Source organism: Lasioglossum baleicum, unplaced genomic scaffold, assembly GCF_051020765.1.
Source record: "Lasioglossum baleicum unplaced genomic scaffold, iyLasBale1 scaffold0025, whole genome shotgun sequence".
NCBI lineage: Eukaryota > Metazoa > Arthropoda > Insecta > Hymenoptera > Halictidae > Lasioglossum > Lasioglossum baleicum.
This window is the reverse complement of record NW_027469085.1, coordinates 232,378-304,466: the sequence shown is the minus strand read 5'-3', so window position 1 is coordinate 304,466 and position 72,089 is coordinate 232,378. Positions and strand designations below refer to the sequence as shown.

At 38.0% G+C, this 72,089-nt stretch overlaps 1 protein-coding gene and 4 long non-coding RNA genes across 6 annotated transcripts in view; 1 reads left to right on the top strand and 4 right to left on the bottom strand.

The window, feature by feature from the left end:
- Positions 1–1,570, bottom strand: part of LOC143219367 (uncharacterized) — a 3,989-nt gene extending 2,419 nt beyond the window's left edge. Inside the window, exons 1-2 of the mRNA XM_076445383.1 lie at positions 489–1,570; positions 1–425 (exon numbers count right to left, since the gene is read on the bottom strand). The exon at positions 1–425 is cut by the window's left edge and continues 62 nt beyond it. Of these exons, the coding sequence (XP_076301498.1) occupies positions 1–425; positions 489–1,570 (1,507 nt within the window). The remainder of the gene's footprint in view (positions 426–488) is intronic.
- An 8,655-nt stretch (positions 1,571–10,225) lies between these two features.
- Positions 10,226–11,542, bottom strand: LOC143219358 (uncharacterized). Its single transcript, XR_013011298.1, has 2 exons — positions 11,126–11,542; positions 10,226–10,430 (listed from the first exon to the last, which is right to left on the bottom strand). It is a non-coding gene; the product is annotated as an uncharacterized LOC143219358 (long non-coding RNA).
- Positions 11,543–46,624: 35,082 nt separating this feature from the next.
- Positions 46,625–56,413, bottom strand: LOC143219361 (uncharacterized). Its single transcript, XR_013011302.1, has 3 exons — positions 55,825–56,413; positions 52,749–52,841; positions 46,625–52,665 (listed from the first exon to the last, which is right to left on the bottom strand). It is a non-coding gene; the product is annotated as an uncharacterized LOC143219361 (long non-coding RNA).
- Positions 53,700–55,592, top strand: LOC143219360 (uncharacterized). Its single transcript, XR_013011301.1, has 2 exons — positions 53,700–55,122; positions 55,197–55,592. It is a non-coding gene; the product is annotated as an uncharacterized LOC143219360 (long non-coding RNA).
- A 6,368-nt stretch (positions 56,414–62,781) lies between the features above and the next one.
- LOC143219359 (uncharacterized) lies at positions 62,782–64,350 on the bottom strand. 2 transcript variants are annotated; one of them, XR_013011299.1, is made up of 3 exons: positions 63,412–64,350; positions 63,050–63,140; positions 62,782–62,975 (listed from the first exon to the last, which is right to left on the bottom strand). It is a non-coding gene; the product is annotated as an uncharacterized LOC143219359 (long non-coding RNA). The 2 variants fall into 2 exon arrangements; XR_013011300.1 differs by having other exon boundaries at positions 63,755–64,340.
- Positions 64,351–72,089: the final 7,739 nt, after the last annotated feature.

Sequence of the window (72,089 nt, the reverse complement as noted above, 5' to 3'; positions counted from 1 at the left end):
TTAATTTTTCTGCTTCAGTTAGTGGATTCATTGACACCGTTTTATCAAATATCGGCTGTAATTTCTGACTCAGCTCGTACAACCTGTTTGCAAACCATGCAGCGCATCCCGCTTTCTCACGATAAACCTGATACTCGCACAGCGATTCATCGTAGCGACAATGTATATAGTATCCTATACTAAACGCGTGGTGTTGTTGATACTGTACGCGTGCCGCACGGTCTTCTCCTTCCTGTTCCTCAGGCAGCAGCAGACACTCCAAGTCAGCATAGATAATGAACGGTGCCTGTTCTTTGTTTACAAAGTTTTTAAAGTGCAACCACTTATCTTCGCTCGTTGGAAGCGTCAGAGCACAATCATTCATTCGTTCACAGTCGATTGTATGAATGTTTAATCTCTCCGGCGTAGGAAAATATTGCAGGGACCTGTGGGAAGAAAACTTTTCTTGCTTCAAAGAATTTTTAAAAAACAAAAAACGTGCAACTTACCGATCACAAATATGTTTATGATTTTTCTTCTTGCTAAGCTGTGATGAAACCAATCTTGACAAATTTCGTATACATGCGAAATGGCCGTGCGTCTTTGCAGCATTCTGGATAAACAGCAAATTGACATGTCTCCTCCGTTTCTTCTCAGTCAAATGAAGTGTTACACATTTCTTGCGCACCCATTCGAACACGTTTATGGAAACATCGTTTTTTCGTTCAAATTTTCGAATGTCTTTGAATAGCATGGGTGATTGAAAACCTTCGGTTTGAAGCACTGTTTTGTAGTGTGGATATGATGATGAACGCGATGGATGTGCCTTGGCCGGATAGACACCCACCACGACCGCCCAAAAAAAGCATGCCTCATCCTTGTTATTCACGTCCACGACCGCTCTTTTCAGTTGTATCGTTCGAGGCAAGTAGGTTTCAGTGGCGCAGCCGGCTTGCAATGGCTGGTATTTGCTAAAGTTCACAATCAAATGCAGTATCTTCGACAGTGCCCACCCGCTGTCTCGCTCTTGAAACTCTTCCAACGATGTCAAAATCGTTGGCACAACGTCTCTCTGATACCACTGTCGTAGATTGCTTGTCCGAAACAATGCAACGTTTCGCGAACTGAAACTTTTCACGGAAACCTCGTTGGTATGCAGCATGAATTCCGCCTCCAACGTCACGCTAGCTTTCAGCGATGAATGCACGTTTAAAAATTCTGTAACGCGTCCTGTAACCATTCGTTTCGCATGTTGTAAAAATTGTTTAGGATCAATATGTTCGACGTTGATGACGATGCCGGTCGATATGCGATTTTTAAAGGCCGACTCGTCATTTTCCCAACGGAGCGTCGAGGCTCTCGCACCGCCGCGATCATATAAACCTCTACCTGTGTGTGGCGAGGAAATACGTTTATGCAATGAAACGTTCAAAGTTTTCATACGACACATAGTTGATGTTAAATTAGATTTCATGCTCCCCGACAATTCATCCGTTGCACTGGATAGATAATTGATGCAGCACTGCAGAGACTCGATGTATGAGCGATGCCATTCGTGATACTCGTCCATAGTTTTCACCAGCATTGACATGCTTGTCAAACACCTCAACATTTTTTTCCACGTTTCAATCATCTTGCTACCGCACAGTTGTTGACAAAAATATTCTTTTCAACTTTAATTTGCTAAATTTCCAGTTCTCAAAATATAATTGCACTTTGCAATGTAACGTTCGCACCGTTTTTAACTATGAATATTAAATAACTTTTTTTGTCACGGCAAACGTTTGCAACGATGGAACGTTTGCAAAGACTACAATTCACATTCCATCGTGTCCTATTTATTCATTGCTACCCTTAAAGATAAGGGTGATGTCTAGATGACGTAAGAAAGAAGGGGGCGGTACCTAATGACTCAGCAGCTCTGTCCTTGGCCTAGATGAAGTAAGAAAGAAGGGGGTATGACTCAGCAGCTTTGCCCTTGGCCTAGATGACGTAAGAAAGAAGGGGGGTATGACTCAGCAGCTTTGCCCTTGGCCTAGATGAGGTAATGCTTGTGCAATGAGAGATTGTCCCCCTCCCCGCGAAAACATATGATGCAATAAAATATGATGTAATATATGCTTGCGCAATAGCGCTCTGCGGTACCACCCCTTAAGTGATGAATCAGCAGGTCTGCCCTTGACCTAGATGACGTAAGAAAGAAGGGGGTATGACTCAGCAGCTCTGTCCTTGGCCTAGATGACGTAATGCTTGTGCAATACCAAAGGAGTATAATCTTTCAGGGGGATTGCCCCCCCCCCCCCCGCGAAAAAATATGATGTAATATATGCTTGCGCAATAGCGCTCTGCGGTACCACCCCTTAAGTGATGACTCAGCAGCTCTGTCCTTGGCCTAGATGACGTAAGAAAGAAGGGGGCGGTACCTAATGCATTAACAGCTTTGCCTTTGGCCTAGATGACGTAATGCTTGTGCAATACCAAAGGGGTATCATGTTTCATATATGCTTGTGCAATAGCGCTCTGCGGTACCACCTCTTAAGTGATGACTCAGCAGCTCTGTCCTTGGCCTAGATGACGTAAGAAAGAAGGGGGCGGTACCTAATGAATCAGCAGCTTTGCCCTTGGCCTAGATGACGTAATGCTTGTGCAATACCAAAGGAGTATCATGTTTCATATATGCTTGTGCAATAACGCTCTGCGGTACCGCTCTCCCGTGAATTGGAAAGTTCCTCAGAACCGCCTGAATTGAGAAGTGGCTTAGAACCCGCCTATATACCCTACTTCTCAGCAGTGAGACGGAGAGCCTCGCAGAATAAATTCCAATTCTTCTTTATCAGGTCGTTCTCCGACGAATCGAAATAACCTCCTTTGTGGATGGTTGCGTATTCCTCGAACGCGTCCATCTCTGTTTCGATTGGAGAACGATATCCTGCGCGGGTTCCACTCTGTGTTGGTGCAATATTGGATTGTACAGCTTAATTCTCAGGTTTCGCTAGACCTGTGGTGATAATACGAGCTTGCAATTCGTCGAATCCAAAAGCTTTCACTTGTGCTTTACAGCAGTGCTCCCCAAAATTTTTATAGTCGCGAACCGGTCAACGTTTGATAATTTTACCGCGCCCCGTTGAGGGGGGACGATAATTGTTTATATTTTTGCGGAGGCTTCGGCCCCATCTCAGCAGTGAGACGGAGAGCCTCACAGAATAAATTCCAATTTTTCTTTATCAGGTCGTTCTCCGACGAATCGAAATACCCTTTGAGGATGATCGCGTATTCTTCGAACGCGTCCATCTCTGCTACGGTTGCAGAACGAGATCCTGCGCGTGGTTCCACTCTGTGTTGGTGCAATATTGGGTTGGACAGCTTAATTCTCACGTTTCGCTGGACCAGTGGTGATAATAAGAGCTTGCAATTCTTCGAATCCAAAAGCTTTCACTTGTGCTTTACAGCAGTGCGCACCAACCTTTTTTATAGCCGCGGGCCGTTCAACGTTTGATAATTTTTCCGCGTCCCACAGTGGTCCCAAAGCCCGGAAACGTGGCCAAAACCCCAAAAATGAATTATGAGCTAGAACGTTTTTACCCATTGGGATGGGTACTCTAATAGTGACTCCGTAGTGGGGTAAACGGGAAAATGCTTGCATTTTTTTACCTGAGTTGCAGTCGTAGTCGAAACTTCGCTTTCGTTAGACAGGCATTTTTCACGCGCGTGAGCGTACGTACGAAATATAAGTGCAAAGTGTATAAGTTATATTGGAAGCCACTGATTTTTATACTACATAATGGATACAGTTTGTGGAGGTAAGTTCAATCGTTTTTAGTGCTGAATTGTTAATGTTAACCGGTTAACAGTTACATGGAAGGGGAACGTAAAATTTGACGCATACATTTTAAAGATGTAGTGATAAGTTAAAACCTCCACACACCTCCAGCAAATAACTTACATAGGGTCTTAGATTATCTAGATTGGCACCAGCCAAGTTCTTGCACTACCACCTTTTACACGAAACAATTTAGCTGTTTTTTAGAGGCTTATAACTCGGCACTGGAGGCAGATGGAGAACGAGATCCTGATAGAAATTCCAGATGGAATTTCGTACAGTTGTTAAATGCTATCATGTCTCAATATTGACAAAACCTTAATCTTCCAACATTAGTAGGTTCCGAGATATAGGACCTCAAAAATCGTTAAATTTGTCACTGACTGACTGACTGACTGACTGACAGATCATCAAAACCTTTTGGGTACTTCCCATTGACCTACAAGCTTGAAATTTGGCACACAGGTCTACCATAACAAACCATCGAAGGAATAATTGTCAAAGTTTGAAATTTTACACCTTAAAGGGGTGGTATTGAAAAAAAACATTACGAAATAGGTACGTAGGATAGAACATATAGAAAATGGCTGTATCTCGGGAACGGTGCGTCCTACCGCAAAAATAACGAAATTTTCAAAAGGCTTAACCTAAAGCATATGGGGTATGCCCAACCACATGACGTATGTAGCTTTTTGTTTTTTTTTTTTTAATTAAAAAATGGCTGTATCTCGGGAACGATGCGTCCTATCGCAAAAATAACGAAATTTTCGAAAGACCGTACGCGAGGCATATTGGGTATGCCCAACCACATGACGTATGTGGTCTTTTGATTTTTCGAAAAAAAGAAAAAAAAGAAAAATTAAAAAATGGCTGTATCTTGCAAACGGTGCGTCCTACCGAAAAAATAACGATATTTTCGAAAGATCTTACGCGAGGCACATAGGGTATGCCCAACCACAAAAATACCTTCCGCGCAGAAAATCACGCGCGACAGAAGGGAAAATTGCTTATTAGGTATAGATACACATCAATTATTAGTATGCATATTATTAGTGTGACTTCCGTTTCCGGTCGTATGAGAGGTGGTTGTGTGCGAATAGCTGAGCGAATCTTTTGTGTGAAAGAGTGGAGTCAAAAGAAGTGTGAGTGAAGAAAGTAATGGAGAGGGGGTAGTGAGGTATAGGGATAGGCGATAGAATAAGGGCTAAGGGAGAGGGAGTGAGAGAAAGAGCTGTAGGGAAGTGAAGTGTGCGGCAGGATAGAAGGTTAGGATCGTGTAGCAGTAGACAGGCAGGCGCGGGAAAAAGAGTAGAAGAGAAAGTGGCGCTAACTAGAGGGAAAGTGACAGACTAGAAGAAAGATAGAGCAGCAAGCGGGAATTTCGAAAAAGAGTAACAGGGAAGGTAGTTAGAAAGAAATACAGATAAAAATGAGTGAGAGGGGGGATAATGATAAGGGGATTGGGAGGGAAGAGGGGAAAGAAGAAAAAGGAAGATTAGGGAAGGTTAAGAAGGATAGAAATTTAGAAAAATGGTTTAGTACAGAAAGTTTGGATGGTACAGGGAGAAAAAGGGGAATAGTGGACGTAGAGGGAGGGGGAATAGAGGAAAGAACAATTTTCAAAAGGAGTGACACAACGAAGAGGTCACCGCAAGGGGATAAAAGGGAGGAGGATGGGTCACTTAAGGGAATAGAAGATTTAATCAGAGGATTAATGGGGGAAATGAGAAGTCTGAGGGAGGAAATGAAAAGGGAGGGGGTAGAAAGGAAAAGACTAGAAGAAGAATTGAGGAGGGAAAGGGAAATAAGAAGGGAGGAGAGGAGAGACGAAGAGATAAAAAGAGAAAAGTTAAATAAATGGCTAGAAGGAATAGAGGGAAGGGTAGCAAAAGTAGAAGGGAGATTAGAAGAAATGGAGAGGGGGAGGGGGAGGAGGGAAAGAAAAATAGAGAGGGTGGGGCAGAAAGGGAATTAGTAGAAGAGAACAGAAGAAGAATAAGAAGAATGGAAATTTCTCAGGATAAAAGGGAAAGAGAAGATAAAAGAAATAATGTAGTAGTAAGGGGGATTTTGGGAGAAGGAGATGCGATAATAGAGGAGGTTAAGAAAATCTGGGATAAGATAGGGGCAAAAGAAGAGGGCATAAAAGAGATAAAAAAGATAGGAAAAGTAGGGAAAGAGGGAAGGGGAATGGGAATGGTAGTGGTAAAACTGACAGATAGGGATAGAAAGAGAGAAGTGATAGAGGGAAAGAAAAAATTAAGGGGCATGGGAATAAGAATAGATAACGATTTAACGGTAGAAGAGAGAAGGGCGAAATGGAAAATAGAAAGGGAAGCGGAAAAAGAGAGGAGGGAAGGTAGGATTGTTCAGGTAGGCTATATGAAGATGTGGGTGAATGGAAAAATGAAAAGATGGGATGAAATAGAAGAAATATGGATAGAAGAGCAGGGCAATGAATAGGGAAGGGGGAAGGGGAAGTTTTCAGGGGACAAAAAGAGGAGGCAAGAGAGGTATTTGAAATGGGTCCTAGGGGTAGGGAGATATACACCAGGATATATGGTTAGGGAGGAACTTCAAAGGGAATTATTAAGGGAAAGGGCAGGAGTAAGAGCGTGGGGATACGAAAAGAAACTAAGTGAAGGAAAAGGAGGGGAGCTAGCGCGAATATGTTGGGAGGAGATTAGAAGAAAAGATAGGAAGGGGGGATAAGGGATGGGTGGGAAAAAGAAAGGGAGGAATTCTTTGAGGAAAGGGGGTGGGAAAGAGAAGAATGGGTCGATCTGATAGAGAAGAAAAAAGAGTTAGTAAGCGAAGAAATAATAAAGAGAGAGAAGAAAATACAAAGAGAGGAAAGATGGGAGAAAATAGAAAAATCTAGGTATAATGAGTGGTATGGAAGGGTGAAAAGAGAAGGGTTACCGGGGTATTTGAAGAAGGGATGGGGGGAAAACAGATGGCAGAGAGTAGCGAGATTTAGGTTGGGAAATGAGATGAAGGGAGGGAGATATTGGTTGAATGAGGAAGAGAGAAAATGTAGGATGTGTGAATGGGAGAGGGAAACATGGGAGCATGTATGGGAGGTATGCATGAGAGTGGCTGAGGATAAAGGATGGCAGGAGAGTGTGTGGGAAGTATTGGATGATGAGGGGGGGAGGGGAGGGATGGATGAGGATGATAGAAGAATGGAGAACAGGTGATAAAGTTGGGAGGGGGTAAATGGGATCAACCGGAAAGGGGAGTCCATGGGTAGGGAAGGGGGGATGAGAGGGGATGCGAGAAGGAAAGTTCGAGGGAAAAGTTATGATGATGATGATGACGTATAGTCGAGATTGTAAATATTGTAAATAATGTTAATATTGTAAACATGGTGTGCACGGGTCTCTCTCTCTTTCTTAAGATAAGTTAAGTTTAGTTGGTAAGTTAGGTATAAGTAATAATAAGTAAGATTTGTGTGAGAGGTGGAAAAAGATGATAATTGTGAAAATTTTTTGTAACCCTAAGGGGATCAAATAAAGGTCATACATACATATTATTAGTGTATCGGTTCTTTCGTAATGAATGCGAAATTGTCATAAAAAAATTAGGTCTTAAACGAAAAATCTTATCGTTGTAGCATTTTATATATTCTTTGCAATATATACCAAAATGTTCGTTATTTTTCTAAAGTCGTAGATTGTCCAAGTGGTTAAATAGTTGGACTACCAAGCGGTAGACCGAGGTTCGAATCCCGTCGGGGTAAGAAAGTTTTTTCTCCGTTTAAATTTTCGTACCACTCGACTTTCAACTTCCATAACACGACTTCCGTAACGCCAGCAAATTGGTAGCCCTCAGCAAAGGAGTTTCACTTTAAAAACGATAATAATCGGCGCTTGTCGCCGATCATCGGAAATCTTCGTCAACCGTCGAGCCTTTGTTTCGAACTGTAAACAACGCTTCGGCACTCTCGTCGGTCGAACGCCTCGAATCTCGCACACAGCGTACGACTCTCTCAAATATCGACTATATAAGAAATGGAAAAAGCAAAACAATTTCCTTACGTCGTCGATCTTTTAATTAACGGCAAAATGTGTCGTCACAAAATTGTGGATATACCTCGCGACTGTTCGTGTTTGTTTCACTCTATTTCATACATCGTGTATGGCACAATGTATCGAGATAAGGAAGTACCAGCGGGTACTACTGCAGTCTACTATGTTCTGACTGAAGGAAAAAAGTATTTAAAAAAGAGAACTAGATCTTATCTGATAAATCATTACAACTTTGACGTTGAAGAATGGCCCGAAAAACATTACTTCTCACTACTCCTTCTGTTCAAACCATGGCGTGATATATCACAACTCAAAATGGGCTTTAACACCTACACTGAAGCTTTTAATAGCGTAAAGACAGAACTAAAGGACGGATTGATGTATAGTGAGCTCCAAACAGAAATGAAAAATACCATAGATAAAGCTTTCCAAATGGTAGAGGCTAAAGTAGCTGAACTAGAAACACACGAGGAGAACATACAAGAAGATGAAGGTCCTGACAATCCTTTAGATTTTGCCCCTGAACAAGCAATAGATGCCATGGAAGATTTCAATAACGCCAACGATGTTGCAGTAGACGCTGAAGCTCTTATACAGAATTTAAACCTAGATCAAGAGAGGGTGTTTAAATCCATCATAAATAAATTACAGAAATCAAGAGAAGATAGTTCTATTATTCTTCGCTGCTTCGTTAGCGGAACCGGTGGCACAGGGAAGAGCTATCGAATAAAAACAATCAAGGCATGGGTTCAACAAAACTTGAACAAAAAAGTAGCCATAAGCGCTCCTATTGGCATTGCAGCTTTCAATGTAGGAGGATTAACTATTCACAGATTACTACAGTTACCTGTAGAACATAAATGTACTCCCAAGTATAAACAACTAAGTGATCAGGTATTGAAAGTGTTAAGGACGGAATTGAAAGATGTTGTTTTGTTCATAATAGATGAAGTATCGATGATATCAAATATTACACTTGCATTCACACATCTGCGTCTTTCTGAAATCTATAATACAAATTATGAAAATGATGGATGGTTCGGTAAGAAACATATTTTAGTCCTTGGAGACCTACTGCAACTGCCACCTGTAAGAGAAAAATCTCCATTTGAAAAGACGACTCCTTCAGAGGTTCAAAAACTTATAGGTTCCCTTAATATTCCAAACCTCTGGGAAGATCTATTTTCTTACGAAGAGCTGACTATTAATATGAGGCAAATTAATGATAACTATTTCATTGATATGCTCCATAAGATAAGAATGGAAATTATTACTGAAAGGGACCGCAACATTCTTGTTCGAAAACTCATTCCCCTCAATAGTAATTCAAATGCAAGTAAATTGCGTGAGATTTGTTCTCATCTTGCCAATCTCCCTACTAATACTGTATGTTTGTTACCTACCCCAAATATGTGTGACCAACTCAACTCTGCTATGCTTGACACAATTCAACATCCCGCCATAGAACTCATTGCCACTGATACCTTAGACTGTCCTCGTTACCTTACAACCCGAGCTAATAAAACCCTACAGAAATTTGAAAAAGATTCATCTATGATCTATGACAGCTGGCTTGGAAAAGAAAATGATAATCAAACAAGGTGTGAGGGTAATGTTGAGAAGGAACATTGACGTGAGTCTATTTAGGATTAGTCAATGGCTCTATAGGTACAGTAATAGATGTTCAAAGGGATATCGAAGACAGAACAAAAATTAAAAACGTTAAAATTGAATTCAACCATGGACTCTTGTACGAATTAGAACCTGTAAAAACAAAGTTTGAAATAATGAACCGGGCATATGTTCACCGTGAACAGTTTCCATTATGCATTGCCTATGCCATCTAGTGATGGGCGCAATCGACTAAAAACTATCGATTTAGTCGATAGTAGCTGTTACTATTTTCAGTCGACTAGTTTTACTAAACTATCGACTGAATTTCGCAGTGGTGGGGGTTACTATTTTCAGTCGACTAGTTTTAGTAAAACGACTGAATTTCGCAGTGGTGGGGTTACTATTTTCAGTCGACTAGTTTTAGTAGAACCATGAAGTAAGAGTAAGGAGATCTATCTGTACAGTTTGGAAGTGGCGACAAAACTTGTTCCCGTATTGGGGAGGTACGCCAAATGGAATGGCATGAACAGAGAATGTCAGTGTCAAAAACGTGTCAAACGATGAAACGGAAAGGTTAGAAATATATGGTTATGTTATGACAGGACGTGCAAATACGCAAAATTTGAAGAAAAAGAATGTTATAAATTTTTTAAAAAGATTTTCAAAATCTTATTATTTTTGTAAAATAAAGAGGTGGTATCTTATAATATAATTAAAAGTAGTTGTAATAAAGTAGTTTTCTTATGATGTAATTAAAAGTACAATAAGTTTTTACACATAATAGGATTTGTTTCTTTTACAACTATTTATATTATGTATAAATATTACATACTATAGCATCCTTTAATATTGTTGCTTCTTTTTCCCTACAGCAATATACATACATGTATTCATATTGATTTCAAATTTGTTGAATACAAAATTATATCTATATGTCCGTATAGATATGTAAATTATTCTCTGGTACAGTGTGTGTGTTCTTCTCTCTGTAATATATTTAATTATATTAACTTTAATTAATGTAAAAGTAGTTTGTTTATAGAATATAATTTATTTCTTTTGAATGGAATTTTGTAATTTATATATATAACGCTTCACAACATCATGGGTTTGTCGATACAGGACAAATCACTACAACCTCGCCTCATCGCTCAATACATTAGGTATTACTTATAGAAAAAAATGTTAGTGAGGACATGAAGAGCAAGATCTTAACCATATCCTATAGGACTGCCCAAAGTACACAGAAGAAAGATAATCCTTTCACAGGAAATTAGAAATATAAGGATGGAGAGGTCCATATCACATTGATTCATTTGTGAAAGATCTAGACACAAGTGCACTTAAATCAATTAGCTACTTCCTAACCAAAATAAATGTCAATTTTATTTAAGTCAGAGCTTGCCATTAGAATCCTATACATAGAAGCACATAATTTTAACGTATCACTCATTAGTACTAGACGACGCATTAATTAACGTGCAATAACTTTGCCAAAGAAACTTTAGCTGTAAGATTTTAACCTCTATTAATACTATTGTATATAATGTTATTGTTATCACTGTGTATTTTCTATTAACCCAATACTACCATTAATATTGTATTTTATATCTTTATTTTTGTACTGTTAACCTAGTTCGTAAGGATAGAATGTATTTAATAAGTTTTGTATCATAATTACCAGCTTATGGACCTAACCTGGTCTAAAGCCTTAGTTCTTCACCGGTCATTACATAACCATGTATTTCTAACCTTTCCGTTTCATCGTTTGACACGTTTTTGACACTGACATTCTCTGTTCATACCATTCCATTTGGCGTACCTCCCCAATACGGGAACAAGTTTTGTCGCCACTTTTTTCTTCTATACGCTATCGAGATAGGTCTCCTTACTCTTACTTCATGAGTAGAACGACTGAATTTCGCAGTGGTGGGGGTTACTATTTTCAGTCGACTAGTTTTAGTGAAACGACTGAATTTCGCAGTGGTGGGGTTACTATTTTCAGTCGACTGTTTTACTGAACGACTGAATTTCGCAGTGGTAGGGGTTACTATTTTCAGTCGAATGCTATACAGTGATGCCGAAATCGTGGTACTGTGGTACTAAGCCGTGGTACGAGACCCCCCCACTATGACCTACCGTTGCCCCTACTGGCCTTCTCCAACTCGCTCGCGCGCTACACTCACCAACGTACCCAGGGGGTGTAAGCTGCAATGGAAATAGGTGGTCCAGTATATGTAGTTCGGCCCTAGCAGGCCCTGGTACTGAGGTGGCGTTGATGGCATGCCAGCGCATGCGCACTGATCATGAACGACGTGACGTCACCAAGCGGAAGCCAACCACAGCCAAGGAAATAGTTGGTCCAGTATATGTAGTTCGACCCTAGTACTGAGGTGGCGTTGGTGTCGCTGCAGTTTTTGCGATACATCAGAGAGTATATGAGAGTGCTCACGCCCGGGTTTTGGCCGTGCCCATATAGTGCTGCCCCCTAGTCTAGTACTTAGCCTGGATCAGCTCCTACATCATCTTTAGCATGGACAAGATCCTACATCATCTTTAGCATGGACAAGATCCTACATCATCTTTAGCCTAGAACAGATCCTACATCATCTTTAGCCTGGATCAGATCCTACATCATCTTTAGCCTGGATCAGATCCTACATCATCTTTAGCCTAGAACAGATCCTACATCATCTTTAGCCTGGATCAGATCCTACATCATCTTTAGACTGGATCAGATCGTACATCATCATTGGCCAGGATTAGGACATACAGTTTATATTGTTTTATATCAAATATGTAACTAATATACAAATCTCTAATAATATAAATTATATTCATAAAAGTATTTTAATTTTTCCCGAGCCTTTGTTGCAAACTCTAGTTTTAAAAAATAGAAAAGCCGGAAGATTTCGAAGAAACACAGATTTTATATCGAAGTTTAAAAGCCACCATCTTGGAAATTAATTTAATGATGAAATACTTACTGTCATCAATACTGTCTCCAATTTTTTTCATATTTTTAGGCACAGTTATTATTAATTAAACCAAATTGAAAACCAATTTTTTCTACGAAAATTTAGAAGAATAACTTTATTTAGGGTTACCCTGAAATTTTCAGAATATGTTTAATTGACACAAATCTATAAAACGTATTTTTTAAATTTTAAGTATACAGGCCCGGGTGATTCACGCAATTGTTACAAGTCATAACTCGGTTATTATTGCATTTACAAAAAAATGCAAAAGGAGAAAGATAAATGGTTCGAGGAAAACTACATCTGTAGGTCTTTAACTTTTTTTGGATGCAGCAGTGCATGTGCAATTAACAATTGCATCATTTCTTTATATAGAAATGCATATTGTTTTTTACACAGATCGATTCTTCTGTTCATTCTACGTAAAAAATGATTGGGGTACACATGACAAAAAATTATTAGATCTCGAGATATTTTCAAAAAATGTCTTTATTGAAGAAGATGCTCAAACGCTTCTCCATTACATTCTAATATTCTATATTAGTTATTTTGTTTTCTGGTTCGAAAAAAACGTCGACGTTACAAACTTGAAAGGGTGGTTTCTCAAGATAAAAGTCTGCTCTATCGCGTGGTATAGTTCGATTTTCCGCTGGACCCTAATTTTTTGAGATAAATTGAAAAATATCCTCAAAAATTGGTGCAAAAGTAGTGTCTCTCCGTCTTTAATCATTGTTTAAACATGTTTAAACAATCATAATGTATTAATATGGATATCACTGTATTCGGGAAAGTCTACAGAATCTTTTGCTGTAAAGAACAATTCAATATCTTTTATAATAACCACAATATTTGTTTAAAGTTGAAAAATATGTTTTTTTCAAAGCCATGTTTTTCAAAAACTGTGCGTATAGGAGAAAAATTAAGGACAGATTCGGAATCAGCGCAAAAAACTCTATAAGAAGGACCCAACAGTATATTGAAAACAAATTTGGTGTTGGACAGTGTAATCGGTTCTCCAGAACCGTTAGGCCTGTTGCACAGTCGAGCGCAATTTTCCGGTCTCAAATACGTTCTAAAATTCTAAAAAAAATGTTACATATTTTGGATCCTAAGACGCATTTTATAGAATTTTTTCAGATTTTTTGGTTGCAAACTGTAGTCGTAAACAATGAAAAACCCCCAAAAATCGGAAAAATGCAGATTTCTAGAAAATATGAAAACATGCTATTCTACTGTTTGGTTCCTTGATAAAGTACTACAGCAGGCAGTGTCGTCAAGTTTTTTCAGATTTTTTTTATTGTGGGACATCATTGTCAAAATTTTTTCGACGTTTCTGCTGTGAGGAGGAAAGTTATACTTATTGATTTTACCGCGAGTGTATATTAAGTAATTTTTAACGTTATTACATTTTACATTATTATTACATGTTATTATACATTACAAAACGCAATTGTTTGACCTAAGAAATGCGATTTAATAGAAAGAAGAATTGTGTTCTGTGCGATATATGTACATACTGTGACTCGCAAAAATTTTCGGACGCTCTAAAAATGATAACTTCTTTAATATTGTACTATACGATTTGAACTTTTTGGGAAGCTAGAACAATTAGTTTAGTACAGGATGTGAAAATAATTTTTTCAAAAATAGCAACTGATCGGAATTGTAGAAAAAATGAGAGACACTTGGGGAAACTAAAACACCTGGCAGAAGACTGTGAAGGGGTAGAAAAAATTAACATAAGTATAGAAAAGATAGTACAGGAGAAAAGAGTGGGAGAAATTGTAGAATGGGTTAGGAGTATAGAGAAAAAAGGAAAGAATTAATCACAAGAGATAATCAAGAGAGAGGCGGGATTAGCGGGGAGACATTGGGATTGGGATAGATCAACATAGACAATAAGGTATTTGATGTGGCATGCGATATGGATGGATGGGTGGAGGAACGGATGAATGGATAAATAGAGGGATGAATGGCTTCGAGAATTATAATCCAAGTCCAATTTCTGGGCCACGAGGCTGAAATAAATAAATAAATACGTATTTACTTACTTACTAAAAGTTGCATTTTACAACATCTTTATATGGGCCTACATTGAAAATTTAAAAAATACGTTTTATAGATATGTGTCAATTAAACATATTCTGAAAATTTCGTCAAAATCGGTCAACGTTGCAATAAGCTACAAACGTTTTGATATAAAATAATAATTCTTAAAAAATATTGTGTTATTTTACATCGATATACCCGACCCGACCCGTATCATGTTACAATGTTTCACTCCACCCCGCGGTAACCGAAGCCCTCGAGCTTCACTTCCCTTTTTTCCGTTCGTCATCATAGAATAGTGTTTCCTGAAAATAATGTCTCTGGCCAGACTCGAGTTTTCGACATTTATAGCAAGCTTGCTATAATCGTATTTTATTTGTCAAAATTTAGTTTTCCATTGTAACAGACCTGTACGGTGCAGGCCTGTTACTATTAGACACGCGCCGAACACAACCGATCGACGCCGAGGATTACCGAACGCGTCGTCCGCGTACGACGCGTCACGATGCACGATCCCCGCGCTCCAGGCCATATTCGGCGGGAAACGGACGTCGAGGTTCCGCCATCTTAACGGATACGGAAACTCGACGTCACACATCCGTTCTCCCCGCACCATTCCGCTCACCACCAACCCCCGCCTATAAAAGGCGATGCAAACGAGGCACGGGCCTCTTTTCCAGCCTGGGCAGCATCCCAGGAACACCTTCCTACCTAACCTAGTTCCCACCGGCGTGACAGCATACACGCCAAACACAGTGTGCCCAGATTCCACGTTTTTTTTCGCGCATGCGCGACTTTTCAGCCTCAGTAAAGTACGCTTCGCGAGGAAATGTGGCACCTTGAGCGCCATGCCGAATGGAACTGATTATGAAAAACGAATGAATGAGAAGTGTATTTGTATATATATTCGTATATACATATGAAATATTGAAATATAATATATATATATATATATATATATTCAGATAATAATATAATTCCGACTTATTCTATTGTATTTAGAGGATGGGGAAGAGGGAAGGAGTGCTAAAATAATTAAGCAAGATAAATAATAAACAACAAAATATTTTATTTGGCAGACACAATGACAGCTACCGAAATCTATAAAACACATTTTTTAAGTTATCGTTACAGGCCCAGATAAAAAAGTTGGCAAAACATCATATTTTAAAATTTTGTATAATTCCTACCAATTGCAATCGTAATAAATTTTAGTTTACTTATTCTCTAGCGAACTAGTCGGTCTAACATCTTAAAAAAATTCAAGTCCTTTGGACCAATTTCTAAAAAGTTATGCGATTTTTAAGCGTGTCCACTTATTACCGCCGCTGACTGTAGCTGCCTCAGGGCTCTGCTACATCATCGCATCGGCCGCAACATAGCTACGTTACTGGTTTGACGCGCATGCGCGAAAAAAAACGTGGAATCTGGGCACACTGGCCAAACAGAGAGGGCAGCATCCCTCTCTGCCGCTCAGGCAGCATCCTGAGCAAACCTCTCGGGCAGCATCCCGAGAACTCCGACAGCTACCGGAGACGATTAAATGTAGGGGCAGCATCCTCTACATTTGCCGTAGAACCGCCACGAGGATTTTCCCGACTCGTGGCAGGGTTTCCCGACCACTCCTGTCTGAACCCAGTCGCCGGCACAAGCACCAGGTCCACGAATACGCGTCGCGTCGCGATGACCGATCACGCAAGGATCGCCCCTAGAATCACGGGTCCGTAAGACCGTCCATGAGACACAAGGTTACGCGAATGTACGAGCAGTGAGGCCCGTAAAATACATATACACGTTGTCGTTATTTCACGTCCCGCGCACCTCGTCCATTTTCAGCTTCAGTCGATTCTCTCGCCGGCATGCATGGGTGATGACGATACCGCCGCTCATGATCGACGGGCACCGCGAGCAAATGTGCCGCTCGCCATTACCAGCGGTCCTGGCGGAGACGACCACCCGGAGACAACAGCAGAGGACAATCCGGCCAATCCTGGCGACAGCAACGCTCACGGGGACCACCACGAGGAACCGACCACAGGGGGTTATCCGGCCAATCCTGGCGACGGCAACGAACCCCGAGCTACCAGAGGAGGAGCAGCCGGGAAACGGGGGGCAACCAGTGGCACCGTGGCGGAGGACGCCAGGAACACCGGCCCCGATCACATACGCCGGAAGGCATGCGCCTTGCTCCACGACCTGGTACCAGCTACCCAACGGCCGCTACGTAGAGGTACCGAACCGGTTCGTAGCGAAACGGGAGTACCGAGCTTCACTCGGAGAAGAGCGTTGGATGCTCTTTTTCGACCGAAGCGGACGCCTTCGCCGATGCAAACGCCGGAACCAGCAAGCAGGTGACCGGAAGGGACACGCGCGCCGCGGTCCCCCTCCCCGCGCCGGGGAGGACGGTAGTAATTAAGTTAGGTTAGCATTTACGTTAGGGTAGTATTTTCTTACGGCACCGCGACAGCAAACGCGGACCGCCGAACCACATCGATCAACTTTTTTTTTTTCTCTTTCTCCTCGCATCGCTGCGCCATACCCGACGAGCGGGATCAAGGGTCTTTTCGGTTTTTTTTTATTTCCAGGAAGCGGCTGCAAGGGGATCGAGTTCTTAATCATGACTCGCGCACCGACGAGCGCTGACCAGAGCGTTAGTACGATACGTGATACCCGCGAACACATGTATATACACGTTTAGTATTAGATTTGCATGGTAATGATACATTAGTAGTATTCCGGTTATATCTAAGTGTAAGACTGTACCTGATGTCACGAAAGTGACCTGTTTCCTTTACAATAAATGGGTGCCTCGCTCTCTTACGTTTCGCTGTCCCGAAGGGGGAGGGGGGTGTAACAGACCTGTACGGTGCAGGCCTGTTACTATTAGACACGCGCCGAACACAACCGATCGACTTTTTTTTTTCGCTGTCCCGAAGGGGGAGAGGCATGTAACGGTTCTGCTTCCGACGGAGAAGTCGTCGCGGCGTCGTATCCTCTCGTGCTGGAATAACTCGTCGAGCCGGGTTCGTCTACCGGCGAGAGAATCGACTGAAGCTGAAAATGGACGAGGTGCGCGGGACGTGAAATAACGACAACGTGTATATGTATTTTACGGGCCTCACTGCTCGTACATTCGCGTAACCTTGTGTCTCATGGACGGTCTTACGGACCCGTGATTCTAGGGGCGATCCTTGCGTGATCGGTCATCGCGACGCGACGCGTATTCGTGGACCTGGTGCTTGTGCCGGCGACTGGGTTCAGACAGGAGTGGTCGGGAAACCCTGCCACGAGTCGGGAAAATCCTCGTGGCGGTTCTACGGCAAATGTAGAGGATGCTGCCCCTACATTTAATCGTCTCCGGTAGCTGTCGGAGTTCTCGGGATGCTGCCCGAGAGGTTTGCTCAGGATGCTGCCTGAGCGGCAGAGAGGGATGCTGCCCTCTCTGTTTGGCGTGTATGCTGTCACGCCGGTGGGAACTAGGTTAGGTAGGAAGGTGTTCCTGGGATGCTGCCCAGGCTGGAAAAGAGGCCCGTGCCTCGTTTGCATCGCCTTTTATAGGCGGGGGTTGGTGGTGAGCGGAATGGTGCGGGGAGAACGGATGTGTGACGTCGAGTTTCCGTATCCGTTAAGATGGCGGAACCTCGACGTCCGTTTCCCGCCGAATATGGCCTGGAGCGCGGGGATTGTGCATCGTGACGCGTCGTACGCGGACGACGCGTTCGGTAATCCTCGGCGTCGATCGGTTGTGTTCGGCGCGTGTCTAATAGTAACAGGCCTGCACCGTACAGGTCTGTTACACCATTTAAAATATTTTGTTGTTAAAACTCATTAATAGTTTTAAATAGTACTTGAAATATTTAAAATGATACTTAAATATTGGAATATTACAATTTGGAATGAAGGGTCTAGCCGGACGAGGTAGTCCTTCGAATTATTAAAACAGCCGTTGCGCCATTCAATTTTCGGTCAATTTTTCCCATTTACTTGCATTAATTTAATCATATAACTGCATTTAATTGAAATTGATATTTGAGATTTTTTCCCGATTTTTTGGTTCAAAATGTTAATTACACAAACTGAAAAACACGCAAAAATTAGACAAATGCAGATTTTTTAGAGAAACTGAAAAATAGCATTGATCATATTTTTAGACTAGCAACATACCAGAACTTTTTTAACGACAGCGCGTAAACGACAAAGAGGGACTTTTCAATGACTCCAAGAAAAATGAAAAACTTAATGACTCCGAGAAAAATAAAGAACTTAATGACGCTGAAGAAAATGAAAAATTGAATGACTCCAAGAAAAATGGAAACTTCAATGACTCTATGAAAAAACTTGACGACACTGAAGAAAATGAAAAATTTAAAACTTAATGTGACTTCGAAAAAAATAAAGAACTTACTGACTCTGAGGAAAATGAAAAATTTAATAACTCCCAGTTAACAAGCAGTCTTCAATGCCTCTTAAAAATGCAATTAATCATGTAGGGATTGATCAGGTGTTTCTCGCGATATTAAAAAATATTTACAAATCCTTTGACAAATTCTGCTTTGTGGCGTCAGGATACTGCTTTCGATATTCCATCACAGTTTGTATAGTATACATATATTATTTCTTCTATTTGTTTCTAGATAAAATTTTATTATGATCCTCCATTAGTTTAACGCCCCGTTCAGCGGTATCATTGACCACCTTCAGTCCATGTTTCAGTCAGACTACTTATTATTCATAATAACTTCTTTTTCCGATATTAGAACTATTTTTACCACGTTTTTATTAGCTCGCTTTCTTGTTCTTTTGTAGATTGGAGCGTATTAATGAATTTATTTATATGTAATATCTCTGCCAGTTATGTATATATGAAAAAACTCTTCAAACAAAAGTTGTAGTATATAAGGAGGTGGATATGGTATCAAAGGAAAAAAATTTTTTCAAAGTCATTATTTAAAGTTTTCAAGGTCACGGATGTTTTTTCTATCAACAACTGTTTATGCTATATATGGATTCTTAAAGAGAAAAAAGACAAATTCAACGAAATATCATAACGTCTATTTATGTCAAGATTTAAAAAATTCCCATTTTCCATTAAAAACTCATTTTCCCATTATTCAAACGGCCCCAAAATTTTTCCAGACCATTTTCTCAACATTTGTCACAATTCTGGTTTACGGGACCAAAAAAATTTCATGGTCGAAAAATAAGGTCCACCCTAATGTTGCATATACGTAAATTACGAGAAGCAGTAAAGAGTGCTTAACGTCGAAGAAGAAAATCCGGGTAACTAAAACTTAATATGTACTACATTCCACGTTATTAGAATAATTGTAGTTTAATTATGATACATTTTATATCAACATTTTTTATTTACACCTGCTAGAAACGCCACTGTCTCGGAAGGAAATGGACATTCGAGAGAAGCAATGAAATTAGAGCATCATTGCGAAAAAAGATGAGTTTGCAATAACCTCAATATACATTTTATGAAATTCTATTATAATTATAGTTATGACTATATTTTTTAATAAATAAACTTGTGTATGCTAGTATAAAATCAATTTATATATATTATACAATTTATTTTATTATTTGTTTGACAACTAATAAATCTACAAATTGTTTCATAAACTAAAAAATACTTCCTGCATTTTCGTATTCTCCAATCAGTCCAAATAAATACCATCAACCTGTTCTCGATCATATACCAATTTTTATTAATGCAATTATGACAGTAACAAAACGTTTCTATTTAAAATGAATACATATTTTGAACATAGTTTTAACATTTTTAATTTTTTGGAAGGTTAAAAAATGTAATTAAAAAAGTAATGAAAAATAAAAATAAAAAAAAAATCCTCGCTGCACGGGGACCCGATGGCTAGCTCCAGATTCCGATTCATACGCTCGACGGCTCGACAGTCGAATTTCAGTTTCGTTTCCGTAAGCCGTAAAGCATGGCAACATGGCAAGTTCTAAAAATAGATTGTGGCTCGCACAAGCAGCGCACACGAATATAGTAAAGGTACGCTGGGGAGTGTAGCGCGCGGGCGCGTTGCTAACACGATACAGTGTCTTCTGTGGTGGCCTCTGGTGGCCTCCTGTTCCTCACTCCAGTCAGAATATATCCTAGAGGGCGTAAGAGAAATATTCGAGCGACACAGATGTCGTCAGATGTGCTAACAGTAAAGTGGGTTCTGTTTCTTGCTAAAGATGATGTAGGTTCTGTTCCATGCTAAAGATGATGTAGGAGCTGTTCCAGGCTAAACATGATGTGGAGACAAAAGCGGCACGGCCAAAACCCGGGCGTGAGCACTCTCATATACTCTCTGGATACATATACCAAAATTTTCAATGCTTTTATAAGATCGTCGGTGGGCCAATCAGCTAAAGAGTTGGACTACCAAGCGGTAGACCGAGGTTCGAATCCTGTTGGGGTAAACAGTTTTTTTTACAACCGTCTACCGCTTTATATCTATATATACTGCCATTAGTTCGGCCCTACTACTGAGGTGGCGCTGAAATACTGGCCACTTCTTTAACACGGCAGCTTGCACCCCCTGAACGTACCTCTCCTAGGATATGAGAGGTACCAGAGAGTATATGAGAGTGCTCACGCCCGGGTTTTGGCCGTGCCCATATAGTGCTGCCCCCTACTCTAGCACCGACGAGATACTGTTAAAGACTGCCAGCCTTACGGGAGTTGGCGGGACTCGAATTTTTCGGTGTTCTCTTACGCCCTCTAGGATATATTCTGACTGGAGTGAGAAACAGGAGGCCACCGACGGCATTTCGTCGGTGCAGAAGACACTGTATTGATATCGTGTTAGCAACGCGCCCGCGCGCTACACTCACCAGCGTACCTTTACTATATCCGTGTGCGCTGCTTGTGCGCTTGTGCCAGCCGCAATCTATTTTTAGCACTTGCCATGTTGCCATGCTTTACGGCTTACGGAAACGAAACTGAAATTCGACTGTCGAGCCGTCGAGCGTATGAATCGCAATCTGGAGCTAGCATTCGAGTCCCCGTGCAGCGAGGATTTTTTTTTTATTTTTATTTTTCATTACTTTTTTAATTACATTTTTTAACCTTCCAAAAATTTAAAAATGTTAAAACTATGTTCAAAATATGTATTCATTTTAAATAGAAACGTGTTGTTACTGTCATAATTGCATTAATAAAAATTGGTATATGATCGAGAACAGGTTGATGGTATTTATTTGGACTGATTGGAGAATACGAAAATGCAGGAAGTATTTTTTAGTTTATGAAACAATTTGTAGATTTATTAGTTGTCAAACAAATAATAAAATAAATTGTATAATATATATAAATTGATTTTATACTAGCATACATAAGTTTATTTGATCTTCTGTCTTCCTATAATAAAAAAACACAGTCATAACTATAATTATAATAGAATTTCATAAAATATTGAGGTTATTGCAAACTCATCTTTTTTCGCGATGATGCTCTAATTTTATTGCTTCTCTCGAATGTCCATTTCCTTCCGAGACAGTGCGTTTCTAAGTGTAAATAAAAAATGTTGATATAAAATGTATCATAATTAAACTACAATTATTCTAATAACGTAGAATGTAGTACATATTAAGTTTTAATTACCAGGATTTTCTTCTTCGACGTTAAGCACCCTTTACTGCTTCTCGTAATTTACGTATATGGACATTAGGGTGGACCTTATTTTTCGACCATGAAATTTTTTTGTCCCGTAAACCAGAATTGTAACAAATGTTGAGAAAATGATCTGGAAAAATTTTGGGGCCGATTGGATCATGGGAAAATGAGGCGCAGCAAATTTGAAAATTTTGAATTTTTTAAATCTTTACATAAATAGACGTTATGATATATCGTTGAATTTGTCTTTTTTCTCTTTAAGAATCCGTATGTAGCATAAACAGTTGTTGATAGAAATAACATCCGTGACTTTGAAAACTTGAAATAATTACTTTGAAAAAAAATTTTTTCTCTGATACTATATCCACCTCCTTATATACTACAACTTTTGTTTGAAAAGTTTTTTTATATATACATAACTGACAGAGATATTAAGGGGCGTAATTTGCATTATTCGGAAGCATACAACTGCGCATATAGCTATTTTCATAGCTACATGCTGCCGAATAATGAAAATTACGCCTCGTAATCGAAAAAATAGGACTTTTGAGGTAGATAGCGCCCTAGATCGATGTTTTATCTAGCGTTTTTGACTAGTGAAAAACCCCGTGTTTGTATTATCGAGAAATGAGTAAATGAATATCTTGCAATCCTGGAAGTCTCTCTACTACCTTAACTAAATTCATTAATACGCTCCAATCTACAAAAGAAAAACAGTTAAAATATCGGAAAAAGAAGTTATTATGAATAATAAGTAGACTGACTGAAACATAGACTGAAGGTGGTCAATGATACCGCTGAACGGGGCGTTAAACTAATGGAGGATCATATTAAAATTTTATATAGAAACAAAGTGGAGAAATAATATATACTATACAAACTGTGATGGAATATCGACAGCAGTATCCTGACGCCACAAAACAGATTTGTCAAAGGATTTTTAAATATTTTTTAATATAGAGAGAGAAACACCTGATCAATCCCTACATGCGATTAATTGCATTTTTAAGAGGCATTGAAGACAGCTTATTAACTGAGAGTTATTAAAGTTTTCATTTTCCTCAGAGTCAGTAAGTTCTTTATTTTTCTCGGAGTCATTAAGTTTTCCATTTTTCTTGGAGTTATTCAATTTTTCATTTTCCTCAGTGTCGTCAAGTTTTTTCATATAGTCCAGTCGGCAGGTCGAAAAAAGGCGTCTACCTGGAAAGTATTCCGAACTTAATGAAATTTTGACACGTCATTTAGGGGTACTCTGGGGTGTCGAATCTCAGTTTTCGACCTCGAGGACCCTGTGCTAACTTGGGGAGGGGGAAAAAACCACTACTTTTATTACCTTGTTTTGGTTTTTCGCCTATCGGGTTCGAGTCGAGTACGCGATACATCAGACACATCGGGAAGCTTATGACTAGACTGCGGATTTTATGCATGTATGACAAAAATGTACACGTTCAATTTAAAGCAGTGGACATGTTAAAAATATTTAAGGACATCAACGTATTAGTTTCAGCTTAATAGGATAATTAAAAGAAGAATACAATTTATATTTGGCTCATGTGCCGTGCAATCAATGCAAACATTTTTTATTTTGCATAAAGATCCGCAGTGTACTCATGACTCACCTTTGTCGGGCGGCTTCTAAAACAATAGAACAAGATCGCGCGAACGAGTTATCGCGATACCCGAGAATCAACTGTGCGTTCTTATGAAATAGATAATAATAATAATGGTACGTATTTCTTTCATAACTTGTCTATAATGTGATTTTTATATAAGTACATTAGGTATATTCGGCAGACATGTGCATGATCGTTATTTGTATTAAAATTTGAAATAATGCACGTTTCACGTGAAAAAATTATAAGAAAATATTTACAACGTGGTATGTAATAAGTTATGATAACTTTTCAGTGGGTGATGTTTTTATTAACTGTTAAGTAACCTACTTAACTATCATTAATCTTACACAAATTCTTAAAAGATAATATATAGTATACAATATAAAATAAAATAGAAATTAACTTAAAATAAAATCATATAAAATAAAAAACTAGAGGGTTATTGTTGCTCGCTCGCTTCGCTCGCTCGCGAGTAGGGTTGTTTTTGCTCGCTCGCTTTGCTCGCTCGCGGATAGGACTGCTTTTGCGAAAGGGTTAGTGGTACGCATGGCTAGTAGTACCTATAGCTATTAATGTTTTTTTTTTATTTGGTGTGTGACTCTCCACGAGCCACACAAAGAACTTCCCGATTCGTTAGTTGCAGTATATTATTATCATTATTAAGTGTACGTCTTAAGAAGATTATACGTTTTCAGGGAAATTCAATAGTTTTCTACTTATCAAAATGTTTGCTATATGGCGTCACATTAAACCAACATCGTATGCTCGTTGCTCGCTTGGTTCCTTGTTATAGCATACTAATGTTGCAAAATAAATTGTCTTAATTAGTTTTTCGCAAACGATACAACTCCTCATTATCCGGGTTTGCAGTAGTGATCTTGGTTTTCTTCGATACTGTTAATTTAAATTGTCCCAAAATATATAAACTGCGCTCAATTTTGAAACTCTGCTCAGTGCTACATACAATATTTGTAAAGTTCGCCTTTCTGATTTTTTAAAATCCAAACATACTTTCTCGTATGTTTGTCCATGACTTTTATGAATCGTAATCGCTTCAGCAGGAACCACTGGAAATTGACTACGTGTGATTTGATATTTTTCCTCACTCGACATATTTACTTGATTCGATATTTTTATTATTGGTGTAAAATTTTGATCAATATTTGTGCATTTTTCATATAATCACGATAACGAGTTCTTACTTTCACTCCTACTCTGGCCAATTGAAAATCTAACCACAATATAGACGGAATTTTAGTATTTTCTTGAAAAGTAATAAATTTTAATATTCCGCATGTGTGCTCCATTAATCAATCCGTTTTCAACATCAATGTTATTAATAATTATCATATAGTTTATATTAATTTTCAATTTAATCTCAGTTAATAATTCGTTTTGAACTGATTGTTTTTTTAAAGACTGTAATATAAATTTTTTTTTTACTTTCATCGATATTCTTTGAAAATGTATTCTCGCGAGTAGAGATGATTAACTCACTCTTGCATTGGGATAATTTTCGATTATTGTAAGCGGAAACATCATCGTAAGGTACAAAAAAAAATTTAAAAAAAATTTTTTTTTTTTAATTTTAAAGAAATCGAAAAAAATTTTTTTGTGTAATTACGTTTGTTTCTTCGGTGGAAACTTTCCGTTCTCTCGAATAAATTGCATTGTTGAATGAACTTCTTTCGAAAAAACTAAAAAAACTAAAAAACTACTTGACCAAAATGGACCAAAATCTAATCAGCTCTAAGTTACAGCTGGGCACATCGATTGCATCACTCATCATCCTGATCGCGTTGTTACTTTTTCTGAAAACGTTAACGAAAAATTTGATTACATTGTTACGGATGACGAACAGGTGTTCAATATCATCTCTGGCAGGAACCGTCCTAGATAAACGAACAGAGTTTTTCCCTAGATAAATCTACATAATTGTTTAGGTTAGTTTAGGGCCACAAACGTACGCACGACCAACTGGTCGTTGACAAAATACGAATGTTCACTTGAAGGGTACTGACAAGTACCACCCGTCATTGCAGGGCTATATAAGCCCTTACATTTCTACTCTCGTGGGCTAGTACTGTCGTAATCACGAATAGTGTCGCGTCGTGCTGCATCTCGGAAGTCAACTACCAGTGAGATCGGACGTTCGTTCCTTTTGAATCAAAGTTTAACCGTACAGATTCCGCGAGTTCGGTCTAAAATCTGTTAGGCAGTGACAAGGTTGCTCCGAGTCCCCCGCATTGCCAGTGCGTCAACACCGTGCGTCTTAGCTTAGGTAATATCACCTTTCAATTTCTTTCCTATTCTAAATTCAGTTCATTCGCGACACAAGTACACTTGTAGAACGAAACTCTATAGTAAGAATATATTTGTCTTCTTTGATAATTAACTTAAATTCATTAAACCCATAATTATCGTCCAATATCCTAACCAAGTAATTGAACGTCCCCACATGATACAATCTTACCGCTCGGATTGTATCAATTAAATTATACTAGTTACGAGGCTTACTAATTATCCTAGCAATTCCCTGATTAACCATCAGGTTCTTTCGCGACATTCCAATTATCCGAACAGAGATTTATCCAACCTAGCGGCTCCCCAGTTTTGCATTGGGTTCGTCCGCATCCTAACAGCTCCCTGATTTCGCATCAGGTTCGTCTGTGCTATTATACAACGTCCTAGCAGCTCCCCGGTTTTGCATCGGGTTCGTCTGCGTTTGACTCCATTCCTAGAGGCTCCCTGACTTCGCGTCAGGTTCGTCCTCGCTGTCAATAATCCTAGCGGCTCCCCAATTTCGCATTGGGTTCGTCCGCGTTCCTTAACTAACAAATTTATATCATATTCCTAGGGTAATAACCCTTCGCCGGCCACTCGTGCTGCTCGCGGCCCTGGCTCGTAACAGAACTGGTGACAGCGGTGGGATTGTTCAATTATTTTAGGATCACTTTAATTTTGGGTTTACTACGTTAAATTACTCGTAGCTGAGTATTGACAATATACTAGTTTTCCTAGTTACGTCTCAATATTATTAGCAATATACTAGTTTTCGCTAGTCACGCTTTTATACCAATAATATACTAGTTTTCCTAGTTGAAAGGTTTCTATATACTAGTTTTCCTAGTTGAAAGGTTTCGGTAATATACTAGTTTTCTCTAGTTACATTTAAAAAAAAAAAAAAATGCCGAATTCAGCTGCAAATACTTCTTCCGTTGACATAATGAACTTGACGGTTTCACTTGCAAATTCTATGTCGCTGTTGACGCAAAAGACATGCTTACAGAATATTACTTCGACAATTCCGACCTTTAACGGGGAAGACCCCTCTTTGATTCGTTTCGCGCAAACTTTAGAGGACGGGTTAACTTTGATTCCGGAGGGTACGGAAACCGAGTATCTGGCAATTGTTCTTACTAAGCTCGTCGGGCCAGCACGTAGATGCACATTAGAGCACAAGTTTACTACCGTAAAAGCGTTAATTCAACATTTGAAGAAACGGTTCGCTCCCGGCAAGAGCCTATCATATTATCAAGTGGAAATCGCGAAACTACATATTCGCGAAGGAGAAAGCCTACGACAATACATCGATAGGACAAGCCACTTGGTCTACTGTACGCGCGGAGCCATGAGGGAAAAATACGAGGCACATGCTGAAGAATTTATCAAATTGATGGAAAAGGACGTCATTGAAAACTTCATCGATGGATTACCGGATCGGATTTCCCTGAAGGTGTCGGCTATCTTGAAGGATATAAAAAATCTGGAGGATGCTTACGACGCCGTGCTACAGATAGATAAAAGATTAAGGAATCGACGACAGTCGCCTCGGAGTGAATCACCATCCAGGTGGTCCCGCCGAGATTCATATGACCAGGACTCTCGCTACCGCGATCGTGAAGTGTCATATCCCTTATCTCCAAGCAAATATGACCGACACAGGGATCAACGCACGAGACCATCTGGTTTTGAGGAGGAAAGAGAAGGACGAGCGTCTGCCTGGACCTTGCGTCACAGGAGCCCCTCCGGTTCCCCCTCCAACCGTTCGGATTCGTCAATTGTGAGAGACGGAGAGAAACGGTATACAATTTTAAAAAATTCCGATAGGAATCGCATGTCAAAATCGTATTGTTGGCATTGCGGAACATCCGGACACGATGGAAAATTCTGCAAGAATCGACCGCGTAGTCCGCGATTCCAAAGAGATTCGCGAGATTCGTCCGTGGAATCGAACAAATCTTTAAACTTCGATCGCGCTCACCGTACAGGCGACACGATGAGCGAAAACAAAGAAGTTCGCCAAAGAACTGTCCGCTTCGAGGAAAAACCCTCATCAAGGAAGCTCCAGCACCACGAATCAAAATCAAAATCCCAGAACTGGAATCAGGCACGGGAGAATTTCTAATTGATGGTGGAGCATCCGTAAATTTAGTCGTTCTTGACGTTTTAGGAGAAGGAGCAGAAATTGTTTCACGCGAAGAAATTGAAATAACTGGTCTTACTATAAATCCAATTCGCACTCTAGGAACTACGATACTTCACATACACGAAGCTCCTGCGTTTTTCTACGTAGTGAAGCGTCTTGCAATAGAAGCAGATGGACTTATAGGAAGCCCATTTTTAAAACAGGAAGAAGCAGAAATTTCTTATTACCATGGGACACTGGTATTAAAAAATAAGCCCATCAGGCCTATTCGATTTTCAAATTACCAGCAGGACTCAGATGTACGGACCAAACATCGCATCGATGCCCGAACATCTCAACAGATTGCCATAAGAATAGCTAATCCAAGGATAAAAGAAGGCTATTTACCACGCATAAAAACGCACAAACAACTCTACATAGGAGAAGCCGCCGTCCTGAACGACGGAGGAAAATGTCATGTTATGGCAACCAACACTAGCGAGGAAGCCATAGACGTAGAAATAGAGCCACAAATCGTGGAACCTTACGACATTTTGAGCACATCAGATGAAGATATTCATTCAGAGGTACGTCAACATTGTAATTTCAAAACTAGAGAAGATAGGATACAGGGAATCTCCGAAACGCTAAATTTGAGTCACCTGAACAAAGAAGAACGGTGTAGCATCACCGCATTGATAAAGGAATTTCCCGATCGATTTTATCTCCCCGGAGATAAATTAGGGAAGGCATCTGATTTCAAGCACTCCTTACATACAACTGATGAGATTCCGATTAACACGAGACAGTATCGCTACCCTCCTGTACACCAAGAGGAAATAAAAAAGCAAATCAATGGCTTATTATCCGATGGTATTATTACTCCGTCGAAATCTCCGTACAATTCACCCTTGTGGATTGTACCCAAAAAACCAGATGCGCAAGGAAACAAACGTTGGCGCATGGTAATAGATTTTCGTGCGCTTAACGAGAAGACCATTTCCGATAAATATCCACTGCCTCAAATTACGGAAATATTGGATCGTCTCGGAGGAGCCAAATACTTCTCCGTTTTCGATCTCGCCAGTGGGTTTCACCAAATAGAAATGGATCCGAAAGACAGACAGAAGACAGCATTCACCACCCCTAATGGACATTATGAATTTTCACGAATGCCGTTTGGTTTGAAAAATGCACCACCTACTTTTCAACGCCTCATGGATCAGGTATTAACTGGACTCCAGGGAACGGACGTTTTCATTTACCTGGATGATATCGTGGTTTACGCTGCGTCATTACACGAACACAACATTAAAGTCAGGAAATTATTAAACCGTTTGCGAGAACATGGTTTAACTCTTCAAACCAATAAATGCGAATTCTTACGAAAAGAAGTTGCATACCTTGGACATATTATTTCAAGACAGGGAGTAAAACCTGATCCCCGAAAATTAAAGGCTGTCAAGGATTTTTCAACGCCTACCTCACAGAAAAATATACAACAGTTTTTGGGTTTAGTAGGATATTACCGAAGATTCGTACCAGATTTCACTACAAAAGCAAAATCTTTAATTGACCTTCTAGGAAAGGGCAAAAAATTCAAATGGACTGAAGAACAGGAAAACAGTTTCAAGCAGTTACGTGAAGAACTCTGTCGAGAGCCTATTTTACAATATCCAGATTTCAGCAAACCATTCGTCATTACAACAGACGCCTCTGAATATGCCGTTGGAGCCGTGCTCAGTCAAGGCGAAATAGGAAATGATCTGCCGATCGCTTATGCATCACGTAGCCTCAACAAAGCAGAGAGAAATTATTCAGCCACGGAAAAAGAATGTTTAGCAATGGTATACGCCGTCATATATTTCCGACCATATGTGTACGGAACAAAATTCACATTGGTTACAGATCATCGACCATTAGTTTGGCTACATTCTGTGAAAGATCCGACATCAAGACTCATGAAATGGAAGCTCCGACTATTAGAATATGATTATCAGGTCGTCCATAAATCTGGAAAAACAAATAAGAATGCTGATGCATTGTCACGTAATCCTACTTCCATCTGTTTACCACTCATCCCGAGGGAAGTCAAAGACCCCGATTTTAAAATCCAAATACCGAATACAGCTGTCGACGCTGTTTCAATAGGACAACGCGTCAGACAACTACATCGAGACCGAGAAAAACGGCCGAAATATCAACAAACAAGCAGCAGTTCAGATGAGACGGAACAACCCGCCCTGGGGAAGGTTCAACACTCACCAATTATTAACATAAATAGAACTCTTCCGAGTTTATCTAAAGAGATAGTGATGCCAGACGAAGATCAGGACAACGCACGCCATTTTTTGCCCGCAGCAAACTCCACAGAAATTTTTTCTACGGATAAGAATACGACCTTATCTGGTGATTTAATTTCGTTTGAGGAGCCACTGGAAAACACCGTTATAGAGAATAGGAACAATTTACAGCAGGATGTACCCTACATACCGCAGGTACCATTTCCTGAAATAGGTGGAATTTTGCAACCCAACGTAATTCGATTTCCAAACAATATAATACGCAAAGCAAGGACGCGGCAACTACCTGATCGCACAGCCGACCCTTACCCATTCTTTGACGCCGATACCGATGGTTCTTCTACCGAAACTGACCTGGAAGCGCCGCCGGAACCGAAACAGAGGATTAGCATTTCTTCAAACACCCTTACCGCAAAGGAAGACCATTATGTACATTTCATATCAGCTGATCGCAACCTAATAACCCCCGTAGGAAAACTGTTACTGGACACGGGATTGATAAATAAGCAAGAACTTTTAGCTGCACGACCGAAAAAGGGACAGGTCATAATTTCAAACAATGGGTTATTTAAAACCTTCAGCATTGTAATTTCCGATAACTTCTATGATAAACCAAAAGGATTGGATATAATTAATGGATTGAAAACTCTTCAATCTGCTTTAGAACAAAATAGGAGCAAATCTTTTCGAATATCCGCCACCGGAGATCATCATAGATCATCGCCTGATGAACTTTTCAAAGCATTAAAAGAAGTCTTTACAGATTCAACTTATCAAATTACAATATGTAACTGTGTTATTACTACACCTTCCGTAGAAGACAGGCAAGAAATCATCCATGAAGCACATGATAGCCTAATAGGAGGGCATAAAGGAGTTACAAAAACCTACAATCGCATTCGATCAAGATTTCATTGGCCGCACATGCGCAACGAAATTCAGGATTACATCCGAAAATGTAAAAGTTGTCAGGAGCAAAAATTAGTCAGAACGAAAACTCGACAACCTATGTTGATCACCGACACACCGTTGGACGCATTTGAAAAAATTTCATTAGATACCGTTGGACCATTACCAATTACACCTGGAGGGAACCGATACATTCTCACCATGCAGGACAATCTAACCAAATATTGTATTGCAGTAGCGATACCTAATATCCGAGCCACTACCATCGCAGATGCTTTTGCACGGCATTTTATTGCAATATATGGGACACCTCGAGCCATACTCACGGATAAGGGAACCAGCTTTATTGGAACTCTTATGACAAATCTGTCAGAAATATTCAAGATTAAACAAATCACCACCTCCGGATACCGACCACAAACTAATGGATCATTGGAGCGAAGCCATATTGTTCTTACAGAATACCTCAAACACTATATGGAGAACTACGAGGATTGGGATTTATTAATTCCGTTTGCAATGTTTTCTTATAACACGTCTGTTCATGAAGCTACCAACTTCACACCATATGAATTAATTTTTGGTAAACAGGCTCGAGAGCCAACCTCATTTCCAACCGGTACAATTTTGAAGAAATATGGAGACTATTTATCGGAACTAATAACAAATATAGTCCGAATCCGTAATATAGCAGCAAATGGAAACCATGCATAACGATCTTCTAAGGAGCAGGACTACCTCCACCGACAGCAGTCTCTACCTGAGCACCACCTAGCAATAAGTACACTTACACCTACACTACACTCGTTAAAAATTTTTTCTCTTCAGTTTATTTTTTTTTCTCTCCACTTTTTTCTTTTTTTTCTTAAAGTCTATTGTATCTAGGACGTTTCCTTCCTGATGAGAAAGCATCACGGGAACCGCGATGTTTCTTCTTGGTGGGGAGATGTTACGGATGACGAACAGGTGTTCAATATCATCTCTGGCAGGAACCGTCCTAGATAAACGAACAGAGTTTTTCCCTAGATAAATCTACATAATTGTTTAGGTTAGTTTAGGGCCACAAACGTACGCACGACCAACTGGTCGTTGACAAAATACGAATGTTCACTTGAAGGGTACTGACAAGTACCACCCGTCATTGCAGGGCTATATAAGCCCTTACATTTCTACTCTCGTGGGCTAGTACTGTCGTAATCACGAATAGTGTCGCGTCGTGCTGCATCTCGGAAGTCAACTACCAGTGAGATCGGACGGTCGTTCCTTTTGAATCAAAGTTTAACCGTACAGATTCCGCGAGTTCGGTCTAAAATCTGTTAGGCAGTGACAAGGTTGCTCCGAGTCCCCCGCATTGCCAGTGCGTCAACACCGTGCGTCTTAGCTTAGGTAATATCACCTTTCAATTTCTTTCCTATTCTAAATTCAGTTCATTCGCGACACAAGTACACTTGTAGAACGAAACTCTATAGTAAGAATATATTTGTCTTCTTTGATAATTAACTTAAATTCATTAAACCCATAATTATCGTCCAATATCCTAACCAAGTAATTGAACGTCCCCACATGATACAATCTTACCGCTCGGATTGTATCAATTAAATTATACTAGTTACGAGGCTTACTAATTATCCTAGCAATTCCCTGATTAACCATCAGGTTCTTTCGCGACATTCCAATTATCCGAACAGAGATTTATCCAACCTAGCGGCTCCCCAGTTTTGCATTGGGTTCGTCCGCATCCTAACAGCTCCCTGATTTCGCATCAGGTTCGTCTGTGCTATTATACAACGTCCTAGCAGCTCCCCGGTTTTGCATCGGGTTCGTCTGCGTTTGACTCCATTCCTAGAGGCTCCCTGACTTCGCGTCAGGTTCGTCCTCGCTGTCAATAATCCTAGCGGCTCCCCAATTTCGCATTGGGTTCGTCCGCGTTCCTTAACTAACAAATTTATATCATATTCCTAGGGTAATAACCCTTCGCCGGCCACTCGTGCTGCTCGCGGCCCTGGCTCGTAACAACATAGAAACGGCCATACGCGCGCGCACACACACACACACACACACACACACATATATACGAACATTTTGCTGAAAATAGTCTAAAATGACTGCAATGACCATGAACCGTGAAGATCTGCTAAAAAATCGATTTTCGATTTTCGGGGTCATTACAATAACTTCCCTATAAAATCGGGAAGTTAATTATATAGAGCCTATAGATAATACAGAATAAAATATAAACACGAAATATAATACGTATAATGTTTATATTTATATTTCGTTTTTAATTATTGCCATACTTTACCATATTGTAATCTTCTAGGTGTATTGTATAACTTCCGTAAAGACATTTTAATGATATTATCGATACATATCTAAGTTCATTCGGAGAAAATTCGTTAAAAAGCTAGAAATATTGTCTTTTAAGTTTTTCACATGAAACGTGCATTATTCAAGCTTTAATACAAATAAAGAGCAGTCACGCGTTTGGCGAATATACCTAATGTAGTTATAATAAAACCAAGTATATTAAAAATCACGTTATAGGTAAAGAAAGAAAACCATTATTACCATTATCTATGTCATAAGAACGCAGAGTATTTGAATCTCGGATAACGCAATAACTCGTCCGCCCGAACTTGTTCGATTTTTTTCGTACCCGCCCGACGAATTCGAAGTCGAATCGAAGGGCCGCCGCCGGACTTTCTGCGACCCGACCCGACTCGAACCCGAACATCGAGCGGCCCGCACATCCCTAAATTATTTATAATTATAAATATATTATATTAAATGACCTATATTATAATAACCTATATTAGGTAATTATCATCACACTTTAAATAAGTAAATATGGCTCAAATTATGCCGTATTTAGGCTCATTTTAATTAGAAGGATCTCACAAATACGTTGGTAATTCCGTAAAAAAGATTGAAAAATAAAAAACTTTCCTATGTGCATTGATGTAATCGGGACGCAGCCTTTTGAACTGTGTCGGCTGCCTCGTACCTCAGTCCCTCTTTGTCGTTTACGAGCTGTCGTAAAAAAAGTTCTGGTACATATGTTGATAGTCTAAAAATATGATCAATCCCATTTTTCAATTTCTCTAAAAAACCTGCATTTGTCGAATTTTTGCGTGTTTTTCACTTTGTGTAATTAACATTTTGAACCAAAAAATCGGGAAAAAATCTCAAATATCAATTTCAATTAAATGCAATTATATGATTAAATTAATGCAAGTAAATGGGGAAAATGGACCGAAAATTGAATGGCACAACGGCTGTTTAAATAATTCGAAGGACTATCTCGTCCGGCTAGGCCCTTCATTCCAAATTGTAATATTCCAATATCATTTTAAATATATTCAAGTACTATTTAAAACTATTAATGAGTTTTAACAACAAAATATTTTAAATAGAAAACTAAATTTTGACATATAAGATAAGATTATAGCAAGCTTGCTATAAATGTCGAAAACTCGAGTCTGGCCAGAGACATTCAATTTTCAGGAAACACTATTCTATGATGACGAACGGAGAAAAGGGAAGTGAAGCTCGGGGGCTTCGGTCGCCGTGGAGTGGAGTGAAACATTGTAACATGATACGGGTCGGGTCGGGTATATCGGTGTGAGACTACTAATCAAACAACAAAGCTTAATTATTTATCATTATTTTTTTATAGGATTTTCCTTAACATATTTGGTAAATTTTGTTTCTTTTTATGAAAATGATACCAAAATTATATAATTCCGATGATATTTGCTTATGCAATGAGCGACGCAAGTTTCGGACACAAAGAAGGACAGCGTCGGGAAAAAAAGAGACGCGGAGAGTCCTTATTCTTTTAAGATTTCGACTTCGACTTCGTCTGCTAGCTCTTCGTCTCGTCGCACAATGTACTCGTAAATGAATCATGTTTCAGGAAGTGGTTCAGTTCAGAATGAAATAAAATAATGTTACACGCAATTTTTAAATAGCGTCATATATGGTGCAAGAAATATTCGTATAGAGTCAAATAGAATTATTTTTTTAGATATCTTCGTACGAAATACTGCCTCTAAATAACATTGTATGGATAGGAGCCGTCGAAAATTAGTTTAATTAGTTAATACTTTTATCTTGTTACTACCTCTACTTTAATAATTGCAGTCAATAATGCTGTCGAGCATTACAAGTATGGGATAAATAAGTAAAAAAATTAATTTTCTGTTTCCTACTAAGGATCTTAATAAGAACGATTGAATTTTGTCATTACACAACATAACAAAATATTTTTTAAGAATCATTATTTTATATATAACGCAATAATGTTCAAATTACTTTTAAATTCCAATACATTTGTAGAATATTACGTAGTAATTACTTCCATTTTTCCTACATCTATAAACTATCGATTATATTGTAAACAATTATTACAATGGTGATAATAAGGAAAATAAGAATGCAATAAGAGAATTATATATAGTATTATAAGGCAATTACAGAATAGGTAATGTCAGCATTCTACTATATCATTCTTCTTCAACTTGACGAATATCTCGTCGATTGTGGAACTTTTACCGCTGTGGTATATCAGATCACTGTAACTTTCCCGTTATCCCCGCGCCCACTCGCGCCCACTTACCGGTCCCGCGGAATAACACAGGGGCTGGCAGTCTTTAATAGTATCTCGTCGGTGCTGGCAGTCTTTAATAGTATCTCGTCGGTGACTCTAGTACTTAGCCTGGATCAGCTTCTACATCATCTTTAGCATGGACAAGATCCTACATCATCTTTAGCATGGACAAGATCCTACATCATCTTTAGCCTAGAACAGATCCTACATCATCTTTAGCCTGGATCAGATCCTACATCATCTTTAGCCTGGATCAGATCCTACATCATCTTTAGCCTAGAACAGATCCTACATCATCTTTAGCCTGGATCAGATCCTACATCATCTTTAGACTGGATCAGATCGTACATCATCATTGGTCAGGATTAGGACATACAGTTTATATTGTTTTATATCAAATATGTAACTAATATACAAATCTCTAATAATATAAATTATATTCATAGAAGTATTTTAATTTTTCCGGAGCCTTTGTTGCAAACTCTAGTTTTAAAAAATAGAAAAGCCGGAAGATTTCGAAGAAACACAGATTTTATATCGAAGTTTAAAAGCCACCATCTTGGAAATTAATTTAATGATGAAATACTTACTGTCATCAAAACTGTCTCCAATTTTTTTCATATTTTTAGGCACAGTTATTATTAATTAAACCAAATTGAAAACCAATTTTTTCTACGAAAATTTAAAAGAATAACTTTATTTAGGGTTACCCTGAAATTTTCAGAATATGTTTAATTGTCACAAATCTATAAAACGTATTTTTTAAATTTTAAGTATACAGGCCCGGGTGATTCACGCAATTGTTACAAGTCATAACTCCGTTATTATTGCATTTACAAAAAAATGCCAAAGGAGAAAGATAAATGGTTCGAAGAGAACTACATCTGTAGGTCTTTAAATTTTTTTAGATGCAGCAGTGCATGTGCAATTAACAATTGCATCATTTCTTTAAATAGAAATGCATATTGTTTTTTACACAGATCGATTCTTCTGTTCATTCTACGTAAAAAATGATTAGGGTACACATGGCAAAAAATTATTAGATCTCGAGATATTTTCAAAAAATGTCTTTATTGAAGAAGATGCTCAAACGCTTCTCCATTACATTCTAAACATTTCTTATAACGTATGTTTATTGTTTGCATAACTGCGTTTAAATTATCTGCAGTTATTGCTGCACATTCCAGTATGATTCTTTCTCTCAGATTCTCTACAGAATCTATGGGGTTTGAATAAATTCTATCTTTCAAATAACCCCACAGAAAAAGTCAAGGGGACTTAAATCAGGTGAACGGGCTGGCCAACGTATTGATGTATAAACGCAGTTATGCAAACAATAAAAAAACGTTATAAGAAATGTTTAGAATGTAATGGAGAAGCGTTTGAGCATCTTCTTCAATAAAGACATTTTTTGAAAATATTTCGAGATCTAATAATTTTTTGCCATGTGTACCCTAATCATTTTTTACGTAGAATGAACAGAAGAATCGATCTGTGTAAAAAACAATATGCATTTCTATTTAAAGAAATGATGCAATTGTTAATTGCACATGCACTGCTGCATCTAAAAAAAATCGAAAGGCCTACAGATGTAGTTCTCTTCGAACCATTTATCTTTCTCCTTTGGCATTTTTTTGTAAATGCAATAATAACGGAGTTATGACTTGTAACAATTGCGTGAATCACCCTGTAGATAGACCCACATTAAAAAGTTGTAAAACGCATGTTCGGGATTCAAATCGAGAAGTTTACCGGTCGATTGAGACCCCTGGGTTTTTCTACCTACTTCAAGACGCGCGGAGAACACACGCCGTGTGTTATGATTTTCGACGCCGCGTTCTCAACGTCTCAGCGTCGTGACCCGTAAACTACCTCGATTTGAATCCCGAAACAATCGACTCTGCGATCGATCCGCCAATCGCGGACTACCGCGTTCGCCGAATTGGAGTCTATTCGAGGACCCCATCGGCGAAGCGCACAGATTCTTGTCTTCGCGTTCAGAGCTATGACACACTCGCTACTAACTGGTGTTATATCTTCGCTTTCCTAGCCCGAGCTCGAATCAGTGCCTTGCGCGCTCAAATTTAATAAAGCAACATGCTTCTCCAAACGAAATTACGCAGTTCTCCGAGAGTTTTCTTTTAACCTCCGTTCCGCGACCGTTACACCTTTCCTCGCGCGTCCACATCTGGGCGATCCCGGCATTCAGGCTTTCCGCCCGTCGGTCGTAACCGAAACAACGCAACTTTTAGTATTTTTTCTACAATTCTGATCAATTGCAATTTTTTAAGAAACTTCTTTTCACATCCTGCAGTAAACTAATTGCTCTAGTTTCCAAAAAAAGTTCAAATCGTATAGTATATTAAAATAGTGGTAAATCTACGCTACAGACAGGGATTGGATCGGTTATGAAAATAATTGTTTAAACTGTTATTTTTCGGTTCTGATTGAAATAGTTATTAAGAACCGAAATGATGTTATGTTATAACACTTATAACTGTTACGAGAATATCGGTACTGGCTGGCAGTTCTGGCTTATATCGGTTACGGTTACGATTTTGGACAACCGATATTATGTATTTCGGTTCGGGATTTCGGTTCCGGATTTCGGTTCTCTGTCATTCTGTATTCTATATTGTGTTCGACCTAATATTTATTATTTAAACAATTTATAAATAAATAAATTTTTATAATTTGTTTCTATATTTATTGTTTGAAATACCATTTCAATAATTTAAAATAATTGTTTAAATAAATAAATTTTTATAATTTGTTTCTATAGTAATTATTTGAATTGTTATTTCAATAATAATTTATTGTTAAAATAATTGTTTAAATAAATAAATTTTTATAATTTGTTTCTGTATTAATTATTTGAATTGTTATTTCTCAATAATAATTTATTGTTAAAATAATTTAAATAAATAAATTTTTATAATTTGTTTCCATATTCATTATTAACTTCCCGATTTTATAGGGAAGTTATTGTAATGACCCCGAAAATCGAAAATCGATTTTTTAGCAGATCTTCACGTTTCATGGTCATTGCAGTCATTTTGGACTATTTTCAGCAAAATGTTCGTATGTGTGTGTGTGTGTGTGTGTGTGCGTATGGCCGTTTCTATGTAATCAAATTTTTCGTTAACGTTTTCAGAAAAAGTAACAACGCGATCAGGATGATGAGTGATGCAATCGATGTGCCCAGCTGTAACTTAGAGCTGATTAGATTTTGGTCCATTTTGGTCAAGTAGTTTTTTAGTTTTTTTAGTTTTTTCGAAAGAAGTTCATTCAACAATGCAATTTATTCGAGAGAACGGAAAGTTTCCACCGAAGAAACAAACGTAATTACACAAAAAAATTTTTTTCGATTTTTTTAAAATTTAAAAAAAAAAATTTTTTCAAAATTTTTTTTTGTACCTTACGATGATGTTTCCGCTTACAATAATCGAAAATTATCCCAATGCAAGAGTGAGTTAATCATCTCTACTCGCGAGAATACATTTTCAAAGAATATCGATGAAAGTAAAAAAAAAATTTATATTACAATCTTTAAAAAAACAATCAGTTCAAAACGAATTATTAACTGAGATTAAATTGAAAATTAATATAAACTATATGATAATTATTAATAACATTGATGTTGAAAACGGATTGATTAATGGAGCACACATGCGAAATATTAAAATTTATGACTTTTCAAGAAAATACTAAAATTCCGTCTATATTGTGGTTAGATTTTCAATTGGCCAGAGTAGGAGTGAAAGTAAGAACTCGTTATCGTGATTATATGAAAAATGCACAAATATTGATCAAAATTTTACACCAATAATAAAAATATCGAATCAAGTAAATATGTAGAGTGAGGAAAAATATCAAATCACACGTAGTCAATTTCCAGTGGTTCCTGCTGAAGCGATTACGATCAGGGACAAACATATGAGAAAGTATGTTTGGATTTTAAAAAATCAGAAAGGCGAACTTTACAAATATTGTATGTAGCACTGAGCAGAGTTGCAAAATTGAGCGCAGTTTATATATTTTGGGACAATTTAAATTAACAGTATCGAAGAAAACCAAGATCACTACTGCAAACCCGGATAATGAGGAGTTGTATCGTTTGCGAAAAACTAATTAAGACAATTTATTTTGCAACATTAGTATGCTATAACAAGGAACCAAGCGAGCAACGAGCATACGATGTTGGTTTAATGTGACGCCATATAGCAAACATTTTGATAAGTAGAAAACTATTGAATTTCCCTGAAAACGTATAATCTTCTTAAAACGTACACTTAATAATGATAATAATATACTGCAACTAACGAATCGGGAAGTTCTTTGTGTGGCTCGTGGAGAGTCACACACCAAATAAAAAAAAACATTAATAGCTATAGGTACTACTAGCCATGCGTACCACTAACCCTTTCGCAAGAGCAGTCCTATCCGCGAGCGAGTAAAACCAACCATACTCGCGAGCGAGCGAAGCGAGCGAGCAACAATAACCCTCTAGTTTGAATTGTTATTTCAATAATTTATTGTTAAAATAAATAGATTTTTATAATCTATACAAATTTGTTATTTGTTTTTATTTATTTAAACAATTATTTTCACAATAAATTATTAGAATAATATAATTCACAAATAGAAAAATATATAAATTTATTTATTTAAATCAGTGAGATGAGCAACCCCCGCGGACTGCAGTGGGCCAAAAGTGAAAACATAAGAATACGCGCGGGCCGCAACCGGCAACGGACGCAATTGTTGGAAGTAACAATTGAAAATAGGCGACGAAGGCCGCCTCGCCGCGCCACTGGTGGCTCATGTCGGGCGAAGTTATTTTGTTTTCTGGTTCGAAAAAAACGTCGACGTTACAAACTTGAAAGGTTGGTTTCTCAACATAAAAGTCTGCTCTATCGCGTGGTATAGTTCGATTTTCCGCTGGACCCTAATTTTTTGAGACAAATTGAAAAATATCCTCAAAAATTGGTGCAAAAGTAGTGTCTCTTCGTCTTTAATCATTGTTTAAACATGTTTAAACAATCATAATGTATTAATATTGGATATCACTGTATTCGGGAAAGTCTACAGAATCTTTTGCTGTAAATAACAATTCAATATCTTTTATAATAACCACAATATTTGTTTAAAGTTGAAAAATATGTTCTTTTTTCAAAGCCATGTTTTTCAAAAACTGTGCGTATAGGAGGAAAATTAAGGACAGATTCGGAATCAGCGCAAAAAACTCTATAAGAAGGACCCAACAGTATATTGAAAACAAATTTGGTGTTGGACAGTGTAATCGGTTCTCCAGAACCGTTAGGCCTGTTGCACAGTCGAGCGCAATTTTCCGGTCTCAAATACGTTCTAAAATTCTAAAAAAAATGTTACATATTTTGGATCCTAAGACGCATTTTATAGAATTTTTTCAGATTTTTTGGTTGCAAACTGTGGTCGTAAATAATGAAAAACCCCCCAAAAATCGGAAAAATGTAGATTTCTAGAAAATATGAAAACATGCTTTTTACTGTTGGGTTCCTTGATAAAGTACTACAGCAGGCAGTGTCGTCAATTTTTTTCAGATTTTTTTATTGTGGGACATCATTGTCAAAATTTTTTCGACGTTTCTGCTGTGAGGAGGAAAGTTATACTTATTGATTTTACCGCGGGTGTATATTAAGTAATTTTTAACGTTATTACATGTTATTATACATTACAAAACGCAATTGTTTGACCTAAGAAATGCGATTTAATAGAAAGAAGAATTGTGTTCTGTGCGCGATATATGTACATACTGTGACTCGCAAAAATTTTCGGACGCTCTAAAAATTATAACTTTTTTAATATTATACTATACGATTTGAACTTTTTGGGAAGCTAGAACAATTAGTTTAGTACAGGATGTGAAAATAATTTTTTCAAGAATAGTAACTGATCGGAATTGTAGAAAAAATGAGAGACACTTGGGGAAACTAAAACACCTGGCAGAAGACTGTGAAGGGGTAGAAAGAACTAACATAGGTATAGAAAAGATAGTACAGGAGAAAAGAGTGGGAGAAATTGTAGAATGGGTTAGGAGTATAGAGAAAAAAAGGAAAGAATTAATCACAAGGGATAATCAAGAGAGAGGCAGGATTAGCGGGGAGACATTGGGATAGATCACATAGACAATAAGGTATTTGATGTGGCACGGGATATGGATGGATGGGTGGAGGAACGGATGAATGGATAAATAGAGGGATGAATGGCTTCGAGAATTATAATCCATGTCCAATTTCTGGGCCACGAGGCTGAAATAAATAAATAAATACGTATTTACTTACTTACTAAAAATTGCATTTTACAACATCTTTATATGGGCCGACATTGAAAATTTAAAAAATACGTTTTGTAAATCTGTGTCAATTAAACATATTTTGAAAATTTCGTCAAAATCGGTCGACGTTGCAATGAGCTACAAACGTTTTAATATAAAATAATAATTCTTAAAAAATATTCTGTTATTTTACACCGATATACCCGACCCGACCCGTATCATGTTACAATGTTTCACTCCACTCCACGGCGACCGAAACCCTCGAGCTTCATTTCCCTTTTCTCCGTTCGTCATCATAGAATAGTGTTTCCTGAAAATTTAATGTCTCTGGCCAGGCTCGAGTTTTCGACATTTATAGCAAGCTTGCTATAATCGTATCTTATTTGTCAAAATTTAGTTTTCCATTTAAAATATTTTGTTGTTAAAACTCATTAATAGTTTTAAATAGTACTTGAACAATATTAAAAATGATACTGAAATATTGGAATATTACAATTTGGAATGAAGGGTCTAGCCGGACGAGGTAGTCCTCCGAATTATTTAAACAGCCGTTGCGCCATTCAATTTTCGGTCAATTTTTCCCATTTACTTGCATTAATTTAATCATATAATTGCATTTAATTGAAATTGATAATTGAGATTTTTTCCCGATTTTTTTGGTTCAAAATGTTAATTACACAAACTGAAAAACACGCAAAAATTCGACAAATGCAGATTTATTTGAGAAACTGAAAAATAGCATTGATCATATTTTTAAACTAGCAACATACCAGAACTTTTTTTACGACAGCGCGTAAACGACAAAGAGGGACTTTTCAATGACTCCAAGAAAAATGAAAAACTTAATGACTCCGAGAAAAATAAAGAACTTAATGACGCTGAGGAAAATGAAAAATTTAATAACTCCAAGAAAAATGGAAACTTCAATGACTCTATGAAAAAACTTGACGGCACTGAGGAAAATGAAAAATTTAATAACTCCAAGAAAAATGGAAAACTTAATGACTTTGAAAAAAATAAAGAACTTACTGACTCTGAGGAAAATGAAAAATTAAATAACTCCCAGTTAACAAGCAGTCTTCAATGCCTCTTAAAAATGCAATTAATCATGTAGGGATTGATCAGGTGTTCCTCGCTATATTAAAAAATATTTACAAATCCTTTGACAAATTCTGCTTTGTGGCGTCAGGATACTGCTTTCGACATTCCATCACAGTTTGTATAGTATACATATATTATTTCTCCTCTTTGTTTCTAGATAAAATTTTATTATGATCCTCCATTAGTTTAACGCCCCGTTCAGCGGTATCATTGACCACCTTCAGTCCATGTTTCAGTCAGACTACTTATTACTCATAATAACTTCTTTTTCCGATATTAGAACTATTTTTACCACGTTTTTATTAGCTCGCTTTCTTGTTCTTCTGTAGATTGGAGCGTATTAATGAATTTATTTATATATAATATCTCTGTCAGTTATGTATACATATATGAAAAAACTCTTCAAACAAAAGTTGTAGTATATAAGGAGGTGGATATAGTATCAAAGAAAAAAAATTTTTTCATAGTCATTATTTAAAGTTTTCAAGGTCACGGATGTTTTTTCTATCAACAACTGTTTATGCTATATATGGATTCTTAAAGAGAAAAAAGACAAATTCAACGATATATCATAACGTCTATTTATGTCATGATTTAAAAAATTCTCATTTTCCATTAAAAACTCATTTTCCCATGATCCAAACGGCCCCAAAATTTTTCCAGACCATTTTCTCAACATTTGTCACAATTCTGGTTTACGGGACCAAAAAAATTTCATGGTCGAAAAATAAGGTCCACCTTAATGTTGTATATACGTAAATTACGAGAAGCAGTAAAGAGTGCTTAACGTCGAAGAAGAAAATCCGGGTAACTAAAACTTAATATGTACTACATTCCACGTTATTAGAATAATTGTAGTTTAATTATGATATATTTTAAAATTGATATAATTATATCAACATTTTTTATTTACACCTAAAAACGCCACTGTCTCGGAAGGAAATGGACATTCGAGAGAAGCAATGAAATTAGAGCATCATTGCGAAAAAAGATGTGTTTGGAATAACCTCAATATACATTTTATGAAATTCTATTATAATTATAGTTATGACTGTATTTTTTAATAAATAAACTTGTGTATGCTAGTATAAAATCAATTTATATATATTATACAATTTATTTTATTATTTGTTTGACAACTAATAAATCTACAAATTGATTCATAAACTAAAAAATACTTCCTGCATTTTCGTATTCTCCAATCAGTCCAAATAAATACCATCAACCTGTTATCGATCATATACCAATTTTTATTAATGCAATTATGACAGTAACAAAACGTTTCTATTTAAAATGAATACATATTTTGAACATAGTTTTTACATTTTTAATTTTTTGGAAGGTTAAAAAATGTAATTAAAAAAGTAATGAAAAATAAAAATTAAAAAAAAATCCCCGCTGCACGGGGACTCGAATGCTAGCTCCAGATTGCGATTCATACGCTCGACGGCTCGACAGCCGAATTTCAGTTTCGCTTCCGCCGTAAAGCAATACAACATGGCAACATGGCAAGTGCTAAAAATAGATTGTGGCTGGCATAAGCGCACAAGCAGCGCACACGGATATAGTAAAGGTACGTTGGGGAGTGTAGCGCGCGGGCGCGTTGCTAACACGATACAGTGTCTTCTGTGGTGGCCTCTGGTGGCCTCCTGTTCCTCACTCCAGTCAGAATATATCCTAGAGGGCGTAAGAGAAATATTCGAGCGACACAGATGTCGTCAGATGTGCTAACAGTAAAGTGGGTTCTGTTTCTTGCTAAAGATGATGTAGGTTCTGTTCCATGCTAAAGATGATGTAGGAGCTGTTCCAGGCTAAACATGATGTGGAGACAAAAGCGGCACGGCCAAAACCCGGGCGTGAGCACTCTCATATACTCTCTGGAGGTACGTTGGTGAGTGTAGCGCGCGAGCGAGTTGGAGAAGGCCAGTAGGGGCAACCAGTGATGCCGAAATCGTGGTACTGTGGTACTAAGCCGTGGTACGAGACCCCCCCACTATGACCTACCGTTGCCCCTACTGGCCTTCTCCAACTCGCTCGCGCGCTACACTCACCAACGTACCTCTCATATCCTAGGAGAGGTACGTTGGTGAGTGTAGCGCGCGAGCGAGTTGGAGAAGGCCAGTAGGGGCAACGGTAGGTCATAGTGGGGGGGTCTCGTACCACGGCTTAGTACCACAGTACCACGATTTCGGCATCACTGGGGGCAACGGTAGGTCATAGTGGGGGGGTCTCGTACCACGGCTTAGTACCACAGTACCACGATTTCGGCATCACTGATCATCACATCAGTACGACTCGACGGTACTGCCCTCTTAAACAAATTCAGCTTCGGCCGGCTGGCTGCCTTCAATTTGCCTTCAATTTGCCTTCTGCTATTGCCCTCCGCTATTAGACGGCAAAAATAGCTACTAATACGCGCGGAGAATCCCAGGCAAAAATCGAGTTAATCCCACCTTGAGCAACTCGAACAATAGCGCAGCTCGGAACGGGCCAATTCTTAGCTCTAGGTAGGATTATCCCTCGGCAAGCCTGGTTATCAGGGTACCCTGATAACCAAATTCTCGATTTTTGCCTGGGATTCTCCGCGCGTATTAGTAGCTATTTTTGCCGTCTAATAGCGGAGGGCAATAGCAGAAGGCAAATTGAAGGCAGCCAGCCGGCCGAAGCTGAATTTGTTTAAGAGGGCAGTACCGTCGCGTCTACTGATCTGATTGGCTAATATCGTTTTACAGGGCCGCATCGTCGGTGAGGGTAGTTCGCACTGATGTGGCAGATGTCAGCAGCGAAGTAATCGAGCGCACGAGGAAGAAGATCGATCGACACCAATCGATACGATCAGCGTGTCGTTCGGAATAACGCATACGGTCGTGCGCAGGCGCGGCAGCTCCCCACTACGCACAGATACACATTTTGTGCACATGCAAATTTTACTTATTCTCATATTTATGTTATTTTTCTTAGACTGCGGATCTTTATGCGAAATAAAAATTGTCTGCATAGATTGCAAGAGATGGAAACTATAAAAATTGCATTGCCATACCATTTTCTCTACAGTTCAATTTCAATTCATTACATTTCGAAATTTATTGAAATGTGTTTATGGAAAAAAAGTGTCGTTCGACGGAAAAGAAAATTTATATTTTTTGTATGACTACTATACACTTATTTTAATGTTTAAATATTAATAATTTTAAATTCAGACTACTCAATATCAGAAGGGATAATAAATGAATGAAGTAGGAAATAATAAATATTATATTTTTTCATTTAGTTTGATTATTTTTCTTTATTAGTCAACTATTAGTCAAATTTTTACAAACCTTGACTTGCGCGAACACAGAAGATGATTTGCAGGACAAATCTGATAAACAGGTTCTGGAAGATCACCCTGATAGCACAGTTTGGAACTGCCAGGAATAGTCCAGAGCGTGGAGTGAATTTGGAGGGCAGTATGGTTCCAGACGCCGCTTATTGGCTGCTCGGAGCAACGGTTGGAGTACATCTAGAAAGAGTGTGGAGTTCATGCCACCTGGGCTTCCAGAAATGCGCATAGATGTAACAAAGTCCGCCGTCCACCGCCGTCACAGCATCTAGAGGGCAGCTTCTTCCGTCCAAATGGAAGGCAGCTCGTGGAGTCTGCGTGGAGCGGCGGATGCCGTTATACAGGGCAGCACCGTCGGTGAGGTTATGTCAGTAATGTTGGTAATGTCGGTGAAATGAATTTCTACATATTGTACAAATATGTAGCAGTCTTCCTTTTTACCGACAATTCCAAATACCGATTCTGAATGAAAACGAAATAATAAACCCGATATAAAAAAATATTAAATTTTATTTATTTCTATTATATCTATATTATTTTTCCTAGACTGCGGATCTTTGTGCAAAATAAAAATTGTCTGCATCGATCGCAAGAGAGATGGAAACTATATGTACAAATTGAATGTTACGTTCTTCCCCCCTTGCCGTAATTTTCTTTACAGTTACATTAAGAGTAAACCTACACATAAATCAATAAACTAGTAATACATTAATTATCCCCTAATACGTACAGTTACACGAATTAATATTCGGACGATCTAAAGAAGATGATAACTTTTTAAATATTGTACTATACGATTTGAATTTTTTGGGGGAGCTGGAACAATTAGTTTACTGCAGGATGTGAAAAGAAATTTTTTCAAAAATTGCATTTGGTCGGAATTGCAGAGAAAATACTAAAAGTTACATTTTACAACTTTTTCGCGCGGGCCTATATTGAAAATTTAAAAAGTACGTTTTGTAGGCCTGCGTAAATAATGTGCACTGTGAAAGTTTCATCGAAATCGGTTGATGCGGGAAAAAACGACAGGCCTTGAAAGATGTAAGAATTCTTCGATGTAGGCTGAAAATCTGCGATTTTTACCATCTTTAAACGTTTGTAGCTCATTGCAACGTCAACCGATTTTGACGAAATGTTCAAAATATGTTTAGTCGACACAGATCTACAAAGCGTATTTTTCAATTTTTCAATATGGGCTCACATAAAAAAGTTGTAAAATGCAACTCTTAGTATTTTTTCATACAATCCCGATCAATTGCAATTTTTGAAAAAATTTCTTTTCACATCCTGTAGTAAACTAATTGCTGTAGCTCCCCAAAAAAGTTCAAATCGTTTAGTACAGTATTAAAAAAGTTCTCGTCTTTTTTAGAACGTCCGAATATTAATTCGAGTAATTGCAGTTCCCGTATAGCCTTTTTCCAGGATTGCAAGGATGCGGGATTCGCCTCTTCTCATCTCTCGATAATAATACAAACACGGGGTTTCTCACTAGTTAAAAACGCTAGATAAAAGATCGATCTAGGGCCCCATCTCCCTCAAAGGTCCTATTTTCCGTTTACGTGGCGAAATTTGCATTAGTCGTCACCGTAATTTGCATTATTCGGGAGCATACAAGCTATTTTCATAGCTACATGCTGCCGAATAATGCCAATTACGCCTCGTAAACGAAAAAATAGAACTTTTGAGGCAGATAGTGTTCTAGATCGTTCTTTTATCTAGCGTTTTTGACTAGTGAAAAACCCCGTGTTTGTATTATTATCGAGAGATGAGAATAAGAGGCGAATCCCGCACCCTTGCAATCCTGAAAACGAGTCTACTTCCTTTTAATAAACTAAAGCAAGGATTTGAAACCAAGGAGTATGTTCGGTTGCAGGTAGCTACGGTATAAAGTTTAGTACATTAACGGTATAAAAGGTCCAAATACATCTGGCTACATCGGCTGTGCTTCTTTCGGCTGGCTAAAAATCACTTTGTTGGGAGGTACATCTGGAAGGTCTTTAGCTGAATGTTTTATGACGGCCTCGCCTGTGAATTCGGACTCGCGCTTGTTCCTTCGCGCGGAGGGTTTTACGACGGAACATTAAGTGGCCTGTAGTTCCTATTTCATTTGGAACAACCTAAGCATTGGAAAAACCGAAAGAATACCGGTATTATTTCGGTTTCGGTAGAAAATTGATTGTGCCGTTATTCGAAGACTTTGAATAAATCCACTATCCACAGTCCAAATTCTATCTTGAGATTAGTCTTTTTTTAATCGGAAGAACGCCACACGAAGCAGCTAGCGTCATTTACATGAAACAATTACGAAAAATAAACAAGGTCTGCAATTAACTTGTTAGTGGTTTCATGCCAATATGTCTGGCTGGCCGACGCGCGTCGGGTTACCTGGCCGTGTTTATTGCACCACTTGGCTACGGTGACCGAAGTCTTCGCCGCCCTGGCAGAAAATTATTCGAAGCTACACCGTTTCGATAGTTTCCAGATGGCTGGGAAACCCAAAGGTCTGGTCGCCACATGTGCGATCTTGCCGAATCCTAGGGCCCGCTTCAAGCACTAGCTTAAAAGTTCCGTTCACCCCCAAATGGGACTTTCACCAACATGTTCAGTCGCGTTTTTAACACTTTTTAATGGGTTGTTAACATTTTTTTATCTTATTAGGAATTTATTTTAGTTAGTGATCATATTCATCGATAAAAAAAGATGAGTATACGGTACTATTTATATTGAGTCCTACAAAATATTGCAATTAGAATTACGATTTCAATTATGTCTACTTGTTCTTTGAATACAGTAGAGACTCCCGTATCCGTACCCCCATTATCCGAATACATACCCTAATATAAGCAAAGAGGATTAGATTGAATATAAGGACGTCCTATTGTCCGTATGTTCTGTTATCGCCGCGTCGCTCGCTGTGCCGGGATTCAAATGCGCGCCGTCTCCAGATTCCGACTTTCTGACTCATGCTTCCGAAACTTCGGCAACGTAAAAATCGAAGGAACGCGTCGGCGTCGATCAGTCGAGCAGGTAGTTCACACAGACAGAGTAGAGGTACGCTTGTGTGTAGCGCGCAAGCAATTGAACAGGCACTCAGACGGGCTGAGTTTTCACGTTACCGAAGTTTCGAAAGCATGAGGCGAAAAGTCAGAGTCTGGAGACGGCGCACAGTGTGACCTTTCGTCCAAATCGGAGACAAAATCGAAGAACTTTTGATAGAAATAAGGTAGAGCGATGAAATTTTTTAAAAATTAAAGCTGAAACATTACAGAATATGGGAAAAATAGGGAGATTATGGTAAGAACGTTTTTTAACGTTGAGAAAATTCGTTAAACTTGCACAATTTCGAGAAAATTGTGGTTTTTCCAATACCACGCGCGGAAATTTTTTTTTAAATTTTTGCTATATATCATTTCCCGTAGATTTTTTCACGCCGATTTCAAATCTGGTCTCAAAATTTGTCTACGACCTCAGGATATTGCAAAATCGATTTCTTTAAATTCTACATGTTTAACGAATTTTCTCGGTTAAAAAACGTTCGTACCATAACTTCCCTATTTTTCCCATATTCTGCAAAGTTTCAGCTTTCATTTTAAAAAAATTTCATCGCTCTACCTCATTTCTATCGAAAGTTCTTTGATTTTGAATCGAGTCTGGTCCAAATTTTCCACTGTGCGCCGACGCGACGAAATCTCTCCGTATTTAATCATTGATTAAACACGTTTAATCAATCATAATGTATTAATATTGGATATCACTGTATTCGGGAAAGTCTACAGAATCTTTTGCCAGAAAGAACAATTCAATATCTTTTATAATAACATCACAATATTTGTTTGAAGTTGAAAAATATGTTTTTTTTTCAAAGCCTTGTCCTGAAAAACTGTGCGTATAGGAAAAAAATTGAAAACAGATTCGGAATCAGCGCGAAAAACTCAGGCCAATAAGTCCTGGGTAGTTACCAAAACAACTCTGGATTTTCTGCACGAAATTACCTGAACCTTTTCCCGGAATGTTCGTTTGACAAGCAAATTTTCACATAATCATCCATTTCATTTCCAAAGTACAGTACCAGGACCTCGACCAACCGGCTTGATCGAGAGACAAACAGCCTGGACAAATTAAGGCCCGATGGATAATTGAGACCCGAGGGAAACCACGTCTTACCCTGCCATAGTCCGGCCACTCTAAGCGACCGTAATTATCCTTACGGGCACCGTCGCGTCGGTTCTTCCACGCCATAATTAATCCTCCGGCAACCCTGCCTCTCTTCCCAGTTTTCCCCGAAATTCTATACTGAACTATACTCTATACAATTGTACTTGCAGCTATTCCTTCTGACGCGATAACGGTAACGTTAGCGTATCTGCTTTATAATATTTGTCATTGTTGTAATATCCTGCAATTTCTACCATCTTTAACCCTTAGCACTCCAGTGGTGACTCGAAATCACCACTAAAAATTGCTGTCCCATTATGCAAAATATTGTTTACATTGTTAAACATGTTGGTAGCTAATCAATTACTAAACCTTTAATTATTGTATGAGGTATTACGATCAATTTCATATCCATCAAATGAAAAGAATCGTATAGAACGAAATTATTCTACCTAGAACGAGATGTTTCATTTTCGAGTTAAAACAGCTCCGAAATTAAAACAGCTGCAAATGGTTAATTATTATAATTATCTTTTAAATTTTCAATATAGGCCCCACATAAAAAAGTTGTGAAGTGCAACATTTAGTACCTATTTTCTCTACAATTCCGGCCAACTGCAATTTCTGGAAAAATATCTTTAGGATGACGGGTAATTCAGTGTCTATGATGTTTCGCGTGGTTAACAGACAACGATATAGATATTTATTAAAACAATAACACGTAACAATAACAAAACAAAACAAGATGTAATAATAATAACAATAACGAGAAAACTAGATTATAAACGTTAATGACTATCGAGTACTAACAAAGTACAGAGATATAAATTAACGTAGCGCGGGCAACTCTAGAGCGATGCGTTCTCAACGAGTGCCACAAGCTTTTTTTCCACTGGTAAAAATCCTTTTTAGTGGGAGGATTAGCAACGTGAGAAAGACCGTTAAAATAAGGGGAGGAATTCTCCGTTCCTCAAGAGTAAGGAGAAAGTTTCCTTCCCCAAAACAATTCAAAGTCGTCGCTGCCAAGGACATTGCAACGGTTGAGTCAGGGTTCTGGTAATCGTCACTTTTACGACCGAACCCTCAATGCAACCGTCCACAGCGCGCACTTGAGAAGGATGAAATTTCCGCGTCCGGAAAGTCCCTCTTTCCAACGCGCCATGTCCACTACATATCTTTTCACATCGTGCAGTAAACTAATTTCTCCAACTTCTCACGAAAAGTCCAAATCCATATAGTCCAACATTAAAAAAGTTACAGTTACTCGAATTAATACAACCCCTGGCAGAAAGGTTCCGATCCGGAGGCATTGATACGGATTTTACAGAAAACTATAACTTTATGGAGTTGAAACTGATGGGAAATTAAAAGGGGCTTATTAAAGAATGAAGAACAACGAATTAACATAAGCTTCCATTTATTATAACAAAGAAACGAGAAAATAAACAAAATGTTACACGGAAAAAAGTTAATAGACCCATTAATAGATCTGCTGGAAGAAAGTTTCCCATTTGATTTACAGTCTCCGCAACACCAAATTTCTTCAACAATTACTGTTGGATGATTCTTATAGAGTTTTTTGCGCTGATTCCGAATTTGCCCTTAATTTTTCTCCTAGATACAAATTTCGGATCACGAATAATAGATACAAAATTTGTAATTAGTTACTCGAAGATATAGATACACAGGGGACCACCTGTAGCGGTATTTTCGAATACCTCGAAACCATTCTGCACTTCGCAATCATAACTTAAATTGTGTTTCTTTTTTTTCAATTACAAAAAGTGGACAGCGAAAGTCGACAGCGCGAACTGCATCAATTCTTTAAGTTGAAAATAAATGTAAACAATTAAAAAATGTTTTTGGTTAAACTTTTCATTAAAACTCGAAGCAATAAGTATTTACCGAACAAAACGATTATAGATGCGGGATTCGATTCGGGGCCAGAAGATTCCCAGCCGTATATATGTACTTGTTTTGTTAACGACTACCCAACCTCTAAAAAATTATAAAAAAATTAAGAACGGTTGCTTCAATAATATCCAAGTACTGAATTCTTATAAAACTGGAGTCTCTAACACTTCAATACAAAACATGCATTTTCTTGGAATTTTTGGAGGTTTTCAATTTTTTAAAACATGTTTCCGTAATCCGAAAAATCTGAAAAAAATACACATTAATAATCAGGATGAGACACAACTAACGTAACAATATAAATGTGGTCAACTGAAGACTTTGATGTATGTATATACATAAAATCGGCAATTTTATGTTTTCCGATTTGTTTAAAAATCGATTTTGCAACCAAAAATTTTGAAAAAAATCTCAGTAGTGTATGCTATTCGGTAGAATATTCATGAATTTTTTCATAATTTTCTGTTGAACATGACGTGACTAAAATAAATTTGGTTGGATACTTCTGACCATCTTTTCCGGCTATACCTTAAGAATCAACGAAACCATTATTTAAAAAATACAAAATATATTTCTTTTTACATCGTTAAAACCGATTTTTCAAAAAAAATTAGGCCTAATTTCTCTTCGATATCTCTTTTAGATCAAAAGTTATAGCAAAATGTGCGTCGCGCCGCGTGCTGTGCCCGAGATTCAAATGCGCGCCGTCTCCAGATTCCGACTTTTCGCCTCATGCTTCCGAAACTTCGGCAACGTGAAAATTGGTGAAAATCGAAGGAACGCGTCGCCGACGCGTTCGGTCGAGCAGGTAGTCACACGGACATGCTAGAGGTACGTTTGTTGTGTAGCGCGCGTGCAATCGAACATGCACCAACACGGGCAAGCGCGGTCGACACCGCTCACGGATACGACGATACGTCAGGGAAGGGGAAACTGCCGTTCAGTTTTCAGCAGTTTTCAGTTATTCTCTCAACTCTCAACAGTTCTCAAGTTCTCGTTCGCTTAGCTCGGTCGTAATATCTGTGGTTGTCAGGAGGACGCCGCCGCATGTCACATTGTACTTTCACTTTCGAGATATTGTCGTTTAAAGTTTTGATCACTAATGCTTTGACAAGGACATTGGTTATAAATTGTATTATTTTTTCGAGCCTTTTGTATTGATTTTCGTTACGTTTTTTCTGGTAAATACCTAATCCTACACTATAAAGTTCAATAAATGCATAAACTGAAATTTTTTGAAATTGTGACATGCAGCGTTTTTCTTGACACAATCACAGATATATTTACATAGCTTCGCTCTGTGGTTACACGTTACATTCGCAGGTGCGGTCTGCGTTGCGGCATTTGACTATTTGACTATTTATTAGATTGACTTGCTTGGATTATGTGATTACGTGGATTACTTGGATTACGTGCACTACGTGGAAGGAAGGAAGAACGGAAGGTATTTGTACATATTTATATTGGTTGATCGGTTTCATTTTGCTCAAATGTCTCCCAGAATCTTCGCGTGAAAAAGCGTGAGAACGCTTGTCGGCACACCACGCGACAGTGCCATTTGCCATCACGTATGAGGTGCTACGGGGCGAGTATGTTCACTTCAATGTAGAGTCCAAAATAGTAAATTGTTTGTTTCTTTATCACTTTATCACTCTCTTTTCATTATCATTATTATCATTTATCACTTTAAACAAATCCAACACAATTCAGCTTTGGCCCATTCAGATTAGAATTAGCTTAGCAATATTCTAAATCGGCAAAATGATGGCTTAAACCAATTCAGTAAGGCAAGTATTAGGTTGACCCAAAAGTTTCTTCCGCATTGTGTTCCTTTAATGTAGCTAAATAAATACAAACAATACGATAATCTTTATGTTAATATTTTAGTACTTCTTAATATGAATTTGCATTATGTGCATGCATCGAAAAACAACTTTTGGGACAACCTAATATTTATTTAGCAATATTAAAGAAAGGCATTGCGGAAGGAACTTTTGGGACAACCTAATATTTAATCTTCTTCACTTGCTTCTCATCATCGAATTTTTTTATTTCTGGTAGTACATTCTTTTGTTTGTAGTTCAACTTTAATCGATTTTTTATAAATATCATTGCAATGTTTGAATCAGTTAGGTATATTAGTTGATGAAAAACGTCAGAAGACCTTTTGTAATTGTAGCACCAGAAATTAGAAAATTCGTTGAGATGAGCAATAAGCGAAGAAGATTAAATACTCACCTTTACTCACTGTGTAATTAAAAATCTAATTTACAGAACGGAGGATAAATATAATGTGCTATCCAGGGAAGGAGGAGAAGGAAGCTGCGGCAACCGGGGAAGAGGAAGACCTCTAATTTTTCACGTGGTACGTATATCTAATTATGCCATTCAACACACATGCATATATTGTACATTACTGATTTTCTTTGTATTTTTTAGGTATCCCACCTATGCCAGAACGTGCTACGGGCCACAAGTTTTGGGAAGCAGAGGCAACAACGTGTAATAATCACAATATACAGGGTGTTCCGTTTAAATACGAACACCTAAATATCTCTTCAGGTTATTGTGATGCAAAAAATATTTGTTACGTAATGTGCATGGTGTCAATGGACCAAATATCTGGCACACCGTGCACATTACGTAACAAATATTTTTTGCATCACAATAACCTGAAGAGATATTTAGGTGTTCGTCCAATAATAAAGCATAGTAATAATAAAAAATTATAATATTTATTATATATATATTCCTTGTGTCATTGTCCATGTGTCTTTACCAACTCCCTGCGGTGTATTAAAAAATAAGAAAAAGTAAATTTTCTTGTCCCTTGTACGACACTTTGTCTTTTTTTGCATGTTGACATTTTAATCTTAGCTTCCATCTCTTGCAATCGATGCAGAGAATTTTTATTTTGCACAGATTTTTTTTTCGTTTTCTCTCCTTGCATGTGACTGAATATTCATTCAAAAATCAGTATTGTCGGTAAAAAGGGAAACTGCTACATATTTGTACAATAGAAATCTACTTTATCGACATCTACCACATTAGTGCGATCTGCCCTTACCGACGGCGCTGCCCTGTATAACGGCATTCGCCGCATTAATCAGTGCGACCGTGCTGCCATCTTGCGGGGAAGCGGAATCCAGGATAGAGTGGCGTTCCAGCTAGACTGCAGAAGCTGCATTTCACGTGGGCTGCATCCAGACGGTTCCAGGTTGTCCAAGTGGAGTCAGCTTATGCGCGTTTTCGTCACTCCCCGTGGAGTCAATTGTGCTATCAGGGCAGCTTTTCTTCGTAACTCCTCCCGTGAATCGCTCGAGTACAGTGCTGCTCTCACCGCATTTCTTCTTGGTTGAAAATGGTTGAAAAGAGGATTGTCTTATTATACAGACCTGCACAGACCTGGGCGACGCTGGCTCGAAAAATACATGTTGCTGTTGCTGCTTCTCACCAAAGAGGACTGAAGAGGACTAATTCTGACTAATCCTCTTTGCTTCTCACCTTCTCTTGCTCAGTAACACTCAATTACACTCAGTAAGACAGTTCCAGTCCCCACGTCATCCACTCCGACAAAGGATGAGTTGCAGGCTGCAAATGGCTGCAACTTGCAGCAACATGTGTTTTTCGAGCCAGCGTCGCCCAGATCTGTTATTATATATATTCGCCAATCACATCATCACATCAGTACGACTCGACGGTACTGCCCTCTTAAACAAATTCAGCTTCGGCCGGCCGGCTGCCTTCACTTTGCTTTCAATTTGCCTTCTGCTATTGCCCTCCGCTATTAGACGGCAAAAATAGCTACCCTGATAGCACAACAGACTCCACGGGGAGTGACGAAAACGATTACAGGTAGCAGAGAGTATATGAGAGTGCTCACGCCCGGGTTTTGGCCGTGCCGCTTTTGTCTCCACATCATGTTTAGCCTGGAACAGCTCCTACATCATCTTTAGCATGGAACAGAACCTACATCATCTTTAGCAAGAAACAGAACCCACTTTACTGTTAGCACATCTGACGACATCTGTGACAATCTGTGTCGCTCGAATATTTCTCTTACGCCCTCTAGGATATATTCTGACTGGAGTGAGAAACAGGAGGCCACCAGAGGCCACCGACGGCATTTCGTCGGTGCAGAAAACACTGTATCGTGTTAGCAACGCGCCCGCGCGCTACACTCACCAACGTACCTTTACTATATCCGTGTGCGCTGCTTGTGCGCTTATGCCAGCCACAATCTATTTTTAGCACTTGCCATGTTGCCATGTTCTATTGCTTTACGGCGGAAGCGAAACTGAAATTCGGCTGTCGAGCCGTCGAGCGTATGAATCGCAATCTGGAGCTAGCATTCGAGTCCCCGTGCAGCGGGGATTTTTTTTTAATTTTTATTTTTCATTACTTTTTTAATTACATTTTTTAACCTTCCAAAAAATTAAAAATGTAAAAACTATGTTCAAAATATGTATTCATTTTAAATAGAAACGTTTTGTTACTGTCATAATTGCATTAATAAAAATTGGTATATGATCGAGAACAGGTTGATGGTATTTATTTGGACTGATTGGAGAATACGAAAATGCAGGAAGTATTTTTTAGTTTATGAAACAATTTGTAGATTTATTAGTTGTCAAACAAATAATAAAATAAATTGTATAATATATATAAATTGATTTTATACTAGCATACACAAGTTTATTTATTAAAAAATACAGTCATAACTATAATTATAATAGAATTTCATAAAATGTATATTGAGGTTATTGCAAACTCATCTTTTTTCGCAATGATGCTCTAATTTCATTGCTTCTCTCGAATGTCCATTTCCTTCCGAGACAGTGGCGTTTCTAGCAGGTGTAAATAAAAAATGTTGATATAAAATGTATCATAATTAAACTACAATTATTCTAATAACGTGGAATGTAGTACATATTAAGTTTTAGTTACCCGGATTTTCTTCTTCGACGTTAAGCACTCTTTACTGCTTCTCGTAATTTACGTATATGCAACATTAGGGTGGACCTTATTTTTCGACCATGAAATTTTTTTGGTCCCGTAAACCAGAATTGTGACAAATGTTGAGAAAATGGTCTGGAAAAATTTTGGGGCCGTTTGAATAATGGGAAAATGAGTTTTTAATGGAAAATGGGAATTTTTTAAATCTTGACATAAATAGACGTTATGATATATCGTTGAATTTGTCTTTTTTCTCTTTAAGAATCCATATATAGCATAAACAGTTGTTGATAGAAAAAACATCCGTGACCTTGAAAACTTTAAATAATGACTTTGAAAAAATTTTTTTCCTTTGATACTATATCCACCTCCTTATATACTACAACTTTTGTTTGAAGAGTTTTTTCATATATACATAACTGGCAGAGATATTACATATAAATAAATTCATTAATACGATCCAATCTACAAAAGAACAAGAAAGCGAGCTAATAAAAACGTGGTAAGAATAGTTCTAATATCGGAAAAAGAAGTTATTATGAATAATAAGTAGTCTGACTGAAACATGGACTGAAGGTGGTCAATGATACCGCTGAACGGGGCGTTAAACTAATGGAGGATCATAATAAAATTTTATCTAGAAACAAATAGAAGAAATAATATATGTATACTATACAAACTGTGATGGAATATCGAAAGCAGTATCCTGACGCCACAAAGCAGAATTTGTCAAAGGATTTGTAAATATTTTTTAATATCGCGAGAAACACCTGATCAATCCCTACATGATTAATTGCATTTTTAAGAGGCATTGAAGACTGCTTGTTAACTGGGAGTTATTAAATTTTTCATTTTCCTCAGAGTCAGTAAGTTCTTTATTTTTTTCGAAGTCACATTAAGTTTTAAATTTTTCATTTTCTTCAGTGTCGTCAAGTTTTTTCATAGAGTCATTGAAGTTTCCATTTTTCTTGGAGTCATTCAATTTTTCATTTTCTTCAGCGTCATTAAGTTCTTTATTTTTCTCGGAGTCATTAAGTTTTTCATTTTTCTTGGAGTCATTGAAAAGTCCCTCTTTGCCGTTTACGCGCTGTCGTTAAAAAAGTTCTGGTATGTTGCTAGTCTAAAAATATGATCAATGCTATTTTTCAGTTTCTCTAAAAAATCTGCATTTGTCTAATTTTTGCGTGTTTTTCAGTTTGTGTAATTAACATTTTGAACCAAAAAATCGGGAAAAAATCTCAAATATCAATTTCAATTAAATGCACTTACATGATTAAATTAATGCAAGTAAATAGGAAAAATTGACCGAAAATTGAATGGCGCAACGGCTGTTTTAATAATTCGAAGGACTACCTCGTCCGGCTAGACCCTTCATTCCAAATTGTAATATTCCAATATTTCAGTATCATTTTAAATATTTCAAGTACTATTTAAAACTATTAATGAGTTTTAACAACAAAATATTTTAAATGGAAAACTAAATTTTGACAAATAAAATACGATTATAGCAAGCTTGCTATAAATGTCGAAAACTCGAGTCTGGCCAGAGACATTATTTTCAGGAAACACTAGTCTATGATGACGAACGGAAAAAAGGGAAGTGAAGCTCGAGGGCTTCGGTTGCCGCGGAGTGGAGTGAAACATTGTAACATGATACGGGTCGGGTCGGGTATATCGATGTAAAATAACACAATATTTTTTAAGAATTATTATTTTATATTAAAACGTTTGTAGCTTATTGCAACGTTGACCGATTTTGACGAAATTTTCAGAATATGTTTAATTGACACATATCTATAAAACGTATTTTTTAAATTTTCAATGTAGGCCCATATAAAGATGTTGTAAAATGCAACTTTTAGTAAGTAAGTAAATACGTATTTATTTATTTATTTCAGCCTCGTGGCCCAGAAATTGGACTTGGATTATAATTCTCGAAGCCATTCATCCCTCTATTTATCCATTCATCCGTTCCTCCACCCATCCATCCATATCGCATGCCACATCAAATACCTTATTGTCTATGTTGATCTATCCCAATCCCAATGTCTCCCCGCTAATCCCGCCTCTCTCTTGATTATCTCTTGTGATTAATTCTTTCCTTTTTTCTCTATACTCCTAACCCATTCTACAATTTCTCCCACTCTTTTCTCCTGTACTATCTTTTCTATACTTATGTTAATTTTTTCTACCCCTTCACAGTCTTCTGCCAGGTGTTTTAGTTTCCCCAAGTGTCTCTCATTTTTTCTACAATTCCGATCAGTTGCTATTTTTGAAAAAATTATTTTCACATCCTGTACTAAACTAATTGTTCTAGCTTCCCAAAAAGTTCAAATCGTATAGTACAATATTAAAGAAGTTATCATTTTTAGAGCGTCCGAAAATTTTTGCGAGTCACAGTATGTACATATATCGCACAGAACACAATTCTTCTTTCTATTAAATCGCATTTCTTAGGTCAAACAATTGCGTTTTGTAATGTATAATAACATGTAATAATAATGTAAAATGTAATAACGTTAAAAATTACTTAATATACACTCGCGGTAAAATCAATAAGTATAACTTTCGTCCTCACAGCAGAAACGTCGAAAAAATTTTGACAATGATGTCCCACAATAAAAAAAATCTGAAAAAACTTGACGACACTGCCTGCTGTAGTACTTTATCAAGGAACCAAACAGTAGAATAGCATGTTTTCATATTTTCTAGAAATCTGCATTTTTCCGATTTTTGGGGGTTTTTCATTGTTTACGACTACAGTTTGCAACCAAAAAATCTGAAAAAATTCTATAAAATGCGTCTTAGGATCCAAAATATGTAACATTTTTTTTAGAATTTTAGAACGTATTTGAGACCGGAAAATTGCGCTCGACTGTGCAACAGGCCTAACGGTTCTGGAGAACCGATTACACTGTCCAACACCAAATTTGTTTTCAATATACTGTTGGGTCCTTCTTATAGAGTTTTTTGCGCTGATTCCGAATCTGTCCTTAATTTTTCTCCTATACGCACAGTTTTTGAAAAACATGGCTTTGAAAAAAAACATATTTTTCAACTTTAAACAAATATTGTGGTTATTATAAAAGATATTGAATTGTTCTTTACAGCAAAAGATTCTGTAGACTTTCCCGAATACAGTGATATCCATATTAATACATTATGATTGTTTAAACATGTTTAAACAATGATTAAAGACGGAGAGACACTACTTTTGCACCAATTTTTGAGGATATTTTTCAATTTATCTCAAAAAATTAGGGTCCAGCGGAAAATCGAACTATACCACGCGATAGAGCAGACTTTTATCTTGAGAAACCACCCTTTCAAGTTTGTAACGTCGACGTTTTTTTCGAACCAGAAAACAAAATAACTAATATAGGATATTAGAATGTAATGGAGAAGCGTTTGAGCATCTTCTTCAATAAAGACATTTTTTGAAAATATCTCGAGATCTAATAATTTTTTGCCATGTGTACCCCAATCATTTTTTACGTAGAATGAACAGAAGAATCGATCTGTGTAAAAAACAATATGCATTTCTATATAAAGAAATGATGCAATTGTTAATTGCACATGCACTGCTGCATCCAAAAAAAGTTAAAGACCTACAGATGTAGTTTTCTTCGAACCATTTATCTTTCTCCTTTTGCATTTTTTTGTAAATGCAATAATAACCGAGTTATGACTTGTAACAATTGCGTGAATCACCCGGGCCTGTATACTTAAAATTTAAAAAATACGTTTTATAGATTTGTGACAATTAAACATATTCTGAAAATTTCAGGGTAACCCTAAATAAAGTTATTCTTTTAAATTTTCGTAGAAAAAATTGGTTTTCAATTTGGTTTAATTAATAATAACTGTGCCTAAAAATATGAAAAAAATTGGAGACAGTTTTGATGACAGTAAGTATTTCATCATTAAATTAATTTCCAAGATGGTGGCTTTTAAACTTCGATATAAAATCTGTGTTTCTTCGAAATCTTCCGGCTTTTCTATTTTTTAAAACTAGAGTTTGCAACAAAGGCTCCGGAAAAATTAAAATACTTCTATGAATATAATTTATATTATTAGAGATTTGTATATTAGTTACATATTTGATATAAAACAATATAAACTGTATGTCCTAATCCTGGCCAATGATGATGTACGATCTGATCCAGTCTAAAGATGATGTAGGATCTGATCCAGGCTAAAGATGATGTAGGATCTGTTCTAGGCTAAAGATGATGTAGGATCTGATCCAGGCTAAAGATGATGTAGGATCTGATCCAGGCTAAAGATGATGTAGGATCTGTTCTAGGCTAAAGATGATGTAGGATCTTGTCCATGCTAAAGATGATGTAGGATCTTGTCCATGCTAAAGATGATGTAGGAGCTGATCCAGGCTAAGTACTAGACTAGGGGGCAGCACTATATGGGCACGGCCAAAACCCGGGCGTGAGCACTCTCATATACTCTCTGCAGGTAGACTCCACCTGGAACCAGTCCACGCGGAATGCAGCTTTCTGCAGTCCAGCTGGAACGCCACTCTATCCTGGATTCCGCTTCCCCGCAAGATGGCAGCACGGTCGCACTGATTAATGCGGCGAATGCCGTTATACAGGGCAGCGCCGTCGGTAAGGGCAGATCGCACTAATGTGGCAGATGTCGATAAAGTAGATTTCTATTGTACAAATATGTAGCAGTTTTCCTTTTTACCGACAATACTGATTTTTGAATGAATATTCAGTCATATGCAAGGAGAGAAAACGAAAAAAAAAATAATTTGTGCAAAATAAAAATTCTCTGCATCCATTGCAAGAGATGGAAGCTAAGATTAAAATGTCCCCATGCAAAAAAAAACAAAGTGTCGTATAAGGGAAAAGAAAATTTACTTTTTCTTATTTTTTAATACGCCGCAGGGAGTTGGTAAAGACACATGGACAATGACACAAGGAATATATATATATATATATAATAAATATTATAATTTTTTATTATTACTATGCTTTATTATTGGACGAACACCTAAATATCTCTTCAGGTTATTGTGATGCAAAAAATATTTGTTACGTAACGTGCACGGTGTGCCAGATATTTGGTCCATTGACACCATGCACATTACGTAACAAATATTTTTTGCATCACAATAACCTGAAGAGATATTTAGGTGTTCGTATTTAAACGGAACACCCTGTATATTGTGATTATTACACGTTGTTGCCTCTGCTTCCCAAAACTTGTGGCCCGTAGCACGTTCTGGCATAGGTGGGATACCTAAAAAATACAAAGAAAATCAGTAATGTACAATATATGTATGTGTGTTGAATGGCATAATTAGATATACGTACCACGTGAAAAATTAGAGGTCTTCCTCTTCCCCGGTTGCCGCAGCTTCCTTCTCCTCCTTCCCTGGATAGCACATTATATTTATCCTCCGTTCTGTAAATTAGATTTTTAATTACACAGTGAGTAAAGGTGAGTATTTAATCTTCTTCGCTTATTGCTCATCTCAACGAATTTTCTAATTTCTGGTGCTACAATTACAAAAGGTCTTCTGACGTTTTTCATCAACTAATATACCTAACTGATTCAAACATTGCAATGATATTTATAAAAAATCGATTAAAGTTGAACTACAAACAAAAGAATGTACTACCAGAAATAAAAAAATTCGATGATGAGAAGCAAGTGAAGAAGATTAAATACTTGCCTTACTGAATTGGTTTAAGCCATCATTTTGCCGATTTAGAATATTGCTAAGCTAATTCTAATCTGAATGGGCCAAAGCTGAATTGTGTTGGATTTGTTTAAAGTGATAAATGATAATAATGATAATGAAAAGAGAGTGATAAAGTGATAAAGAAACAAACAATTTACTATTTTGGACTCTACATTGAAGTGAACATACTCGCCCCGTAGCACCTCATACGTGATGGCAAATGGCACTGTCGCGTGGTGTGCCGACAAGCGTTCTCACGCTTTTTCACGCGAAGATTCTGGGAGACATTTGAGCAAAATGAAACCGATCAACCAATATAAATATGTACAAATACCTTCCGTTCTTCCTTCCTTCCACGTAGTGCACGTAATCCAAGTAATCCACGTAATCACATAATCCAAGCAAGTCAATCTAATAAATAGTCAAATAGTCAAATGCCGCAACGCAGACCGCACTCGCGAGTGTAACGTGTAACCACAGAGCGAAGCTATGTAAATATATCTGTGATTGTGTCAAGAAAAACGCTGCATGTCACAATTTCAAAAAATTTCAGTTTATGCATTTATTGAACTTTATAGTGTAGGATTAGGTATTTACCAGAAAAAACGTAACGAAAATCAATACAAAAGGCTCGAAAAAATAATACAATTTATAACCAATGTCCTTGTCAAAGCATTAGTGATCAAAACTTTAAACGACAATATCTCGAAAGTGAAAGTACAATGTGACATGCGGCGGCGTCCTCCTGACAACCACAGATATTACGACCGAGCTAAGCGAACGAGAACTTGAGAACTGTTGAGAGTTGAGAGAATAACTGAAAACTGCTGAAAACTGAACGGCAGTTTCCCCTTCCCTGACGTATCGTCGTATCCGTGAGCGGTGTCGACCGCGCTTGCCCGTGTTGGTGCATGTTCGATTGCACGCGCGCTACACAACAAACGTACCTCTAGCATGTCCGTGTGACTACCTGCTCGACCGAACGCGTCGGCGACGCGTTCCTTCGATTTTCACCAATTTTCACGTTGCCGAAGTTTCGGAAGCATGAGGCGAAAAGTCGGAATCTGGAGACGGCGCGCATTTGAATCTCGGGCACAGCACGCGGCGCGACGCACATTTTGCTATAACTTTTGATCTAAAAGAGATATCGAAGAGAAATTAGGCCTAATTTTTTTTGAAAAATCGGTTTTAACGATGTAAAAAGAAATATATTTTGTATTTTTTAAATAATGGTTTCGTTGATTCTTAAGGTATAGCCGGAAAAGATGGTCAGAAGTATCCAACCAAATTTATTTTAGTCACGTCATGTTCAACAGAAAATTATGAAAAAATTCATGAATATTCTACCGAATAGCATACACTACTGAGATTTTTTTCAAAATTTTTGGTTGCAAAATCGATTTTTAAACAAATCGGAAAACATAAAATTGCCGATTTTATGTATATACATACATCAAAGTCTTCAGTTGACCACATTTATATTGTTACGTTAGTTGTGTCTCATCCTGATTATTAATGTGTATTTTTTTCAGATTTTTCGGATTACGGAAACATGTTTTAAAAAATTGAAAACCTCCAAAAATTCCAAGAAAATGCATGTTTTGTATTGAAGTGTTAGAGACTCCAGTTTTATAAGAATTCAGTACTTGGATATTATTGAAGCAACCGTTCTTAATTTTTTTATAATTTTTTAGAGGTTGGGTAGTCGTTAACAAAACAAGTACATATATACGGCTGGGAATCTTCTGGCCCCGAATCGAATCCCGCATCTATAATCGTTTTGTTCGGTAAATACTTATTGCTTCGAGTTTTAATGAAAAGTTTAACCAAAAACATTTTTTAATTGTTTACATTTATTTTCAACTTAAAGAATTGATGCAGTTCGCGCTGTCGACTTTCGCTGTCCACTTTTTGTAATTGAAAAAAAAGAAACACAATTTAAGTTATGATTGCGAAGTGCAGAATGGTTTCGAGGTATTCGAAAATACCGCTACAGGTGGTCCCCTGTGTATCTATATCTTCGAGTAACTAATTACAAATTTTGTATCTATTATTCGTGATCCGAAATTTGTATCTAGGAGAAAAATTAAGGGCAAATTCGGAATCAGCGCAAAAAACTCTATAAGAATCATCCAACAGTAATTGTTGAAGAAATTTGGTGTTGCGGAGACTGTAAATCAAATGGGAAACTTTCTTCCAGCAGATCTATTAATGGGTCTATTAACTTTTTTCCGTGTAACATTTTGTTTATTTTCTCGTTTCTTTGTTATAATAAATGGAAGCTTATGTTAATTCGTTGTTCTTCATTCTTTAATAAGCCCCTTTTAATTTCCCATCAGTTTCAACTCCATAAAGTTATAGTTTTCTGTAAAATCCGTATCAATGCCTCCGGATCGGAACCTTTCTGCCAGGGGTTGTATTAATTCGAGTAACTGTAACTTTTTTAATGTTGGACTATATGGATTTGGACTTTTCGTGAGAAGTTGGAGAAATTAGTTTACTGCACGATGTGAAAAGATATGTAGTGGACATGGCGCGTTGGAAAGAGGGACTTTCCGGACGCGGAAATTTCATCCTTCTCAAGTGCGCGCTGTGGACGGTTGCATTGAGGGTTCGGTCGTAAAAGTGACGATTACCAGAACCCTGACTCAACCGTTGCAATGTCCTTGGCAGCGACGACTTTGAATTGTTTTGGGGAAGGAAACTTTCTCCTTACTCTTGAGGAACGGAGAATTCCTCCCCTTATTTTAACGGTCTTTCTCACGTTGCTAATCCTCCCACTAAAAAGGATTTTTACCAGTGGAAAAAAAGCTTGTGGCACTCGTTGAGAACGCATCGCTCTAGAGTTGCCCGCGCTACGTTAATTTATATCTCTGTACTTTGTTAGTACTCGATAGTCATTAACGTTTATAATCTAGTTTTCTCGTTATTGTTATTATTATTACATCTTGTTTTGTTTTGTTATTGTTACGTGTTATTGTTTTAATAAATATCTATATCGTTGTCTGTTAACCACGCGAAACATCATAGACACTGAATTACCCGTCATCCTAAAGATATTTTTCCAGAAATTGCAGTTGGCCGGAATTGTAGAGAAAATAGGTACTAAATGTTGCACTTCACAACTTTTTTATGTGGGGCCTATATTGAAAATTTAAAAGATAATTATAATAATTAACCATTTGCAGCTGTTTTAATTTCGGAGCTGTTTTAACTCGAAAATGAAACATCTCGTTCTAGGTAGAATAATTTCGTTCTATACGATTCTTTTCATTTGATGGATATGAAATTGATCGTAATACCTCATACAATAATTAAAGGTTTAGTAATTGATTAGCTACCAACATGTTTAACAATGTAAACAATATTTTGCATAATGGGACAGCAATTTTTAGTGGTGATTTCGAGTCACCACTGGAGTGCTAAGGGTTAAAGATGGTAGAAATTGCAGGATATTACAACAATGACAAATATTATAAAGCAGATACGCTAACGTTACCGTTATCGCGTCAGAAGGAATAGCTGCAAGTACAATTGTATAGAGTATAGTTCAGTATAGAATTTCGGGGAAAACTGGGAAGAGAGGCAGGGTTGCCGGAGGATTAATTATGGCGTGGAAGAACCGACGCGACGGTGCCCGTAAGGATAATTACGGTCGCTTAGAGTGGCCGGACTATGGCAGGGTAAGACGTGGTTTCCCTCGGGTCTCAATTATCCATCGGGCCTTAATTTGTCCAGGCTGTTTGTCTCTCGATCAAGCCGGTTGGTCGAGGTCCTGGTACTGTACTTTGGAAATGAAATGGATGATTATGTGAAAATTTGCTTGTCAAACGAACATTCCGGGAAAAGGTTCAGGTAATTTCGTGCAGAAAATCCAGAGTTGTTTTGGTAACTACCCAGGACTTATTGGCCTGAGTTTTTCGCGCTGATTCCGAATCTGTTTTCAATTTTTTTCCTATACGCACAGTTTTTCAGGACAAGGCTTTGAAAAAAAAACATATTTTTCAACTTCAAACAAATATTGTGATGTTATTATAAAAGATATTGAATTGTTCTTTCTGGCAAAAGATTCTGTAGACTTTCCCGAATACAGTGATATCCAATATTAATACATTATGATTGATTAAACGTGTTTAATCAATGATTAAATACGGAGAGATTTCGTCGCGTCGGCGCACAGTGGAAAATTTGGACCAGACTCGATTCAAAATCAAAGAACTTTCGATAGAAATGAGGTAGAGCGATGAAATTTTTTTAAAATGAAAGCTGAAACTTTGCAGAATATGGGAAAAATAGGGAAGTTATGGTACGAACGTTTTTTAACCGAGAAAATTCGTTAAACATGTAGAATTTAAAGAAATCGATTTTGCAATATCCTGAGGTCGTAGACAAATTTTGAGACCAGATTTGAAATCGGCGTGAAAAAATCTACGGGAAATGATATATAGCAAAAATTTAAAAAAAAATTTCCGCGCGTGGTATTGGAAAAACCACAATTTTCTCGAAATTGTGCAAGTTTAACGAATTTTCTCAACGTTAAAAAACGTTCTTACCATAATCTCCCTATTTTTCCCATATTCTGTAATGTTTCAGCTTTAATTTTTAAAAAATTTCATCGCTCTACCTTATTTCTATCAAAAGTTCTTCGATTTTGTCTCCGATTTGGACGAAAGGTCACACTGTGCGCCGTCTCCAGACTCTGACTTTTCGCCTCATGCTTTCGAAACTTCGGTAACGTGAAAACTCAGCCCGTCTGAGTGCCTGTTCAATTGCTTGCGCGCTACACACAAGCGTACCTCTACTCTGTCTGTGTGAACTACCTGCTCGACTGATCGACGCCGACGCGTTCCTTCGATTTTTACGTTGCCGAAGTTTCGGAAGCATGAGTCAGAAAGTCGGAATCTGGAGACGGCGCGCATTTGAATCCCGGCACAGCGAGCGACGCGGCGATAACAGAACATACGGACAATAGGACGTCCTTATATTCAATCTAATCCTCTTTGCTTATATTAGGGTATGTATTCGGATAATGGGGGTACGGATACGGGAGTCTCTACTGTATTCAAAGAACAAGTAGACATAATTGAAATCGTAATTCTAATTGCAATATTTTGTAGGACTCAATATAAATAGTACCGTATACTCATCTTTTTTTATCGATGAATATGATCACTAACTAAAATAAATTCCTAATAAGATAAAAAAATGTTAACAACCCATTAAAAAGTGTTAAAAACGCGACTGAACATGTTGGTGAAAGTCCCATTTGGGGGTGAACGGAACTTTTAAGCTAGTGCTTGAAGCGGGCCCTAGGATTCGGCAAGATCGCACATGTGGCGACCAGACCTTTGGGTTTCCCAGCCATCTGGAAACTATCGAAACGGTGTAGCTTCGAATAATTTTCTGCCAGGGCGGCGAAGACTTCGGTCACCGTAGCCAAGTGGTGCAATAAACACGGCCAGGTAACCCGACGCGCGTCGGCCAGCCAGACATATTGGCATGAAACCACTAACAAGTTAATTGCAGACCTTGTTTATTTTTCGTAATTGTTTCATGTAAATGACGCTAGCTGCTTCGTGTGGCGTTCTTCCGATTAAAAAAAGACTAATCTCAAGATAGAATTTGGACTGTGGATAGTGGATTTATTCAAAGTCTTCGAATAACGGCACAATCAATTTTCTACCGAAACCGAAATAATACCGGTATTCTTTCGGTTTTTCCAATGCTTAGGTTGTTCCAAATGAAATAGGAACTACAGGCCACTTAATGTTCCGTCGTAAAACCCTCCGCGCGAAGGAACAAGCGCGAGTCCGAATTCACAGGCGAGGCCGTCATAAAACATTCAGCTAAAGACCTTCCAGATGTACCTCCCAACAAAGTGATTTTTAGCCAGCCGAAAGAAGCACAGCCGATGTAGCCAGATGTATTTGGACCTTTTATACCGTTAATGTACTAAACTTTATACCGTAGCTACCTGCAACCGAACATACTCCTTGGTTTCAAATCCTTGCTTTAGTTTATTAAAAGGAAGTAGACTCGTTTTCAGGATTGCAAGGGTGCGGGATTCGCCTCTTATTCTCATCTCTCGATAATAATACAAACACGGGGTTTTTCACTAGTCAAAAACGCTAGATAAAAGAACGATCTAGAACACTATCTGCCTCAAAAGTTCTATTTTTTCGTTTACGAGGCGTAATTGGCATTATTCGGCAGCATGTAGCTATGAAAATAGCTTGTATGCTCCCGAATAATGCAAATTACGGTGACGACTAATGCAAATTTCGCCACGTAAACGGAAAATAGGACCTTTGAGGGAGATGGGGCCCTAGATCGATCTTTTATCTAGCGTTTTTAACTAGTGAGAAACCCCGTGTTTGTATTATTATCGAGAGATGAGAAGAGGCGAATCCCGCATCCTTGCAATCCTGGAAAAAGGCTATACGGGAACTGCAATTACTCGAATTAATATTCGGACGTTCTAAAAAAGACGAGAACTTTTTTAATACTGTACTAAACGATTTGAACTTTTTTGGGGAGCTACAGCAATTAGTTTACTACAGGATGTGAAAAGAAATTTTTTCAAAAATTGCAATTGATCGGGATTGTATGAAAAAATACTAAGAGTTGCATTTTACAACTTTTTTATGTGAGCCCATATTGAAAAATTGAAAAATACGCTTTGTAGATCTGTGTCGACTAAACATATTTTGAACATTTCGTCAAAATCGGTTGACGTTGCAATGAGCTACAAACGTTTAAAGATGGTAAAAATCGCAGATTTTCAGCCTACATCGAAGAATTCTTACATCTTTCAAGGCCTGTCGTTTTTTCCCGCATCAACCGATTTCGATGAAACTTTCACAGTGCACATTATTTACGCAGGCCTACAAAACGTACTTTTTAAATTTTCAATATAGGCCCGCGCGAAAAAGTTGTAAAATGTAACTTTTAGTATTTTCTCTGCAATTCCGACCAAATGCAATTTTTGAAAAAATTTCTTTTCACATCCTGCAGTAAACTAATTGTTCCAGCTCCCCCAAAAAATTCAAATCGTATAGTACAATATTTAAAAAGTTATCATCTTCTTTAGATCGTCCGAATATTAATTCGTGTAACTGTACGTATTAGGGGATAATTAATGTATTACTAGTTTATTGATTTATGTGTAGGTTTACTCTTAATGTAACTGTAAAGAAAATTACGGCAAGGGGGGAAGAACGTAACATTCAATTTGTACATATAGTTTCCATCTCTCTTGCGATCGATGCAGACAATTTTTATTTTGCACAAAGATCCGCAGTCTAGGAAAAATAATATAGATATAATAGAAATAAATAAAATTTAATATTTTTTTATATCGGGTTTATTATTTCGTTTTCATTCAGAATCGGTATTTGGAATTGTCGGTAAAAAGGAAGACTGCTACATATTTGTACAATGTGTAGAAATTCATTTCACCGACATTACCAACATTACTGACATAACCTCACCGACGGTGCTGCCCTGTATAACGGCATCCGCCGTTCCACACAGACTCCACGAGCTGCCTTCCATCTGGAAGGAAGAAGCTGCCCTCTAGATGCTGTGACGGCGGACTTTGTACACCTGTAATCGTTTTCGGAAGCCCACTGGCATGCAACTCCACACTCTTTCTAGATGTACTCCAACCATTGCTCCGAGCAGCCAATAAGCGGCGTCTGGAACCATACTGCCCTCCAAATTCACTCCACGCTCTGGACTATTCCTGGCAGTTCCAAACTGTGCTATCAGGGTACTAATACGCGCGGAGAATCCCAGGCAAAAATCGAGTTAATCCCACCTTGAGCAACTCGAACAATAGCGCAGCTCGGAACGGGCCAATTCTTAGCTCTAGGTAGGATTATCCCTCGGCAGGCCTGGTTATCAGGGTAATGCCATCACGATTCATAAAAGCCAAGGTATAAGTTTAGAAAGTGCACTTATAGATTTGGGTTCATCCATATTTTCGTGTGGCCAAGCCTACGTTGCTCTTTCTCGAGTAAAAACATCCCAGATAGCCAAGCGATCCTTGCGCACAGATCGAGCCCGGCGTGGCGGGGTCTGGTAGACGGGCCGAACGTCGCTTGAATGGGCAAAACGCACACGATGGCTATAATCTGGGGAGGGCTCTTATGACCGTGAGGGCTCGTAACGTTCCCTCGGCGCAAACCCGACACAAGCTTCCCCTCGGCCCGTCGGTCCTGATTTCTGCAAAATTTTAAGTAGGTCCGAGATTGTAAGAGGGCAGCACGGTCGCATTAATGTGGCGAATGTCGTTATGCAGGACAGGTCGCACTTAAAATTTTGCAGAAATCAGGACCGGCGGGCCGCGGGGCAGCTTGTGCCGAGGGAACGTCCACGAGCCCACACGGTCATAACTGCCCTCCCCAGAATCGAGCATTTTGGCTATCTGGGATTGGATGGAATTCACTTCATTAACTTCGACCCGAGCAAAATTAAAGCCCAAGAGACTGCAATAATAGAATACAATAGATTAAGATCCTTATATCGACCAGATCAATCCGTTATGGTACACCAGAAAACAAGAGTTCGAAAAATTAAAGACCGCGAGTGGGCACTCCGACCACACATCGAAGAAGTACAAATCCCTGACCCTAAAATTCCAAAACCAAGAATACAAAGAAAAAGAA